General features: G+C 35.3%; 2 protein-coding genes across 2 annotated transcripts; both read right to left on the bottom strand.

The window, feature by feature from the left end:
- Positions 1 to 1488: 1488 nt before the first annotated feature.
- On the bottom strand, positions 1489 to 3554 carry LOC144431386 (uncharacterized). Its single transcript, XM_078119469.1, has 3 exons — positions 2828 to 3554; positions 2204 to 2289; positions 1489 to 1571 (listed from the first exon to the last, which is right to left on the bottom strand). The coding sequence occupies exons 1-3, from the start codon at positions 3513 to 3515 to the stop codon at positions 1515 to 1517; spliced, it is 831 nt and encodes a 276-aa protein (XP_077975595.1). The 5' UTR covers positions 3516 to 3554; the 3' UTR covers positions 1489 to 1514.
- Positions 3555 to 17228: 13674 nt separating this feature from the next.
- On the bottom strand, positions 17229 to 44846 carry LOC120336058 (uncharacterized). Its single transcript, XM_078110224.1, has 9 exons — positions 44456 to 44846; positions 42860 to 43176; positions 34943 to 35110; positions 29642 to 29809; positions 22656 to 22823; positions 19430 to 19556; positions 18609 to 18678; positions 17760 to 17842; positions 17229 to 17236 (listed from the first exon to the last, which is right to left on the bottom strand). Exons 1-9 carry the CDS (start codon positions 44844 to 44846, stop codon positions 17229 to 17231), a joined length of 1500 nt encoding a protein of 499 aa, XP_077966350.1.
- Positions 44847 to 72089: the final 27243 nt, after the last annotated feature.

Genomic DNA, 72089 nt, shown 5'->3' with positions numbered 1-72089 from the left:
ACGATATAGGTTAATAACTTGGATTTTTTTTTATTTATAATTTTATTGATTTTTATAGTTTTTATTATTTTTATATATTTTAAAATTCAAGCAAAAATGTGGAGTGGCAAAGTAAACTGATATACAGCAAGAATAAGTACAGCAGTTGTCAATTATGAGAAAAAACTCAAAACCTGACCTAAATAATGAAAGTTGTTGACATACCATAAAATTATAATTACACAAAAATTTCTGAATGAGGGCGACATAAAAACAATACACATGATATCTGGAAAAGCTTAAAGTGAGTTTGTTATGGCTCACTAAAAATAGTACATTAGAAGCTAAAGCATTAATGCAGCACCCAACCTAATTTTAAAAACTAATAGGAAGAAATAATAAAAAAATTATGAAATGATAAGAATTTGTATGACAAAACATGCAAATCAGAATTTGGTGCAGAATTTTACAAAATGCTCTGAGGTCAGTTCAAGAGGTCAAATCTTGTGAGGGATGACCTAAATTGCCGAAATCGTTGCTGAAGGGTGGTGCATATGACTAAGAGTCAATTACTATGTTTTCACAATCCAAGCCTATGCAAAATCAGCATTTCACACAAAAAAATTTATAAAATTTTCCCTCAATTCTACTATTATTGGACTAGACTATCTAGTCTTTAAGAGTTAATATTTCTAATATTTAAGCTTTTCACTACATATGCATGTCCATAATGTGTTGCAGGATACCACAGGATCATTCAGCATTAAGTCTGAGATTATTGGAGAAATTTAATGTTGAAATAACGACAGTACTGTTGAATATACGACATTAACAGTAACATGTTAATAAAACATTTGTATCTTAGCAATGTCTTTAGAATGTGGTCAGTTTGGAAACTTCTCAAGATCATCGGAATCTGAAAAAAAAATTTTCATTTAGATGACTCTAAAAATTGTGCTCAGTAGAGAAATATCATAACAACTTTTTATGTGATGTTTGAATAAGGCATTTAATTAGCAACAATTACAAATCTTGAATATTGTTTGATATAAATGAACTTGAGAGAAAACCTGGTTGAATTCCTGCAAATATAATATTATTTCAGGGGTAATTGATCGTTCGCAGATATGTAAAAACCAAATTCAAAAAAACGAAGGCAATTACTCACAGTACAGTGAACATAGCAAAAATAGGAGACAAAATGAGTTATTGTTTCACCCAATACACTGGTTCTCAACCAGTGGGCCATGGCCTACTGCTGCGCCACGAAAATATTTTGAGGTGGGCCACAGAACCATTAAAAAATGTTAGTTTTATTTGTATCACTATCAATAATTTTGATTGTAGTACCAATGATTGATGATGTTGTTTTCTGCTACTGAATGGTAATTTTCATTCTAATTATCAAAGGTTGCGAACCACTGATCTAATATGACTCCACAAACTATTTCGAGAATATAAAAGACAAGAAATCAAGTTTGCTGTTTTAGTAAATGGTATTTCACGTACCGTCATCACCTTCATGCTGTATTGGTTTATTCTATTGCTTGGTTTCCACCTACTGCACCAGCTTCTTCTTGTTCATTTTGCCCCTTAAAAAAATTTCAACTTTACTATCTAGCAAATGTTTTTTTTTATTACCTGCCATAAAAACGCAGACAAATATCATTCAAATTTAGGGATTATATATTTCATATGGCTTAGTGATTGAATATCCCACAGTTTCTGGTCCCCTGGTATAGCAAAGTTCTAATATGCATAGTGACATCACATTTTGGGGCTTATTATCAACATGAATTAGGATAGGTTTTGCACATTTATCTCGGGGGAGGAAAAGCCGATAACACTGCTTAATCATATGACGAACCACAGCCTTTCGTCTGGTTATCAGTCTATGTAGAGTACGGGGTTAGTCAGTCAATATTTCCAATTGCATGAACTTGATTGTGGAGGAAGCCATAAATGACCAGCGGCACGTGAAACACCCTACAGCGCCGAAGACTCCAGCAATCCTCTCACACTTAATTATCCCTCACATGATTCGAACCTGCAAACCCACAGACTAATCAGAGGTGTGTTGCTGAGTGTATTCATAACACTTAGCACAATGCTACACACTGTCTATTACATCGTGCAGGTCTGTAGGAGATGATTGAAAACATACATATGAATACTTTGAAAAATAGTTGCGGAAAGTTGAAAATAAATATTACTCAAATCTTACTATTTGCTGATTGTTATGATTTTCCGGTAGATGCAGATTCCCAATATGTGCTCCAGCAAAGTTGACAGGTGGAGGTCCTCCTCCCTCTACGAATATAAGAATAAAAAGATGTTTAATGTAGAAAGTATTTATTATAATGATTGCTTTTGGTCTCAGTATAATCAAACTGAATATGGTCTTATGGTGAGTAGGTTCTCAAGATAATGCACAGCTAATGTGAGAAACTTATGATCATAACAATATTGAAAAAAAATTCGAAAATAAAACTTCAACTTTACATCCTACAAGGGGTTACCTTCTACTCAGCTTGAACAAGTGTTTCTCAACCTTTTTTATATCGCAGCCCACTTTCACAGAGAATTTTACTTCGTGGACCACCTTTATTAATGTCTTTTTCAGAGGCTAAAATAAGTCGAGGTGCCGAACACACAACACAAAGAACAGACGGAATTTTACTCAATGCAATACCTTAGCTCAGTCAATGGCTGAAAAATCCTTTTTAATTCTGTCGTGGGCCTCCTAAAACAAAACCTGAACAACGTGATAACAAATTTTTGAGGAACCACTAGCTTAGGGAGCAGAGACATGACAAGGAAATTATGAATCACTCCCAGTATCACTTACCTAAAGGGGCTAATGGAAAATCAAAGTCTTGCATTTCATGCAAAACGTCATTTTTCAAAACTCTGCAAATGATGAGTCTTTCAGGATATTCTTGCAAATTAGGAAGAAGATGAAATGTTAATTTATGTCTCTGGGATGTTAGAAATATTCTGTCGCAAATGAATTGTCCGTGGGGCATATTGAATTGTAAATCTTCTTGATCAATCTGTAACTCGAGGCAAAGTCTGTCACCAGTTTTCAAAGCGAATGGATTGAACCAAATCGGAGCAAGACGTGCCCCTAGTTCTCTGTAATGTGATCTGATATTGGTTTCAGCAGTCTCACTTTTCTCAAAGAATGTGAAATGAAACTTTTTTTTGTTATGTATATAGAGACAGTTGTCCACGATAACCTCTTGCTTACCAATTAGCCATTTTAACCAATTGATGGCGACAGTGAATAGACTAAACTTTCTGCATCGAAATTCTATGCTGTTATCCTCATTGATTCGATCAGGATTAATAATGTCCCAGTCAGTTTTACTTGAGAAATGTAATATGTCAATTTTGTCTTTTTCCAGCCCGACGCACCATGACTTGATTTGCACGATCACATCTCTGAGGAATTCGGAATCTGCGCTGATATCGAAAACTGGTGTGATACCAATGTATTCTTCGGGACATAGTGAATTGTCAATTACAACCGACATCCAGACCTTTGTTTGTTTGTTGAAAGTTTCCTCTGGAAACGTGACTTTGCATTCATTCAGTCTTATGGATCCGCCGGCGACTTCAACGTTTACGACTAAAAAAAAGAGATTTCTTGTATATTGCGACAAAAAATAAATTATAATGTTGCCGAAGTTATCTAAAGAACCCTTCCAATGTCATTAGGACTTCCATATTTATCCCAGGAAAAGGGAAGTAGACTTGACGTTTCAATCGTATGGCGAACCTCGGCCCTTGTTCGATTACCAGTCCATGTCGAGTATGGGAATAGTTAACCAGTAATTTGTTTCAGATGCAGGAAGCCCATCAGGGAAAGCGGTTCATTGGCTACAAAATGAGAGATTGCTGATTACTGCAATAAAACGTAAGAAGTAGCTCGAGCAGGAAATGGGTATTTAGACATAAATCAAAGCAGGCTCATCTCTAATTTCACTATTGATTGAACATTTTGCGCAAAGAAAGCAAAATATAGAAAGGGCTTGCTAACACTGGAAATGCAACAAAATATTTGTTACCAGAAGTTACTAGAGTAACTAGTTGTGTATCAATCTGGTAAAACAGGTATTCAAAAACGTTCAGGAATAGAAAAATAATTAGGTTTCATAAATCCAGATTTCTTGTATGACCATAGCACGATATATTACCATGTATTGCAATTAAGGGAAGGGGGGAGAGGGGGAAGTTGGAGCCAGTGAAGGTTTCTGCATAATTATTTTACGTATCAGTTTGACATGGTACAGTCAAACGCAGTAACCAAATCTTGAATCCCCACAAACGGTAGAGTAAAAACACTGTGCCTTGGTCAACGGATATAAACCATTTTCGTTTTAGAAACATGCGAGGCCATTTGGAACCACTGATTTTATGCCAATGAGCTGTCTTCCCATAAAAATTACACAACATTGATATATATGGTAAATTGTATTTAATTGATTTTTGCTATTCGAAAGACTTGCTTAAAATTATTTTCTTGGGTTCCAAGTAAAAGTTTATATGGCTATTGTTCGGGTTTCGAATGCGTGAATTACTAGAGTCTCCCCAACACTGCTACCAAGGCCCACAGATGAACGATTAATAGGTGATAGGAACAACATTGTCGGACGCAAATTGCACCCCTAAGTTGTCAGAATGAAAATGCTTGATAATTTTATAATAATGATTGATAATGGAACGCCACCATGTAGATACACTCACTATTTATTAGAACAACAAACAAGTTAAATTATAATGTTGCTACTTCTCCAAATGATTAATGGCCATAACTTACATTTGATAACATTCTTTGACTGTGTTTTTATGCCAGAGTTTCCCCATTCATCATTAGCCCAGACTTGGAAACGATATTTTTTACCAAGTGTAGGTGACTTCATTCTATACTGCGGAACCTCTGTGGTGTGAGTCTCTCCAAGTTTCACATCATCACAGAAGATTTCTATGTTGTATAGAACGTTTCTGTCAGTTACTTCATTCCAAGTCAAAAGAATGTCAGATCCACTTCTTTGAGATGAAACATTTTCAATTTGCGGCAAAGCTAGAAATAAAATAGTGAGTTAGTAAATATAGTAATCAGTAATTTATTTCTTCAACATGCTGAAAGTACAAACTATACATACACAAATTAAAGGAAATATAAAAAAGTCACATTTCAGGATGAAAGGAGATGTCGAAAACCAATACTGGTTATCGAGCGACTCCACCCTTGGGGAAATCTAACAGAAACCCGATGAATATAATAAATCCAACTAAATATGTTATTTGATAAATAAAATCAAAAGCAATAGGTACGTCAAAGCAACACGGTACATACCAAACAATCACTGTTTTAACAAAAAAAAGTCGATTCCATGCACCACCTTCTACTTACCATGAAAATAAAAGTGCGAGACCAGACAGTCTCAAAGTGTTGTTTTGGCGATGTACCGTAAAAAGAGTGGGCTATAGTAAAGGGCATCAAACGTTTGATTGTGTGCATATATACCATCAAGTGTACAAGTAACAAAATAATGACACTTTTATGGCAGGAAGACCCCTGTAGTATTTACCCTAACATGATACTGTGTACTAACAAATATTTTGATGCTGGAGTCAAAGGAATTACGAGGACATGGATATTTATGAGGCCTAAATATGTATAACCTGCTATTGCAAAAATTCTGTTCTAGATGCTTCAATTTCCCATAATTCATTAGTTTCATATTGCACAAGTTACACTCTGAAATCATAATATATTTCAAGTTAAAAAATTAAATTTGTTTACATTTATGCTCGTGCAAAACACCAAACTACTTTCGATTTTGTACTTCAGGCCAGTCCAAGCTTGCAAAGTTGGAGGGCTGTAATTTTAAGAATTGAAGGAAATACTGAGAGTTTACTTACATTAAAAATATTAAAGAATGATGATTTACCGATCTAATTAGCTCATTGTTATGTTGCATGGGTGATGTTTTCTATTTCAAGGAAAATATGTAAAGCGTTTAGTTAGCCTTAAGTTCTTCCAAAATTACTTCCACAGAAGTACAGTGGTATTATCCAATTTTGTAACGTCGCTTCAAATTATAATCTTTTGAAACAAATATGAACACCAGTGACTGTGGTTTACAATTGTTGTGGGCAAGGAAATACGTTTCCTTCCAGTTTTCCTCTGTCACATTTCTTTTAACAATAATTTTATGATGAATGGTTATGTTTGACTATTTTTTAAAATGCAGTGTAAATAACCTAGCGCTATCGCCAAAGAACAATCAAGTAAATCAAAGTTGGGATTTGGGGACCTAGTTTAAAAAAACTGACTGCGCGGTACAAAGACCGCTCTGCGTTTCCCCGCTGCTATCACACGGCCCGCCAAAATATAGGCACAAAATGTTTCTCTAAATTAAGAGGTTGTTGCGAGCTTAAGGTGTGAAATTGGGATGAAAACCCCAAATCCACTTATCTAATCTGTCGGGCCCTGTCTGCCCAAGACAATTTATTTCTCTCGAAATTGTTCTGGGCGTCGCACGAAATGTGCCATACCAGGGTTTGGACCACCCTGTTATACTTAATTAAACGCAATCACACAAATATTACAAAAACCATACTGCTCATAATATTTAAGTTTATGGACATGTGGCAGACTTACCATATAGACTTAGTTCATCTTCTTGTTGAATGTCTTCTAATTCAGTTGTAGGGATTTTGCTTCTGAAAACAAAGTTTATGTACATAAGAAAACAAAGTAAATTTTCTTGACTGAATTTTATTTTATTGGCAAAGATTTTCATGTTTATCACTCAAAAATCACTCAAAATTAGGTATCAAGCTATCTTAGCTATAACTACATTTAGTGTAAGATTTCAAACTCTTCATAACGCAAAAAATGCCATAACATTAGTCAATTCAGTGACGTTAGTGATATAACAGTATCTCAAAAGATTTTTCTGATTAATTTCATGACGAAATATCATCGAATGCGATTTTTTGATTACACTCCAAATTCGACTCGGGCCACATATAATGAAGTGGCGGGCCACGTGTGGCCCGCGGACCCCAGTTTGGTAAACCCTGCTATAGACAATGAGTTTATTTCGTCATGCAAGAAATCAAAATAAATTATATTCAGGGACGAAGTAATATACAGGAAGTCACGAGAGGACAGAACTGGTCATAAGGAGTCTGAGACACCAAGATTCCAAACGAGTCAAAAATAAAAATTAATAGTATAAAAGAAACAATTGACACTAAGAGAAACTTTAGTCTTTCAAAAAATGTAACACAAAGTATGTATTGTAAATCCTAATAGGACTTATATATTCATCCTGAGGGGGGTTGAGGAAGACGATAAGGCGGGTCAATAATATGGGAAGTCACTGACTTCTGTCCGGTTGCCAATCCATGTTGGGTTTCAGATTAGTTAGCCAATATATATGATTTGAAAAATAAAAACTGCATAGAGAAAAACAATCGAGACACACCAGTCTTTTTGAAGACATGAAAATTATGAGCAAAATTGTTTTTAAGATTCAATTTTTGCAACTGCTTTAGGCTTATCCGGGCAAAATCTCAAAACAATAAGATTTTATAAAGATATTGTATTACAACCATGACGAATGTAAATTCAGGCTACAACATTGGTCTGAACAAGGCTATGAACAAATCTATTGAGTTGAAGTGAAACTTGTTCCATAGATAAATTCAGTCAGACAAAGAACGAGTATTGATGGTAAGGATAATCACAATTAAGACTCAAATATGAAACAAATATTTCCAAGATCATTATTTTTTAATTATGTTAATGATTTATCTGACCTTGAACCTCCTTCTCCATCTGAAGTTCTTCTCCTCTTCTCACCAGTAGTTCTAGATGAAGTATCACCTTAAAAAAATTTGAATTACCACTTTGCGTACCACTTTGCGTAAGAAAAGCCATTTATTTATATGAAGGATAAAATAAAGTTTCATATTCTTCTTAATGTTGTTCAGATTTTTCAAATTTATAATAATTTATTACAGTTCTAAATGAAAATCATTACATTTTATATTCTGTGTTATGACACTAACAATTGTCTTCTGGTATACAATATTTTTCATAATTAGCAACTTCAATTAGCTATTTAAACATGAAGTCTTATACATAGAAATCACTGAAGTAATGACTTAACGGCGTTCCCGTGGTATGTGTACCAGGTTAGGGTGAGGCCATAATTTCATTCCAATTTTCCTTATATTAGTTCTATTAAGAGTTCGGGGACTAGCCAAGTGACTCCCATAATATTTGTAACTGAAATTATGGCCTAACCCTAACCTGGTACACATACTACGTTTCAGCGACCACCATCTTGGTTCGCATACTACATGAGTACCGACTTAACTATGCTGCAAATGCTGTTTATATGAATGTACGGCAAAATCAAAATTTCAGAAATGAGAATACTTCAATATTAAAAAGGTAATCAAAATGGCAAAAAAGGAAATGGTGGTCAAAATAAATACTTTTACAGAGTTTCACTACTAATGTTAACAACCAATTATTTATTTTGAATTTATAATATCGGTAATATAATAATAATAGTTTGACTAGATTAAATAGTTTAATTTGTTTAAATAAATCATTCGAAGAATTATATTAGCTAACCTAAAATATGAATAGAGGCTTCAATCCACCTCACTCACAAAATTTATTATCGTTTTAATATCAATGCATTCTCTTATTTGTATGGCATGATATTCTCTTTTATGTAGATATTTTATTCGTACAAATTGCATTAAAAGCATAGTCTATCCTAAAGAACTCATGGCTCCGTTGCCACATGCTAAAGATCTTTATTATAGTCATAATCAATACAAGAAAACCGCTTGCAGGAGTAGGAAAATTTGCAGACTGTGTCATACCAAGATGATTATGGTCTTTCCAGGTTTTGTAGCTTTTAACGTAAGATTGCAATCAGATAAATGCTTTGTTTTCATTGAGTGTGGAAATAATGTAAAAAGTAAGTTACAGAAATAGTATTGTATTTACGTATTTATCCTGTCGGAGAGGAAAATCGATATGACAGCACAAGCATTTGGCGTACCACAGCCTCACGTCCGCCTACCAATCAATTTTAGGTATGGCACTTAATTAGTTATTTGTTATCAAATGCATGGACTGATGATAGAAGAAGCTGTATCCAGCCAGTGGGTAATTGGACAACACTACGACAATGTTCCGTAATCCTATCAAATATAATTATCCCTGGCAAAGATTTAACTCGCAAACCCTCGGAGTGTAATCATAGGTGCGATGGCAAGCATATTCCTAACAATTGGAACCAGGTGCCATACTGCCGCATGTTTGGATTCCATGGATTGTTGGAAAAATCCAGAATTGCTGGAACCCAATGTGATAATGGTGTGGCGCCAGTTTTTTTAAGTTATAGTCATTATATCATTGAATAATTACATAGTTCTAGCTAAGTTGTTATCAGGGCGGCATGCTGGACTTAATTAAATCAGACTCGAAACTGCCTGACCAGATGAAACACTTCGATGGGCTGGATCAGGCCTGCGGACTGTGAATTGCCTAGTCCTGGTATAGAGGAAAGAAAGGAAGTTGCAATCTAGGCAACCTAGTCATACAGAACAATTGGTGTCAGTGTTTCCTTTAGTAGAATGAAGATTCTATTATTTCATGAAATCTTCAATGCCTTATATTACTATCTCATAATGCTAAACTGATTAGTTTACAATGAGGGTGGCCTCGAATGTTGGCCAAAATAAAATATCTTCTGATTAAAATAGAACACTTCAACTGTCCTGAACTTTTGAACATATGTTTTTTTTTTTCAATGTTTCATTCCCTCTTGAAGATCAGCACAAAACATTTATATTGCTTTTTTTGCAGTAGTGGTTTATATTTAAATTGAAAGAAATTTAAGTCTGGAATAGTTTTGCAACTTGAAAATTTGGGCAAATCTGTTGCAAACAGGAGCGCAGCCAGGATTTTCAAAAGGGGGGGGTTTCATAATCATAAATTCCCATTGCGGTCTGTAACAGTCTTCGCATTACGCGCTCGTTAAAGGGACGTCTTTTCAGTATAATGGTTATTCTTGTCGCGTGAAATATTCAATCTCTGACAACTACAAAATTCCAAAATGTCTTTATATATTTGTTTAATTGTGTCCAACGTAACTCGCAGTTGCTTCTTCTTACGTCAAAATTAAAACTTTAGTTCTCTGAAATGCCACGGCGATCGGTGGACATAAAAATATGAGATAAACGGTGTATTTAATTTTAATACGTATTATTGAAATCTTGCCAACTCGTTATCGCCGTTAGAAAAATCTCTATAACTGATATAAAATCCCGAAAAGTACATTTTTATTCCGTACAATGAAAATGCATATGAAGTATACCGTTATATCAAAAATACATATTTATTGCCGCGATTACGCCACTTGTTAAAAGAGCCGACGCTTACAACGAAAAATGATTTTTCTGTTGTGCAAAGCAATCAATTCGTGACCGATAAGAGCATATTTAAAATGTCTTGCTTTATTAATTTAATTGTCTTCAATTTAACCAGCGTTTGCGTCGACAAAACAAAACAATTTTTTACAATTCACAATTTTAAAATACCTCGGCCATTTGCCGACATAAAAATAAAAATTTTTGGTAATTGCCCGTCGCCTATCATATATATATTGTTTTGATCCGTATTTTTTCTATTTTGCAAATTCGACAAATTTGAGATGTGCTTGTAACATTGACTCCGTTCAATCGCAATGCTGACACTCCGATTATTTTTGAAAATATGATGGAACAGAGCGTAGAAAAGATGGGATCACTGCACCTGTTGGAATGGCTGAATGGTGGTCGTTCGTGGAAATTCGATATTAATGTTGGAAGCATTGGAACGGATACAATGATTTTAAAGTGAACCAACCGAAAACGACAAAAGAACCCAACACTCCAATCCATTTACCAAGCTTGTTTTTTGGTAAAAAAAAATTTGTCACTGTGTTATTTTTGCAATATAATTGAAGTAGGCCCACAACATCACCATTTTTCGTCAGCGAGTGTTTTAATCCATATATCTGTATAGGAAAAGCACATACACGTCTCACATTTTAATTTGAATTTATAAGTTGTTGCCCGATGTTACATCGTGTTTTTGTTTTATTCTGTTTTTGGGGACGGGCACGTACTTATTTAACTTTTTTATTAAGTTATGTCCGTCCTCCAGGTCCTCTGTATTTTGTTTGTCCCTTTGTTGTTGTTTTGTGTTTTGTTTGTATCAGAGTGACCGAATAAAATTGATTGATTGATTGATTGAATTGGTTGATTGATTGATAAAACCTCCTGAAAAATCCGTAAATCTGCTGTAAATTCTCATGGAGTAAAATTTATTTCAGTACAATAAAAATTGATGGATATACTTCGGATTAATTATCTTATATATCATCACAAACCGGGAAAAAATCGCGTTTTCAACCTTGTTTAATGATAACACGAAAATTTTCTACGACAATTTTAAAGTAATGGATAAAAGGCAAATCCCACCCACAATTAACCGTGTTTCGATTTCAGTGACGGTATGTTGCGACCAAACATAATGTGCCCCGTAGGCACCCGAAATTTTGCCGCGCGGGACTCAACAAAACTTATATTGTTTACGGTTTTATTTTCAGTATTTTATAATGGAGCTTTTTAATCAAATTTAGATCGCGGTTTAACTCCTTCTTTTGTCTTTAGTGTTAAAGCGACTCCAAAGTATATTTAATAAATGTCTTAATTATACAGCGAATAAATGTCCAAAGCAATAACCAAAGTAACACATACAGACATAAACACCACCAACCGAGCTGTGCTCCAGACTACTCAGTGCACATGGCCAAATCACCTTCACAGGTGGTTGGTCATGATCAGTCACCTGAAACTGATGACATCAAAGGTCATGCTCAACCATCTGGGAAAATGCTAGTTGCCAGAAATACAGCTAACAATCCCCCAATTTCCAATTTCAAATAAAAGTTTAACATAATGCATTTAACAGTTCGTGTGAAGATGCTCCTTTCTTAGTCAAACAATCTGCTAATTGTTGATCACTCGGAAGTTTCTTTATGCAGGAGATTTGATGGGATGAAACCATTTCTTTTAAACCATAAATGTCAATCCTGAGACGTTTCTCTGACAGCTTTTGTCGACTTGATTGCATCACAAAGGCTTTGACTATCAGTACAACATTCAATGCCAAATTTTTCTGGTTGAACTCTTCCAGTCGTTAGTTCAGAGTACAACGCTGCTAATAACACCGCCGTATCAACACCATCTGACATAGAGAGAGTTTCAGCAGAAAGTGTGCTTCTCACGACTGTTTTGATTCGCTTGGATTGCCAACATAAAGGTATTTTCCTGTTTCCACCACTCATGAATACAATATGGCCACCTTGCGTGCCCCCATCACACAAATTACCAAATGATGCATCGCTATAAACAAGAAACTTAACTTCATTGTCATGGAAAGCAGGAAATTTCAAAGTGACCTTTTGTGCTTTCAGTTGCTTGACAATTTTGTTAACTTCTATCACAGTTTTAACAGTGCAATTCTTTAAAGCAGATGTGAGTGTAGATGATGCAAATGATACATCTGGCCGAGTTTGATTTGAGACCCACAGTATCTGGCCAAGTAAAGATCGAACTTTCAAGACATCAGCTTCGATTAAAAGCTCACTTCCACTCTTAGTTTTCAATGAACGGATATCAATCGGAAGCAGTGACTCAATGTATTTGTGCTGGCTAAGTGTGATATCTTCCTTATCAGTCTTTAATTCAAGTCCTGAATATTTGAAACTTTCAGTATATTCCACTCCAACTTTGAACTGCTCTCTCAAACTCTTGATGAATTTGCCTTCAAATTCTTCCGAACCGCCCCACAGAAAGTCGTCCACATGCAAAGCGATCACCCCTTTTAAACCATGATCAAAATAATAGAATAAAGCAGGATGCACTACAGAGATACGAGCACCTAATTTTAGAAGCGTTTCCTTAACACTTTCGTACCAATACATTGAAGCATCAGTAAGACCATATACGCATTTCTTCAATCGCCACACAACATTTCGCTTCTGTATTTTCTGATCAGGTGGTTTGATAAAAATATCACGCTCAAGAGATTTTCCTTGTAAGAAGGCAGTTTTAATATCCATAGTTTTTGGCGACCATTTCTTTTGTGCAAGCAGTGCTAAAACAAGTCTGAGACTTTCTTTAGAACATGTTGGGGAATCTGTCTTCAATTCACTGAGACAATCTTCTTCAAAACCTCTAACTACTAGTCTAGCTTTTGGTTTTGGTCCATTGTCAGTCTTTTTTATTGAACACACCCATCTTGTACTTAACAACTTTTGGCCTTTACTTTCTTCCTCTGTGTAGACATCATTTTGCTTCCAGCTGTCCAGTTTCTTCATCTTTGCTTCAAGAAAGAGGTCTTCGTTAATCAACATCACTTGATCAACAATTGGTATTTCTTCAGCTGGTAAATCATCCATAATAGATAGATTCTCAACAGTGTCAAGATCAATGGATGTCTTTGTGCTTTTTTCAGATGAAGGTTGCAAAAAATCAATATTATACCAGCTACTGTACTTTCCTGTTGCTTTACCAGCCCGCCCAAGTACTTTTGCAACTTTTATTGCCAGTTACATCCTCTTTGAATTCTACTATTTGACCACGTTTAGGATCTCTCTTCACAACAGGTGAAGCCGAGAGTCCATCGTTATATTCTGAAGATTCATTTCCTTGATCAGTCTGTTTTAAATCTTCCTCGTCATCATCATCATAAAGCATCTCTTCTACTTTTGGTTGTGCTTCATTACTTGATATCTGCTCCTCTTTCTGTTCAATTTTAACTTCTCTTTGTTTATCATGCATCAGCCTGCATTTATGTACACGTATAACCAGTCCGCCATGCCTAAGGAATACTACACATCCATCAGCACCAATAACTTTTGCCGGACCTCTCCATTTTTCTGAATTCTCTCGCTTGTAATTAACAGTGTCTTCAGTCTCATAAATTTCATCGCCATGAGACCTGATTTGTTTTTGCAATGCTCTTCGAATTCGTTCACTACACTCTGATTCAAGAAAGGCTTTTCTCGAAGCATGAAGGGCATTGAGATGAGAAGCAACTACATCACTCATAGAAGTGCCATCCAACGAAGGAGGTTTGTTTGTTAGCAAAGAAGGAAGATTGGGATTCCTTCCAAATACCAGCTGATAAGGGCTGTAACCATGAACATTATGCAATGAATTCTTTGCATTTAGAGACCAGGAAAATGCTGTTTTCCAATCTAATGATTCAGATTGTCTAATTTTCAGCAAAATTTCAGTTAGAATAGAATTATGCCTCTCGACTAAACCATTGCTCCATGGACTTTCCGCTGCACTCGTCTTGAGTTCTATGTTGAAATTTTCAGCCATGTTGTTGAATTCTCCTCCATTGTCTGTGAATACTTGTCTTGGAGGTCCGTATATGCTTATCCAATGTGACAAAAACTCATTTGCTATGACTAATGAAGACTTGGAACTAATAATCGAACCAGAACTAAACCTGGTGAACATGTCGATAGTATGCATGTACCATAAATTTGGGCCAAGCTGATGGAGGTCTATGGCTATAACTTCGTTGAAATCCGTTGCACGTGGCAACCCAACACCCGGTTTTGGAAAAAGTTTCTTGTAAATTTTGCAAACTTGACAATTGTCGATAACTTTCTTCAACATATTTGAAGATAACTTGTTGAGTTTTCCTGAATTAGTGATCAGTTTTGATAATCGCTCATAGGAAGCGTGACCAAATTGTCGATGCAACTTCAAAAGATCTTTTCCAGAAAAAGCTTCATTGCTTTCATTTGCAGTGATAAAAATCCTAGGAGTAGGTGATTTATTGTTATCGCGAAAAAGGCTGACACAGTAATACTTCTTATTCTCTAGAGTCCTAACTGGTTTATGAAACATTTCCACTCTGTTTTCTGCAAAGTCAATCACAGTATTTGATCTTCTCATGGAATCTTTACTCAATAATAATGGTATATTTTCATCAACCACGTCACAAGAAATGTGGACTTTAGTGTCCCCAATATTTCCCGGGATTTCTATGGAATACAATGAACTGACTCTTCGACCATCACCAAACTTGAAAACTCCTCCACTATCTTCAGTGTGAATCTTTTCTATTTCAGATTCCTTGATTCTTTGCAAATAATCAAGAAGCCAAATTTTCCCACATACAGTGCGAGTACACCCAGAATCTAATATTGCATATCCACATAGATCTTTGGTGAACGCATCCATGTCATTAACAACTGACATCACATTGCTATCTTCTGAAAAATGATTTACTTTTCGCTCCTGATGTGGACAGGAATTTTCAGAATGCATCCTTGAATCGCAAATCTGACATCTTGCTCTGGAATATTTTGAATTTCTAGGACAATTTCTTACCCAATGATAAGTAGATCCACAAATAGCACATTGACTGATAGAACCATCTTTTCTTATTGGATTTGTACCTGCTCGCCTGCCATGATATTGTCGGAATTTACCAATTTTTTTCGAAAAATATGCAGTCTCTTGTTTCACTTCTACAGAAGACGATGAAGCTCCTTCACCAAATATTCTTTTCAGTGCTGAACCCATGGGCTTATATTCTAACTTGTCCACTGCTGCAAGAACCAATTGTCTTTCTTTTAAAGCAAGATTTGTTCCTTTGAGAAGTTTACACGCCAGTACAGTGTCCGGTAACTCCATGCCAAATTTTCTCATTTTGGTGTTCACTATGTCAAATCTTGATAAGTAATCTCTGATGTTTTCATTTTCCAGTCTTACTAAATTCTCAAATTCCGTGTATGTTTCATACGTTCTATCAGAAGTCTCTCTCTCAAAAACACCATCTAATTTTACAAGCAATGTTTGCATTCCATCATCTCTGTTCAATTCCTCAGAGCTTATTTCTAGAGCAACTTCTCTAGCTTTTCCACATAAGCTCAATGTCACTGCTAAAGCTTGCTTTTTCTTGTCAAGGTCTGTAATTAATCTCCACATAGAGATCTCATTCTTCCATTGATCGTATGGCTTCTCTCCCATCAACAAAGGAGGATTCTTGTATACTTGAGAAGTCATTGCACATCCTCTGCTACCATTTGTTAAAGCGACTCCAAAGTATATTTAATAAATGTCTTAATTATACAGCGAATAAATGTCCAAAGCAATAACCAAAGTAACACATACAGACATAAACACCACCAACCGAGCTGTGCTCCAGACTACTCAGTGCACATGGCCAAATCACCTTCACAGGTGGTTGGTCATGATCAGTCACCTGAAACTGATGACATCAAAGGTCATGCTCAACCATCTGGGAAAATGCTAGTTGCCAGAAATACAGCTAACATTTAGAACCTCGCCACCGATGAACGTATAATAACTCACGAATTCACAATTCCGTGCAAAGTACAAGAATAAAATAATTATCGTGTTTATCGTGGCACAAATTTATTATTTAGAAAGAATAAAAACCGACTTAAGGGCGTTTACGGCCTAAATAACACGCTGATGAAAACATGGGCGATTTTAGCAGAAGGCAATTGCACGCTTTTTCAGTTTTTACATTTCCGTGCGGGTACAAAAATAAAATAATTATCATTGTTCCCGCAGCACAAATTTGTGATTTAAAGAGAATAAACACCAATGTAAAGGGCGTTCACGGCATGAATAACGTGCCGCGTTGATGAAAACAAACGGCGATTTTAGCAGAAGGCAATTGCACGTGTTATCGGCAACTTTTTCACTTTTCAGAAAATTCAAAAGGGGGGGTTTCGACACCGAAAACCCCCCCTGGCTGCGCCACTGGTTGCAAATCCTAATCTAATCTACAAAACATTTTCGAGTATAGTGTTCCGCTTACTAATATTAATTAGCTCTTGAGCTGACTGTTCAAAATGACCATCTATGCCTTTTTAATTTGCCAGTTTATTGTTAGAATACAAACATGACCTAGGCGCGCCATTCATATTAATGCTAAAATGACCAACAGAGGAGAAATTTTCCACCCGTCTTATTGGAGAGCTTTATATAAAAACCCTCTCTTTGGGTGCCAGAAATAGGCATCGTCTTATTTGGCAGGTCGAATTACTAGCTGGAAAATAGGGTAGCTGTTTTGTTGTTTAAAGGGAATAAGCAAATCACAAAGCTAAAAACAAATATTTCAACTCAGAAACAGATGTGAGAGTGTGTGACACCTTATTTGTAGCAACAAAACTTTTTGAAAACCTCTTGCTCATGACAAAGAGAGCACACATGCAAAAGATTCCGATTTAAGATTTGACCCGTCAATCCATTTAGTGTGGACAAATCAACACTCAAATTGTTTCCCATCAAGCATAAAATCCTAATCCGACAGTTTATGTTGACAGTTCTGACAAAGCTGATCTTAACAAATTATGCAAGAACTCAAAGTTCCCAATGTCCCACTAAACTGTTACATAAATGGGATTCTTTATTGTGGGAATTTTTCAATACTTTATGTTTATGGAAAAACAAAATTTTTTGTTTGGCCTAGCTAGATGTCTGAAGTTGGTTATATGGCCCACCGGCAAAAAATGTTGCACACCCCCTGTAATATTCCAACATCTCAATGGTTCAGCACTTCCTCATAATTACAAGCATTTAACTCAGCCCAATGCTATCTAATACTATTAATATGGATGACTTACTATGCTGAGTTCGCTTTGCAAATTGTTCAGTTACTTCTTTATCTGATTGTTCTGCTTCTTCTTCAGACAGTGGGAGTTCACTTCTGAAGATAAAAATGGAGAATGCGAACGCATTGATTTTGATCCATTGGTTAAAATAACAGACCCTATTACTCTGTGATAGATAATAAGTTCAACACTTCAACCACTAGGCCAGAGGTTCCCACGACGCGAAAATTAACAGAATTGTGTTAAACATAGCTGATATATGATTGAATTTTTTACATATTTTATTTATTATAAATGTTTTATTATTTCTCATTTTAAATGATGTGTATATGAAGATATATTCTTATCAACAAGCAAAGCTGAGCAATTTGTCGACTTGACATCAGATTTTAATGACTTATATGAATTTTGCACCTGTTCGGAATGGCCACAAGTGCAACCTCCTATCTCTGCAAAATTGAGTTTTCAGCAGTGGTGTCAATCAAAACAAAATACCGGTTACGTTTGGATATAGATAGAGAAATGCATGTGCATTTTAAGTATAACATCTCGCTTTAAAAAGATGTGTTCAGAGCAACTGCCGCACACCTCTCATTAAATAAATAAGTTTGAATGTTTTTAATGGCATGCTCTTTTCTTCAGGCGCACATATTGACAAACTTTAAAAAGCATAAAATGCACATTAACGATCACAAAATTCAGTTTTATCCAAAGGCAGGAAGTTTCATGTACGTGTACCACGATATTTTCCCTGATAATTTAGCGCCGTACGAACATAAAGTTTGAGAACCGCTGCACTAAGCCATTACTGTCCTTGACAATTGGAAAATCATACCAATTTAAAGTACTGTTATATCTAACCTGGGGCCTCTTATTTCTTGTAAAGTCTCCACATTTTCTCCAGTATTCTCAAAACTGTCATATGGTGATACTGAAAAAGAATAATAAATAATTATCAAAAGATTATAGTATTTAGGAATCCGTTTTGAGCTATGTAACATCGTTTATCAGAAACTATGATAGAACTTCCTATTTTACCCGGAAAAGAAAGGTAAATCAATAATGCGGCTTATACAGTGAACCATGGCCTCTCATCCGTTTACCAGTGCATGATTGGGAATGTGATTAATTAGCTAGTTATTTGTTTCAGATACATGAACTTGATGGTGAAGGAAGCTCAATCAACCAGTGGGTACATGAACCACTATTTGACGACATGAAATTCAGCAAACCTCTCGCACTCAATTATCCCCAAGATCCGAAACTGTGAACCGAGCAAGATAATCAGATTGGTATGCCAAGCATCCATCCATAACAATGCTCTGCAACCAAATGTAACAACTTGGAGACAATTTATATTTTTCCATGAAATTAATTTTGAATATCCCAGATTTATATTCAATCATATCAGACTGAAAATTTGTTCAATATTTCCATATTTATATTAAACAATTAAAATATAAAATCTGTTTGAAGAATCACAACAGGCTATATAACATGTTGCAAGATGCTGTTGAAGGATATGCCAGATTCAGCAGCAATGAAAATATATTCATTTAACATTAAATCCCCCAAAAAATGAAAAATACTTGATGACCATAACTAAAATACTTGATGACCATTACGTACGTACTCATCATACCATAGCACCACTCAATTTGAATAACATATTTATAACTTACCAAATTCAGCTTTTGAAGTTGTGGTCGGAAGTTGTTTAGAAAAAACATTAGTTGTAGCATCTGCTGACTTGCTTTGACTTTTGAGTGTTCTATCCAACAGTTGCATACCCAACCTAATTTCTAGTACCTGTAATGAATAAAATTTTTATACGAGATTAGCACTAAGGACGCAGAGCAATATTTAAACGAACAACGGTATCTAATGATTTCAGTGCTAAAATTGAATGCATTTTCCCATAAAACCATACTATATAAAAGTGCTGCTTATTTTATTAAGAATTCTTCGATTTATTGAAAAACTTTCAAAATTTGCATACTTTATCTTATCTTTGATAACTCACTAAACTGACAGTCTAGTGACTTGGTAGTTCATTAAAATAAGAATTATTGTGAAAAATTGGTAAATTCATTTCAAATTTAGACTTTTGCTTAGCGAACACAAATGAATCTAGATACAAAACCTTGATATTGTAAAATTTTTGTTATTGATTTCATTTGATAAAAAAATTAAAATTAATCTTCTATGCAGTAGAGCAAGATGAATGATAAATTTTGGGAACTAAAAAAATGTACTATGAAATTGTTCTTTTTAACAAAACACAAATAAACCTAAATAAAAAATAGCAAATATTGAATATGTACGACACAATCACATTGACTGCGAGGACATTATATTTTAATATAAATACAATACACTTTGGTGAAACTTAGAAGTGTTCAGTCCAGCATGAACAATTTAGACTTGCAGTTTATTTCATATTTCACTCAAATTGTTGGTTTTATGTCTGTCCCATATTTTATATTTAGTTTATCGCAGAAAGAATTTCAAACCTCAGATCCAATTTCATTCAATTGATTCTGCAATATTTCTTTATCTTTATCTGCTATTTTCCATTCTTGCAACCACAAATTCTTTGTAACATTAGGAAGCAGATTTGCAACTGCAACAATTTCTACATGGTTAGCAGTTCGATTTTCATTCAGTAACAAGTGATCAATCTGTTGAAATAAACAAATACAAAGAACAATCTGATATGGATAAAATATATAACAGTCATATTCATCATAGTTTTGCCAAACCCATATTATTCATATTACACAGAAATGCATTGTAACATTAAATACAGCCTGGTGCTAGAAGTTGGGAGTTTTCATCAAGGGAGAAACGATAGTTATCAAAATTCAATGTTTTCGTTGTGTAGCATTTTTTGTGGTGAAATCAATTGTAATTCATAAATTGCTAACATTTGTAATCATCAAACAAAATTGTAAAATAATTGTTAACTCAGAGCAACACAGTCAAAATTGTAATTTCATAATCAGACAAGCTCTTGTGACATTAAAAAACTAGCTGGGTTTCAGAAGTCAAAGGTTGTTTTGGAAGGTAATTTCTTAATTCTATACAAAAGACTAAAAGATGAAGTTTGTCACAAGGTTTGTTGTGGAAAGGTATGCTTAATTTATGCTTAACTAACTATTTATGCCTAACTGGCCTGTCTCATTAGAATTTGCTTAAATACAAAATACAACTGCTCACCAGGGTACCGGCAGCTGATTAGATTAGGTACGAGTTTGAGTTTTTAAGGATGCATAAGGTAGGATATGCGAAGCGCAGGCGTGTATAAAATGTTAACCAATTAATTTACCCATTTGATAAGAAGAGATTATGAAACATGAACCTCTTACTGTCATTGTGCTTGAGTAAAAGATGAGTACCATAACTCATGTGTGTGAAATATTTAAGATTAATGATTCGAATCAATAAATTGAATATTCAACAAAATGCAGGTAATAATAAATACTATAATAAAATATACTATAATATGAAACAGTTATTCAGGGGTTTCGAAACAAGCAGTTAAGGAAATGTTTGACAACAATTGTAGAGGTGTAACCATTCAAAATAAAGGTAATTGTAGTGCACAAAATATGACATTTATAAACACTAACTAACTGGTTTGATATTAAGGTTTATTGTACATATATGGCTTGGAAATTATTGTTTTGAATGCAATACTGCATCCAATAATATATAGGTGATATCCTCAGAACACTCCTATCTATCCCATAAAATATGTCCATGCAATGGTACCAATTAGCAGAGAAATACATTATAAAAATAAATATAGAATGAGATTTAACAAAGAATGACTATTCCAGGTACTGAAGACTCAATAGCTATGAATCTGGTCAATTGTTTAGCTGAAAATGCAAGAAAATGGAATACCAACGCGTCATTAACTGATGGAGATGGGGCAGCAGCGGATTGGTAAGAGGAGAGCATGAGTTTTTTATATTTTGCATTGAACGCTTCATGAGTGGTGACTGAAATAAATGTAATATTCTGTGACACAAGCTTATTGAAATGAACAATTCTATATCTGATCAGGTGAAAACTAAATGCAGACATGGAACAAATAAAACTTCCAATGTTGCAAATAAATAGAATTTTAGATTTGTTATCATTCATTATTTATTGTTTAAAATCTGTTACTTTCTGTTCCAAATTTTGATCTATTTTTTCCATTTTTACTGTTGAACACTCAAACTAGAAAGCAACTTTTGGAGATGATAGGATAACATGGGAAATACAAATTTACACGCATGGGCGTAATGTCATAGTAGTAAGAGCTTTAGATTTGACTGTGTTTGCATTCCAGATTGCACAAGTTCAAATCACTGAACACAGGGTGTGATAAAATGGGAGGCCAATGCCGAACTGAAACGCTTAAAGATTTTCAAAAAATAGTAACTCCTTTTAACAGATATGAGGGGACAATTATAGATGTCCTGGTTTAGAGTGAAAGCACATTTCCCTCGAAAACTATATACGAAAAATATATAGGTATTGAAAAAAAAGAATACTTTGCTCATTTGCCTTTCATTCAAAATCAATTGTACTTGGAACTTGGAAAAAACTAATATGCTTTAGGTACAATGTAAGACAATTTTAGGTATTTCACACAATCATAGGACAGGACTCAACAGAACCTGATTGGTCATAAGAATAGGTTATTATATGTTTCAAACAAATTTACAAATGAACAAGTAGGCCTGGAAACTAGTCTCAAAAACGATAAACTTAAAATTGTAGAGGTTTTTCATAAATTCCATCATGTAATCCAATTTTGGGTTATGAAAGTGTAAAACTATAACATATTGAAAAATCAAAATTTCCTCCAACCCTTGTTGAAACGTTAATTATGTCATTATTATTGTGGTATACCTCTGTGTTTCCCAAGGATGATTTGAAAGCTTGTAGTTGATCTGATGACAGGTTGCAGTTGCCAAGGCCCAAGTATTTAACACAGGATTGATTGGAAAGTATTTGTCCAACTGATGATAAACCCTCAACTCCCATGTTTGTGTTTTCATACAGCCCCAACTGCTTGATCTATAAAGAAACAAGAATAATTTATAAACCATAAAATCTATAAATGATTCTCTACTGAGTGAGAAATAAAAAATTATGAACTTCTCAAACTGAAAGTAGTTTTCGATACAAAATATACCATTAATATTTCATAGAAAATACTGTTGAATTTAAAAACAAAATCTGAACTACAAAACTAGACATATCAGAATTAAAATCTGTAAATTTGGAATAGTTGAATCCCATGTTAACAACTGCACGATGAATGAATGATTGAGCAATTATGAAATCCTTAAAACTCATAGAACAGAACAAAAATCAATTTTGTTATGATATCAAAACAGTCACACTTTCATGTATGAATTCCAAATTTCAAAAGTCAAAAAATGTTTTGACCTGCCTTTGCTCACTATGAAATGAAAAATTCCTAAAAAGTTTGGCATTTGCGAAAATTTTTCGCAGTTCTTGCAGGGAAGTGCACTTTTAGTTAACAAAGAAAAATTGTAAGCTCATACTATAGCTTAAAATACAAAAAATTTGAAAATAAATTGGACAAAAACTCAGCTAGTTCTGTGAAGCTTCATTGAAAATATTCCTAAAAACTTTTTTAGTTCCTGATCAAGCATATTTATTGTGCACAGCGTATTTTTATTCAAAAATTTGAGTTTAAGTAGCTTTCGCTGGTAACAATCTAATTATAATTACTCAATATCAAAATTTCTAATAGTTCATGATAATTATATAATTTATCCTTTTGCATCTTATAGGCCTACTGTTTTTTATTATTAAATTTGACAACAGTATAAACACTAATACATCATTAAATGTTGACCTAACTCTGAATGGCCTTGGGGTTGCAGGTCAAAATAATTGCATTTAATGAAGTGGTAGCACTTGGCATTAATACACAACATAGTGAAATTCATATTCAAATTTGACGAAACTTTGTCAAAATCCGCATTTTGAAAGTTGAATCACCATTGTAACTTTAAATATAGCCTGGTTGGGAGTTTTTATCAAGTGAGGATCAATAGATATGAAAATCCAACGTTTCAGTCAAGTCAAGATTTTTTGTGTTTCATATCTTGGTAGCATTTGAAATCAATAAACAGAATTGTAAATTTATTTTTACTCTGCGAAAATTTCTCGCAGCTTTTGCAGGGAAGTGCACTTGTAGTAAACAAAGAAAAATTGTAAGCTCATACTATAGCTTGAAATACAAAATGTTTGAAGTTTTGTTTTTTCACTTTAATACAAAAATCACCATTGGGTGAAATAGCGATCGGGTCGTTGCTGCAAGCCATGTCAATTGGACAAAAACTCAGCTAATTCTGTGAAGTTTCATTGAAAATATTTCTAAAAACGTTTTAGTTCCTGATCAAGCATATTCATTGTGTTCGGCGGTTTTTTATTTGGAAATTTGGGTGGATCCGTCTGGTAACCATCTAATTATTTAACACATATAAAAATTTCTATAAATGGTTCTTTACTGAGTGAGAAATAAAAAAAAACAAGCCGGTAGTCACCAAGGATCTCCGCTGATAGTTGGGGCCCGCACTTAGCTACTTACTGCCATCCATAGAAACTTGAGGATCTTTAACTGTGGCGCAATTAACTAAGTGAGCGGGTTGTTTAAAAAGTCCAATTCATTTTGAGCGCTGCACGTTTTGTAGACAAGCTTACGTGACTGATATGCGGTGACTAAAAATTGGAAAGAATCATGTTCATTAAAATCCGTAAGGCTTCTCCAGTTTATGGAGTATCAAGACCAAAGACGACTTATTGGAAAGCGTATTTTACTGTGCAGAAGGTAGCATTCTTGAAATTTCATATTTCAACATAGTTAACAAGTGAACGACGATAAGTTGGAATTTCTCAACGATCGGCGCGTTATTCGTCGTTGTCATGGAACCGAAACCTCCATCCGGGTTTTCTATCAAACGCACTATACTAGGGTGACATAATAACCCACATGAGAAATTTCATCCTGATTAATCAAAAATCACATTTGGTGTTGTTTCATTATAGAATTAACCAGAAAAATCCTTTGGCATATTGTTATATCACCAATGTCACTGAATTGTCCAGTGTTCTTAGTCGACTAGCAAAGTTGAATGATGTGCTTGGCAGTCTAAATTATTATCTGGATTTCTATCTTTTTGGTCACGAATATATGCTAACAATTTTGGCATCATAGAAAACTAAAAATCGAATTAGCTTAGTGGCTATGTCTGATAAATAATATTAACCCCAGGTTGAGAACCCCTGATATAATTCATGTCGGGTGTTTTTTGCAGCCCGCCTGAACAGTATTACAAAAAATGCTGCCTATATGTCAGAACATTTAGTAATTACCCTCCTGTACCTCACATTTGGTAATCAATCAATCTGCAGTTATTTATTTGTAAGTTATTTTGCAAATTGACAAATTCAAACATATTTTAACTGAATGTGGGGGGAGGGGGGTACCACAATGCTTGCTTGATATGTCGGCAAGTTTTGTCGGTGACAAAAGAATATAATTTAAAACAGCATTTTAGAATCTTGTGAGCAATGAGCATTTCCAAAGTTAAGATTCTGCTTTAAAAATCCTATAGCTGTTCAAAAGCACTCACCGTATTTATTCGCAAATACGCCGAGTTTGAAACTCAAAAAAAAAGTTGCCCAACTAGAGGGACCGTCTTATGTGCGCATAACTCAGATATCACCAAAAAATCGGCTCCTTCGCGCATCGAGACTTTGATCACGCAACGAAATGATATAATGCTGACTTGCCGGTAATTGCAACAGCTACAGACCATGCTTAATTCTCACGATAAAGAGCGTGAACGCACACACCACACACGCGATCGCTTGTCTAGGTGTGATTGTCTGATCATACACGTGACCGCTTGTATTTGATTAAATTTAATTGTATCTTTTGCATAAGAGCAACAGCATTGATCTACCAGCCGTGTCGTGGTCAAAACGTTATCATTTGTGCACAAGTAAAGATCAGATAGAAGTTTCAGGTAGAATAATACTCACAGCATTGATTCTTAACAATAAAACTGTAATTTCAATCTTTTTGAACAACCCTTCACGGTAACTGAAAGGTTGAAATAACATATGAATATGATGTGATAAATACTGTGCTGTACGTCCATGGGTTAGGCAACAGCTGTGTTTTCGTTTTTTTCCTGAATCAGCAAAACGGAAGGGTCAAAAATCAATCACTTTATTTCGTGGTAGCCGTTTTCTTTCTGAAGTGCCGTTATTGGGCAGGGAGTGCTTCATTGCACCGGCCACGTTTTTGTTTTTAGGATTAAGACAAATAACAGCTGGTATACAAAGTCAATTAAATAATCGGCAGACACTTTGGCATACATTATAAAATATATCAGCCCATATATGAAGCTCACACAAATCATGTTTGAGAAGACTTGCGAAAAATAGCCAAATTTATTGCCGTGTCCGCTCAGGATATCTCGACTACCTTAATATAAAATAATGATTGTAAAATATTTTCAATCAAAAATGTCCTCATGTTATACGTTTGGTACTTCAAGTCGGCGCTGATTTAATTCCTTTCATGTTGGCAGTAATTTAGTTGTGCCACAAAGTGCTGTCTTCCATTACGATAAAACAGAAAATATAATAATCGAAAATTGTTTTAATCAAAATGTGGACAGCGGCGCTAGAATGTGTGTGCCATATACAAGAAGGTAGCGAATCGCGATATTTGAATATTAAATTTGAATTGAACATCATTGACTGTAATAGATGCGTGCGCGTGTTACGATTTGTGGAAACGGCGTATATGCGAATTTTTATAAATTCACTATTTCGAAGCTGTTATTAGGGAGTCGGCTTATCCGCGTGATAGGCGTATATTCGAGAAAATACGGTACATTTGCGGAAACACTTTTTCCGTTATGAAGAGTTTGAAATCTTACACTAAACGTAGATATAGAAAGCCTTTTGCTGGTTTTAGTAAGTTTTTTGGTGGTTTTTGCATGTTTTAGCTTGATAAATGACAAGTACTAATCAGCGTGGCTAATCAATTTTGTGGCCCCTGGAACCGACAACCTTGGACCACCCTGTTCTAGACCTTACCATTGAATTTGAAATTGAAAAAATAAATCAAACTACAAAAGTTGACATATCAGAATCGATATATATTGGGTGAGCCACTCAAACACTGAGGATTCTGACCCGTGTTGTCAAATAGATCGAAAGCTTGAGCTTTATGAAATCCTCAATACTCACAAAGCAGAAAACCAACATTAAAATATTACTATGATATTAACACGGCCTATTTCAAATTATTATTACAAGTAGCTAATGGAATGCTGCTTCAATAGAGTAAAGTATCATGGCCCCTGTTTGAGTGAGTGACCATAGATTTGTATCTGGCTCCTATTCTGTTGCCCGAAAATATTGAACTTGGAAAATGTATTTTCTCTCGTCATAAACAAAATAAATAACAATAAACAAAATTGTAAAATTGTTTTTAACTCAGAGCAACATAGTCATATTACGGTAATATTTCAAAAACAGAAATGCTTTTGTTGTCCAACCTTCAATGTTGGAAATAAGTAGCTTTTTAGAATTGTTATCATTCATCATTTAATGTTTGAAATCTGTTACCTTCTGTCCCAAATTTCAATCTGAATTGCATTCAAATTTTCAGAAAAATGTGTTATATGACTCTTTTCAATGCCGTTCACTCCAAACCAGGTTATGTACAATTGTTTACTGATATCTGTTAGGAGGAAATACTATTTCCTTCTTCCTTTTTAACAGATATCAGTGAACAGTTGTACAGGGCCTAATTTAGAGTGAATGGTGTTGATAAGAGTCAAATAGTACATTTTTCTCAAAAAATATATTTAATGATAAGTACTCAAGAAAAGAATACTTTGCTAATTTGGTTCCAAAATTTTTTATTCAATCAATTAAACTTGGAAAATCATCAGAAAAAAATTGAGTATGATATAGGGAAGTGGTTCCCAACCTTTTTTTTCGCAACCCCAATCTTCGTAAAATCAACACTTACAGATACTCGCGACCCCGCAACAAGAAAAGCATTAAAAACCATACCTACGAAGTTAATTCGTTCCTAAATCCCTTCGTAGGTAGGGACACATTTTACCTGTAAATGCCCTAATCTGTTCTAAGATCCCACAAAACTACTATACTATTTGTATAAATCATATTATGGTTAAAAACCGTAACTAATACATGTTAGAACTAGATTACGGCATAATAAATAGAAAGGATATATTCATGGAAAGAACAGAGAAATAACGAATAAAAACAATAAACTGTTTGTTCGCTTATCTTTGGTGTCAGTCGACTAGGCTGGGCTAAGAAAAGACCGTGGAGATCGGGAGTATAGCTTTCGAAGGAGGTGAGACGAAGCGACAAAAGTCGACAGTTGAGAGCGACCGTAATACGGAAATGAGCACATGCACATGAATTTCAAACTTAGAATATACTTTTTTTTTACTTTCTGTTTTTTTTTGTTCTTTTTTTGTTTTTCTTTTCTAGGTCATTTATTTTTCAGTTCAATTTTCTTTTGTTTAACTGTTCCGCGTATCGTCTTCTCACTGAAGTTAGCTAGGGAATCAAACTGACTGTTCAGACACATTGTACGTAACCGCGGGAAACAAACGAGCCAATGGGATGACAGGTAATTTCTGGGTGTCTGACGGCAGCTGGCAGTGGCTCCAATTATATTAATGAGAAGACTGCGCCTGTACATCGTTTGTCAGTTTTTGAGACTATGGTGTAATGTTACTGAGGCACAGCCGCATGTCATCTTCTACACTCAACCTATTTCTGTGATTTGTTTTAAGTACAGCCAATTTTCTTGACTTTCCGGATGTCATTTTAGTGAAAAATTTGTGATAATGGTTCAGTTATGTTTTATATTAATTTGAAATGTACCGGTAAGTAACTGCTTTGGAAAATTAGCAAATCTTCACATCCTTATTTATTCTTATATACGTATGTTTTTGGTTTGGCAAAATCAAGAAATTCTTTCTCCCTGCAGTCAGTTGAACAGGTGATGCAAATCTACCAGCAATCCCCTGACTATCTATTCATCGTTATGCAATTTACGACACCGGTACGTTTCAACGTTACGTTACCGGCAGACTGATATGTAATAGACAGAGGAACAACGCATCAGCGCGATACAATGATCAAGCGTAGTGGACATAACTTAAAGGTAACTTAAATAACTATCTCTCCCTAAAACTCAAGCTATTATGAAACCGAATTCAACCGTAAACATAAATTATTTAGCCTGCAAGCGCACGTGTAAAGACTGTTGCCAGATCAGGACCAAAGACAACAATACTTCGAATTGAACAACACGCATAAAAAAGCTGAAAACGTGGATATATCATTGACGTTCCAATCACTAAATCGCATTCTCTACCTGACCTTTAAAAACGTCACTTTACTAATTTCAAGTTATTGATAAATATAAGCGAACTAATGTACATTCACAAGAAGTTAGGCGCCCCGAAAAATCTGCTCGCGACCCCATCCGGGAACCACTGATATAGGGCAATTTCGCGTATTTCACACAATCACAGAACAAGACTCAACAGAACCGAATTGATCAAAAGAATTGGTTATTATGTTTTTCAAACAAATTTTCAAATAAACATTCAGGCCTGGGAACTATTATTAAAAAGATAAATTTAAAATTGTAGAGGTTTTTCATAAATTCCACCATATAATCCAATTTTGGGTTATGAAAGTGTAAAACTATAACATATAAAAAAATCAAAATTTCCTCCAACCCTTGTTAAAACGTTGATTATGTCATTATTATTGTGTTATACCTCTGTGTTTCCCAAGGATGATTTGAAAGCTTGTAGTTGATCTGATGACAGGTTGCAGTCGCTAAGTTCCAAGTCTTCAACACAGGATTGATTGGAAAGTATTTGTCCAACTGTTGACAAACCTTCAACTCCCATGTTTGTGTTTCCACTTAGCCCCAACTTCATGATCTATAAAGAGACAAGAATAATTTATAAACCATGAAATCTATAAATGGTTCTCTGCTGAGTGAGAAATAAAAAATCATGAACTTCTCAAACTGAAAGTAGTTTTCGATACAAAATATACCATTAATATTTTATAGAAAATACCGTTGAATTTAAAAACAAAATCTGAACTACAAAACTAGACATATCAGAATTAAAATCTGTACATTCGGAATAGTTGAATCCCATACTGCACGAGATGAAAGATTGAGCAATTATGAAATCCTTGAAACTCATAGAATAGAACAAAAATATTGTTATATCAAAACAGTCACACTATGAGATGAAAAATTCCTAAAAAGTTTAGCATTTGCGAAAATTTCTTGCAGTTTTTGCAGGGAAGTGCACTTATAGTAAACAAAGAGAATTTAAGCTCATACTATAGCTCAAAATACAAAAAGTTTAAAAATTAAGTTTTGTTTTTTCACTTTAATACAAAAATCACCATTGGGTGAAATAGCGATCGGGTCGTTGCTGCAAGCCATGTCAATTGAAAAAAACTCAGCTAATTCTGTGAAGTTTCATTGAAAATATTTCTAAAAACGTTTTAGTTCCTGATCAAGCATATTCATTGTGTACAGCGGTTTTCTATTCGGAAATTTGGGTGGCTCCATCTGGTAACCATCTATTTTTTTTTACACATATAAAAATTTCTATAAATGGTTCTTTACTGAGTGAGAAATAAAAAAAAAAAAGCCGGTAGGCACCCAGGATCTCCACTGATAGTTGGGGCCCGCAATTAGGTACTTATTGCCATCCATAGAAACTTGAGGATCTTTAACGGTGGCGCAATTAACTAAGTGAGCGGGTTGGTTAAAAAGTCCAATTCATTTTGAGCCCTGCACGTTTTGTAGACATACTGACGTGACTGATATGCGGTGACTAAAAATTGGAAAGAATCATGTTCATTAAAATCCCTAAGGCTTCTCCAGTTTATGGAGTATCGAGACCAAAGACGACTTATTGGAAAGCGTATTTTTCTGTGCAGAAGGTAGCGTTCTTGAAATTTCAAATTAGTTAACAATTGAACGACGATAAGTTGGGAAAAAATGGAAATTTCTTAACGATTGGCGCGTTATTCGTCGTTGTCATGGAAACGAAACCTCCATTCGAACTTTCTATGAAACACACAATACTAGGGTGACATGATAACCCACGTGAGAAATTTCATCCCGATTGGTCCAGACAGATACACAGACAGAACGACTGATAATAAAAGGGTCTCCTAGAGCGGAGATCCATTATGAACATTTACAAACTGGAAGTGGTTTTTCATGGAATTTCTAGGCTTTGATTCACGATATTCTAGTAATATTCTAGACCAGGGTGGTCCAAACCCAGGCCCGCGGGTCAGATGGTAATCAAAAATCGCATTTGGTGTTGTTTCGTCATAGAATTAACCAGAAAAATCTTTTGGCATATTGTTATATCACCAATGTCACTGAATTGAACAGTGTTCTTAGGCGACTAGCAAAGTTGAATGATGTGCTTGGCAGTCTAAATTGTTCTCTGGATTTCTTTTTTTTTTGGCACGAATATATGATAACAATTTTGGTATCATAGAAAACTAAAAATCGAATTAACTTGATTGGCTATGTCTGATAACTAATATTAATGTCATGGCCTTACAATATATTTCATGCCGGTTGTTTTTTGCAGCCCGCCTGAACAGTATTACAAAAAATGCTGCCTATATGTCAGAACATTTAGTGATTACCCTCCTGTACCTCACATTTGGTAATCAATCAATCTGCAGTTATTTATTTGTAAGTTATTTTGCAAATTGACGAATTCAAACATAATTTAACTGAATGTGGGGAGAGGGGGGGGTACCACAATGCTTGCCTGATATGTCGGCAAGTTTTGTCGGTGACAAAAGAATATACGGTAATTTAAAACAGCATTTTAGAATCTTGTGAGCATGAGCATTTTCCGAAGTTAAGATTTTGCTTTAAAAATCCTATAGCTGTTCAAAAGCACTTACATTTGCGGAAACACTTTTGCCGTTATGAAGAGTTTGAAATCTTACACTAAACGTAGATATAGAAAGCCTTTTGCTAGAAAGCCTTTTCACTTTTTCCGTTATGAAGATTTTGAAATCTTATACTAATCGTAGATATAGAAAGCCTTTTGCTGGTTTTAGTAAGATTTTTGGTGGTTTTTGCATGTTTTAGCTTGATAAATGACAAATACTGATCAACGTGGCTAATCAATTTTGTGGCCCCTGGAGCCGACAACCTTGGACCACCCTGTTCTAGACCTTACCATTGAATTTGAAAAAATAAATCAAACTACAAAAGTAGACATATCAGAATCGATATATATTGAGTGAGCCACTCAAACACTGAGAATTCTGACCCATGTTGTGAAATAGATTGGAAGCTTGAGCTTAATACTCACAAAGCAGGAAACTAACACTGAAATATTACTATGATATTAACACGGCCTATTTCAAATTCTTATTACAAGGAGTTAATGTAATGCTGCTTCAATAGAGTAAAGTATTGTGGCCCCCTGTTTGAGTGAGTGACCATGGATTTGTATCTGGCTCATATTCTGTTAACCGGGAATTTTGAACTTGGAAAATGTATTTTCTCTTGTCATGTACGATGTTAATGTCTTCATTTCTCACAATTCTTTTGTATATTTGTAATATAATTTTGGCGCTAGTGGGAACATATCAAATAGAAAGGCCTGCTGCCGTTTGTACGAAATAGGCAGAGCAGCCCAGGACAGGTGTCTGGCAGATAGCAGTTACATCATTGAGAAAACATGAGCTCAAGGCTCGGGATAATTTTATATGCTTAGAACCAGATCATGTTCGTTTCATTGGACTACACATACAAATTTTCAGGGAAGTGGTTGCCAAAGGGGCATATCTGCTGTAAATTTACAGGATATATATGCATACTGGCTATTTTGCAATTGATGATAATTTTCTGCTGTTACATATATATTTTCAAACAACTTCATTGATTGTAGGAATCATGTTAATTTAAGATTGAGTAAAATTATATATCACTCAAGGGAAAAGCCAGTGGGGGAGATTACATGGGTAATAACCATCATTTTTTAATTTTTCACGATTCAAAATTTCTGCCTCCTACTTAGAACAAACAATGCCTCGTTTTACTTTCAGCAAATCACAGTATTGCGGTCAAAACTATTTTATTCTGTGCACTATCACCTAAACGCAATTATCACCACAAGTTTTTATTTGTCTTTACAGCATCATATGCTTTCATAGCGCTGATAAAAATGCTTATCTCCGTTATTATCGAGATTTTACCTTACTCATCATCAATCAGATCGTGTCTTTGTGTATATAAATGATTAAAATGACTGATATTAGCGAGTCGCAAATGACTTTCAAAATTAATTTTCACGATTTCTATCGCTTTATTTCTAAACGTTAGCACATAGAGACAATTTTTAAGATATGGGTTAATATTCCGCGACTTACCGTATATTAAATTAATTTGGGAACCACTTTTATAATCAAATGCGGGCATATAAGAAATTGTTTATAGACATAAAATAAAATACGAAATGTATTAATATTTTGAGTCACATCAAAAAAATGGGATATACATGCATATATCATTTGTTTATTGTCTGTAATCATGTCATAGTTCGTAACTGACAATTCTTGGTAATTTTGTTCTTGTTATATTTCATTTACATTCGTGTCTGTGCCATATTTCATATTTGAATTATATGGTAGCGTTATGTAGGACATCGAAAATGCAAGATTAGAGAGGTTGATGTTACCTCCGTCTTTCTGAAGCAATTTTTTTGCGCAAACGACGACATTTTTGTGGAAAAATTCACTTCACAAAACAATGCGTGTACCAGTTAGCTGAATTATCAAATATTCAGTGAGTAAAAGACTGAATATTTTATGAAAAAAACCAAACAAAATAGCTTGGCAAATTAGGTGGCCCATACCTCTCTACTTTCCCACAGCATTTATAATCAATAAATAAAAAAAATATGTGATATCATTGTTAACTCGAAGCAACCTAGTCAAAATTGAAATTTAAAAACAGACAAGGTCTGGAGACAACCAGCCAGGTTCCTGAGGTCAAAGGTTGCTTTGAATGGTAATTTATGAATTATTTACAAAGGACTAGAACTTAAAGTTTATCACAAGATTTGTTATGAAAAGGCAATCTTAATCTATCTCTCATAGACCTCATCTGATTCATTGGGATTTACTAAATTACAAGTTTACGGCAGCAGAATTACTGTATATTATGTCAAAAGATTTATAGTGTGAATAATGCTTTGGCGACTGAAATATTTGATCCAGTCAAAATTAAATTTGGTTATGGAACACTTATCATTAATTGTTTAAGAAATATTATTTTTGGTCGAAAGTTTTATTTCCTTTTTTTCCTTTTTACTATCGAACACTCAAACCAAACAGCATTTTTTGGAAATGATAGAATAACATGCGAACTATGAATTCACATGCATGGGCGTGATGACCAATGAACTTGACTGCGTTTGCACAAGTTCAAACCACTGAACACAAGCTGTAACGAAATGGGAGGCCAATGCCGAACTGAAATGATTTTTTCTTTTTTAGAAAATAGTAACTCCTTCAGTGGACACTTGTACAGGGCTTGGTTTAGAGTGTAACCGTGAATAAGAGTCATAAGAATATTTTTCTTGAAAACAATATTCGATAAGTACTCAGGAAAATGAATGCTGCTCCTCACTGCCCATTTATTCTAAAATTTTAATAAAAATCAATTGAACTTGGAAGTTTATCAGAAAAAAAATCTTCCCTTGGGTGCATTTTGGGGCAATTTTAGGTATTTCACACAATCACAGGACAAGACTCAACAGAACTAAATTGCTCATAGGAATTGGTTATTATGTATTTCAAACAAATATTCAAAAAAAAGAGTAGGCCCGAAAGCTATTATTCAAAAAGGTAAATTTAAAATTATAGAAGTTTTACATAAATTTCACCATGTAATCCAATTCTGGGTTACGAAAGTGTAAAACTATAACATATTAAACAATCAAACTCAAAATTTCTTCCAACCCTTGTAAAAAAGTTAAATATTGATTATTATTGTGTTATACCTCTGTGGTGCCCAAGGATGATTTTAAAGCTTGTAGTTGATCTGATGACAGGTTGCAGTAGCTAAGGCCCAAGTATTCAACACAGGATTGATTGGAAAGTATTTGTCCAACTGTTGATAAACCTTCAACTCCCATGTTTGTGTTTCCACTCAGCTCCAACTCCATGATCTATAAAGAGACAAGAATAATTTATAAACCATGAAATCTATGAATGGTTCTCTACTGAGTGAAAAAAAAAACAAATTATGAACATTCTCAAACTGAAAGTAGTTTTAGATGCAAAATATACCATTAATATTCCATAGAAAATAACGTTGAATTTAAAAACAAAATCTGAACTACAAAACTAGACATATCAGAATTAAAATCTGTAAATTTGGATTAGTTGTATCCCATGTTAACAACGGCACGAGAATGAATGATTGAGCAATTATGAAATTCTTGAAACTCATAGAACAGAACAAAAATATTGTTACCCGTATATCAAAACAGTCACACTTGCAGGTATGAATTTCAAATTTCAAAAGTCAAACAATGTTTTGACCTGCCTTTGCTCACTATGAGATAACCAAATTCCCAAAAAGTTTAGCATTTGCGAAAATTTCTCGCAGTTTTTGCAGGGAAGTGCACTTATAGTAAACAAAGAAAAATCGTAAGCTCATACTATAGCTTAAAATACAAAAAATTTGAAAATCAAGTTTCGTTTTTTTCACTTTAATACAAAAATCACCATTGGATGAAATAGCGATCGGGTCGTTGCTGCAAGTCATGTCAATTGGACAAAAACTCAGCTAATTCTGTGAAGTTTCATTGAAAATATTTCTAAAAACTTTTCAGTTCCTGATCAAGCATATTCATTGTGTACAGCGGTTTTCTATTCGGAAATTTGGGTGGCTCCATCTGGTAACCATCTAATTATTTTTACACATATAAAAATTTCTATAAATGGTTCTTTACTGAGTAAGAAATAAAAAAAAACAAGCCGGTAGGCACCCAGGATCTCCGCTGATAGTTGGGGCCCGCACTTAGCTACTTATTGCCATCCATAGAAACTTGAGGATCTTTAACTGTGGCGCGATTAACTAAGTGAGCGGGTTGGTTAAAAAGTCCAATTCATTTTGAGTGCTGCGCGTTTTGTGAACATACTTACAGGACTCATATGCGGTGACTAAAAATTGGAAAGAATCATGTTCATTAAAATCCTTAAGGCTTCTCCAGTTTATGGAGTATCGAGACCAAAGACGACTTATTGGAAAGCGTATTTTACTGTGCAGAAGGCGAAGGCGAATTAACAATTGAACGGCGATAAGTAGGGAAAAAAATGGAAATTTTTCAACGATCGGCGCGTTATTCAGCGTTGTCATGAAAACGAAACCTCCATCCGGACTTTCTATGAAACGCACAATACTAGGGTGACATGATAACCCACATGAGAAATTTCATCCCGATTGGTCCTGACAGATACACAGACAGAACGACTGATAATAAAATGGTCTCCTAGAGCGGAGATCCATTATGAACATTTACAAACTGGAAGTGGTTTTTTGTGGGATTTCTAGGTTTTGATTCACGATATTCTAGTAATATTCTAGACCAGGGTGGTCCAAACCCAGGCCCGTGGGCCAGATGGTGATCAAAAATCGCATTTGGTGTTGTTTCGTCATAGAATTGACCAGAAAAATCTTTTGGCATATTGTTATATCACCAATGTCACTAAATTGAACGGTGTTCTTAGGCGACTAGCAAAGTTGAATGTCACGAATATATGCTAACAATTTTGGTATCATAGAAAACTAAAAATCGAATTAGCTTGGTTGGCTATGTCTGATAACTAATATTAATGTCATGGCCTTACAATATAATTCATGCCGGGTGTTTTTTTGCAGCCCGCCTGAACAGTATTACAAAAAATGCTGCCTATATGTCAGAACATTTAATAATTACCCTCCTGTACCTCACATTTGGTAATCAATCAATCTGCAGTTATTTGTTTGTAAGTTATTTTGCAAACTGACGAATTCAAACATATTTTTAACTGAATGTGGGGGGGGGGGGGTACCACAATGCTTGCTTAATATGACGGCAAGTTTTGTCGGTGACAAAAGAATATAATTAAAAACAGCATTTTAGAATCTTGTGAGCAATGAGCATTTCCAAAGTTAAGATTCTGCTTTAAAAATCCTATAGCTGTTCAAAAGCACTTACATTTGCGGAAACACTTTTACCGTTATGAAGAGTTCGAAATCTTACACTTAACGTAGATAAAGAAAGCCTTTTGCTAGAAAGCCTTCTCACTTTTTCCGTTATGAAGAGTTTGAAATCTCACACTAAACGTAGATATAGAAAGCCTTTTGCTGGTTTTAGTAGGTTTTTTGGTGGTTTTTGCATGTTTTAGCTTGATAAATGACAAATACTGATCAACGTGGCTAATCAATTTTGTGGCCCCTGGAGCCGACAACCTTGGACCACTCTGTTCTAGACCTTACCATTGAATTTGAAAAAATAAATCAAACTACAAAAGTAGACATATCAGAATCGATATATATTGGGTGAGCCACTCAAACACTGAGGATTCTGACCCATGTTGTCAAATAGATCGAAAGCTTGAGCTTTATGAAATCCCTAATACTCACAAAGCAGAAAACTAACTTTAAAATATTACTATGATATTAACACGGCCTATTTCAAATTATTATTTCAAGGAGCTAATTGAATGCTGCTTCAATAGAGTGAAGTATCGTGGACCCCTGTTTGAGTGAGTGACCATAGATTTGTATCTGGCTCCTATTTTGTTAACCGAAAATATTGAACTTGGAAAATATATTTTCTCTCGTCATGTTCGATGTTGATGTCTTCATTTCTCACCATTCTTTTGGAAATTTGTAATGTAATTTTGGCGCTAGTAGGAATATATCAAATAGAAAGGCCTGCTGTCGTTCGTATGAAATAGGCAGAGCAGCCCAGCCCAGCCCAGGTATTTGGCAGATAGCAGTTACATCACCAAGAAAACAGGCTCAAAAATATCTAAGACTTCTACATTGTGAGACGAAGCCAATCTTTAGCGCTCAAATTAGGGTTTAGAAATAGGATTTACATATTTATCCCGGGGGAGAGGAAAGCCAATAAGATTGCTCAATCATCATATGCCGAACCACGGCCTCTCGTTCGGTTACCATTTAGTTAGCCAGTTTTAAGATGCATGGACTTGATGGCGGAGAAAGCCGTAGCCGACCAGGGGGTACATGAACCACCTTATGGTGGCGAGGAGTCCAGTCATCTTCTCATGCGTAATCAATCCTGCATGCGATTCGAAACTGCGAACCCATGCATGGTAATCAGAGGTGCGGTGGCAAGCATATTCCTAACTCTTAGCAGAATTTGCCACACTGCCAAGCCATGCGCCACACCTCTGAGAGTTTCTCCATATTACCGGCCAACAAGTCGAGACAGAATAAGTAAAAGAAATTTCTGTTCTTTAGTTGAACACCAATGCTTGCCATAGTTTTATATGCTTAGAACCAGATCATGTTCGTTTCATTGCACTACACATACAAATTTGTAGGTAAGTGGTTGTCAGAAGGGCATATCTGCTGTAAATTTGCAGGATATATATGCATACTGGCTATTTTGCAATTGATGATAATTTTCTGATATATATTTTCAAACAACTTCTATGATTGTAGGAATCATGTTAATTTAAGATTAAGTAAAATTATATATCACTCAAGGGAAAAGGCAGTGGGGGAGATTATATGGGTAATAACCCTCATTTTTTAATTTTCCACGATTCAAAATTTCTGCCTTCTACTTGGAGCAAACAACGGCCTCGTTTTACTTTCAGCAAATCACGGTATTGCGGTCAAAACTATTTTATTCTGTGCAATATCACCTCAACGCAATTATCACCACAAGTTTTTATTTGTCTTTACAGCATCTTATGCTTTCATGGCGCTGATAAAAATGCTTATCTCCGTTATTATTCAGATATTTACCTTACTCACCATCAATCATATCGTGATTAATCAAGATTACCAAAAATGCATGGTTTATTAATGAAGAATTGCCAACTGTGACAGCATCAATGAAATGAACTTTTTCCCTAAGAAAACATCAAATTTATTCTTCGACTGATGAAAACCTCGGAATTGTTTATATACATAAAACAAAATACAAAATGGAATATTATTTTGCATCACATCAAACCATGGGACATACATGCATATATCATTTATTTATTGTCTATAATCATGTCATATTTCGTGACTGACAATTTACGGTAATTTTATTCTCGCTATATTTCATGTACATTCGTGTTTGTGCCATATTTCATATTCAAATTTTATGGTAGCGTCATGTAGGGCATAGGTTCTCAAAGTGCTCCGTACGGAGCCCCAGGGCTCCGCGAGAGAAACCCAGGGGCTCCGCGAGGTATTCGATTACTTTTCAAAATACTGACTTGGCTAATTTAAAACTGTTCCTAGAAGCAATAACAGCTTTGATAAAATTTGACAACAATATAGCCTCGAAATATGGCAAAATGGCGGACTTAAAAAATGACATTATTTATAAGCAGGAGCGCAGCCAGGATTCTTAAGAGGGAGGAGGTGCAAATTTGGAATCGGAAATTTATGCGCAACATTCTTGGCGATTCAAAAAAAAAACGGATAACGAGATTTCTGTTGCGTAAAATATTCAATTCATGACCGATGTGAGCGTGTCTTGTCGTAATAATTTAATTGTGCTCATCGTTACTCACGTTCGATTCCAGATTACTATTAGGATTACTAAAATGAAAGAATACTATTCTAAAATAACATAAACTGCCAACTATAAATAAATTGGAGTCGTATTTTTGCGATCTTGGGATTTGTTAAACTTGATTTGTTCTCCGTCGGTAGTTTTAGAGTGGAAAATGTTATTCTGACGTGAGTCTGCTGAAACAAAACGTATAGTGTTATCTTCCATTTTAAGTTTTAGTTCTAATATTTTAGAATGCCGCTTTTTAATCAAGAAATTTGAATTGCGGATTTACCTCTTTATTAACTATTATTTTTAGCATTTCGTCGCCGATGATTATAATATGGTAACATGTTTTTCACATTGAACTTATAATTCCCCACGAGAACGAAAAAGCAATTATCGTCGTCATTGTGGAACAATACATGTATATGCCGAAGGAAATTTTTGATTTAGTGAGAATAAACACCGGCGTAAAGATGTTTGAGGTTTAAAAACACGCCATGCTGACGAAAACAATCGGCGATTGTAACAAAATGCAATCGCGCACGTTATTAGCAACCTTTTAAGTCTTCCAAAAATGTCAAGAGGGGAAAAGATTCGACGCCTAATTTATTAATATGTTTGTCATGTGTCAAATTTTCGGCTTTAGTATTATACAATTTATCTTTGAAATTTAGATTCATTTATGACTTGTATTAACCCTATTAAAAGGGTTTAGTATTTAAATTGAGTAAAGTACGTTTAACTTACTCAGGAATATTAATCGGAAAGTAGCAATTTTAAACTTTTTTTTGGGGGCTCCGTGAATAATAGTCAACCTTTTCAAGGGCTCCGCAACGCAAAAAGTTTGAGAACCCCTGATGTAGGGCATCGAAAATACAAGATTAGAGAGATTGATGTTACCTCCGTCTCTCTACAGCAGGGGTCACCAACCTTTTCGAAGCCGAGGGCTACTTTTTGGGTACAGATTAAGCCGAGAGCTACCAGTTCAATGTACACTTCTATAAAAGTCAGTTTGCTCGATTAAGTTTCAAATATTGATAATTACTGGTATTTAGTCAAGTAGACCCACTAATAAACTTTAGGATTCTCCAGGATATCAAACGATTATCACAACGTCGCAATAAATTTCTATCAATGACACTTGCATTTAAAAACTGAGTGTTTTCAAATTGATTTTAAAGTGATCACTAGTATATTATCCTAGGAAACCAAAACGCTCTTGGATTATTTGCAAACACTATGCACGAGCCTAAGATAAAACGGACTTAACAGTTGTGCTATCATATTTTACAGAGTGTTGTTCTGCGGCGCGTAACTTGACACTGTAACTCTGAGCGAGACTTGCAGATCATCAGAAAGCCGTGTTCCGTGTTTGTTCCGGGTGAAGTACATGTCAAAAAATGTTGATTAACAAAGATAGGTTGAACCAAACAATAGCTTCGAAAAATGGGATTGCCGTATGATTTAAATCGCAAGCTTTTTCTGCACATACTGCGCTGACATGTGGATAGTTAAGCGTGGTAGATTGTGTGATTTCACTCCGCTTTGCCGTCGCTAAAATCGTCCAGCAAATAAACAATTCAGACACACGCAAACTTTTTTCACAGGGTTAAAAATAAATCCACCTCTCATTCATTGTGAAAATGGTTGATTCCCTATCGTTTTACTGCCATTTTTCCTTGGAATCAATAATTGTATTATTGCTACTCCACAAACCGATGGACAAGCAAAAACGGAGTGGCAGTTCTTACCACTTCATGGCAGCTCCTGCAACAAACGAACAGATGGCAGCTCTTGCCATGGTTTTTGACGCGGTTACAGCAGCACAATTTTCTGCCATTCTTATGTGGCAGCTAAAAAGTCGGTCGCCGTGGGTGTTGCTTGGCCATAGCGGGCTATGGTTTGGGAATACCTCCATGGTTTTGCGGCAGCTGTAGACGTCACAGAATACTTGACACTGTACTTGAAAAAACGCAGGTTTGTGGAAGGTGATATATGTGTGATGTCATAATTGGAAGATTATTAAATGACCCGTCACAGGTCAAATCAGGTTGATTGTAACAATAATTAATATAGTGCGATTCCCAGTTCCCATAGAAGTGTGATCTATACAATAGCAGGACAAAAATTTAAGCTTATTTCGGAACAGTCTTCGGGTGACTCATGTTTTCTTCTCGGGCGACTTGGTGCCCGCAGGCAACGGGTTTGTGACCCCTGCTCTACAGCAATTTTTTTTTTGCGCAAACGAAATTTTTGTGGAAAAATTCACTTCACAAAAACAATGCGTGGAACAGTTAGCTGAATTATCAAACATTCAGCGAGTAAAAGACTGGATATTTTATGCAAAAGACCAAAACAAAATAGCTTGGCAAATCAGGTGGCCAATACCTCTCCACTTTCCCATAGCATTTGCCGTAATTGGACTGCTATAAATCTTGTTGAATTAAGCAAAAAATCAAGTATGGACAGTGGTTTCACCTTTTTGATAGAGTGGAATTTGAATGAAAAATTCCAGTTGGTCAAGGAGCCCACATGTGCAATAGTTCATTGCCTTTTATTGACTAAATTGAATAAACCATGAATATGTATTAAGCAAATCTAATACTGACAAAACCAAATGAACTACTCATGTAGTATTTGAACCAAGATGGCGGACACTGGAGCGCAGAACGAGTAGCAGGTTAGTGTTAGGCCATAATTTCAGGTACAAATACTACGGCAGTCACTAGGCTAGTCCCCGCACTCGTAATAGGACTGAAATAAGTAAAATTGGAATAAATTTATGGCCTAACCCTAACCTGGTACACATGCTACGTTCTAGTGCACATACTACAGGAGCGCTAAAAATTCTGCTCTATGGTGTTTGGCACATACTGTATAGTCAGAAAGTATTCGTCAAATAAGAAATTTAACTATAATAATTACATTTGCGCCACAGACCGCAGATTTCAGGTTTAAAAAAACCAGGTCCATCACAACACTCCGTGTGACAATTCAGTAAATACTTTCAAACCAAAAAGATTCTGATATATAATTTATCATATAATTAATATATGGTGGAATTCTACTATATAGTAGTACCAGTAAATCCAAATATGAGCTGCTTGCCTAAAGCTTTATTTATAGTAAAGACATGAAAACAAATTTTAAAGAATTTAATATCAAAAATTTTACCTTCACATTTGATCCTTTCAATCCAGATGCCAGAGTTTGAAGTGAGGATGACTTGAGATCACATCTACGGAAATCCATTATTAGTGACGTACAGTAGTAAGCTACTGATCCAATGACATGAACATCACTTATGGAGAGAGGATGATCATACATGTTAATTTTATCAAGAGATGATTTGACAATGTCACTCATTCCACTCTTGGCTTCGTTCAATGCAGCGAAAAGTTCCAAAAGATCTGATTTGTTTGATCTTTTATTGAGTTGTAATTGCAGACTTTTCTTGAGAATATCTCGTTTTTCTTCAAGATCCTGAATTTCTGTGAAAATATAAGAATATATGTATACTGATGATACTTGTGTCTGAATGATAAGTTACCATTCAGTAAAGATTGACTTGCAAATAACATTAGCGCTTATCTCTTTTAAATTAGTTATTGGAAAATTAAATCTAGTCAGCCATAGCCAATCAATGTATTGGGCACCTCATTGTACTAATGTGTCTGTTACATTGTTTGGACTAGTGTTTGTTATTGCACTTCAGATTTCCCCAAGCTTAAAACTTTAGTACAAATCCAGTGTAAAATGTGTAATAATAATGATTGATGCGTATTAATGATGCTCGGCTACTTTTGGTTTTGCAATAAAGCACCCAAGTACAGACATGGGCAAAGTATGACCCGTGGGCCAAATCCGTCCCATTGAGTAATTCAATCTGGCCCGCATGATGGTGCCACAACCTAACTAAAACTAAATTTTGATGTTTTAGTTAAAATTAGCTCAAGAAATTTGTTGAGATTGCGATTAAAATTAGTCTTGGCACGAGGCTTATTGTTTTCCACTTTTGCTTTTGTTACACTGTAAATATTGTTCATAAAATGTAACTTTTTACATTACACTTACATCCATGGCCCGCAAGTCTAAGTGGGCACAATTTTTGGCCCCTGATCGAAAAATATTGCCCATCCTTACCCTAGTAGCATCTGGAGCTCTGCCCTATCACCAAGAATTACAGCATTGATGAATTAATTTTTTATATGAACTTATTCATGGATTTGGCTCCGAAAAATGCCCTGTAACAGTGTCCACTGATAAGCTAGGCATAGAGTTACTGTTTCCTAAAATTACAGGAATATTCCTAGGTCAGCATTGTCTACCAAATTTATTACAACCTAGGGCCTAGGTGAAGAGACAAGTATGTGATGTGAACCCGAGATGAGTAACCTAGAATGCCAATACAGTTATTAGGTTGAAATTTTTAACTGCTAGGCCATTGCACTGATTAATTGATAATGCGAGAAACGCCTAACAAATTTTAGATTCGAATCGAGAACAAAAAATGGCTCTAGCTTGAATTTGAATCAACAATAAACAACACATTACCTTCAAGTAAAATTCCAGCTGCTTCATAAACTGTCGGATTCAATAAAAATCCACAGATCATTTTTCTGACGAAAACAAAGTGACCGGTATGAAGATGTTTATCCACGAACTCCTTAAAAGATTTTAAATCCAGTCCAAGAATATAGAAAGATGTGAGCATTTCTTGAATACTTTGATGTTGAAAGTAAAGAAGGTGGATTCCTTGAAAGAGTTTACGATATATTCCTCCAGGAGCCAGAATTGCTAGATCGGTTGCTTCTTCGGGTTTTAGATGAACTTGACGAAAATCATCTTCTGTAAATAGAACTCGTTGTTTTAATGTCCCAATGTATGATAGTTCTTTTAATTTGTCCAAAACTTCCATAGTAATCTCTTGGTGAGTGTGGGGTGATCGTAGGATACTTTGCATGACCACAATCATAATACCACTCATGGTGTTTGGTTTGAAGTCAGATTTGAATTTTAATGCTATCAGCGTGTAAACCAGCATCACAGGGGTAGTGCACAGTAACAAGAGTGCTGGAGCTTCGATTTTTAGAAATTCTATTATTTTCTCGGCTTCTTCATTTCCTTCATATCCAGAAATTATTTCTTTGATGGAGTCCATTGTTAATCCAGCAAGTGCAATGACCTTGTCTGGTCGAACTTCTCCCCAATAATTTCTGATGGAATGTTCACGACTGGACGATATAATGCGACAGCCAGGAAATAATTTTTCCGAGAGAAAATTCCACATTATTACCTCAGGATATGCAGGCTCATCTAGACTGATGAGTTCATAAACTCCATCAACTGTATATTGAAGAGTATCCAAGGAGTCGAGCATAAACAAAACTTCCTCTGGGTGAGTTTTTGCAATGTCTATTGCTTGAACTCTTTCTTCTTTTGTGAGATTGCTGAAAATTAGTTCTTCTGCTGTTACTTTACTGTCGTTCATAAATTGTTTACATTCTACATATGGAACCATCTTGATATTCCCCTGAAAATATTTTCCCTGTATGACATCTCTTGAGGTTGCTTTCATGAGAGTGGTCTTTCCTGAACCAGGGGGCCCCACGAAACAGACATGACCATGTTTAAAGTTGTTAAACAATTCATCAGGTTGTGTCTCTTTTCTGATCCCTATTTCTCTTTCTCGTTGTAAATACTTTTGTTGATTAGGTGACTCTGGTACATAATCGTGTTCAGGAATTCTTCCACCTCTATAAAAATCAATTTCTTCCAATTGAGGAGTTACGTCCACATTTAGTTTTCTCTTGAAAACTCCATGAGGTTCAGCAAAGTCATAGAAGTCAGTGCACTTTTCAGTGTTATCATTGACTTTTGCTATTACTTTTTGATAAGACATCATATTTGCTTTACAATGTCATACACTTTAAACATCCAGCGTATTGACCATCTGGTAAAGCTTCATAAAAAAAGATCCATCCGATGTAATATTCAATAATACTTTTCGACAATAACTTCAAAGTTCTAGGATATAAGCTTTAACTAAAGCTGCTACAAATCTAACAAGAAAACATTTGTCATCCAAGTGCGATGAAGCCTAACATAGATGCCATTAAATCTGCTATTGCTATATAATGTACACTTTTGTAAACAGTCGCTATTCATAATTACTTTGTAACATTTACATAATTGTTCCTAAATTAATATTGTTGTTTTCATGATTTCAAGTAATACATTCAATGATGTTTCATGCGACACCCATTCCACGCCTCTGTTTTGAACAGAGCTCTCTATACCAGGGGTCCGTAAGTAGTGGGCCTGCAATCACATTTGGGCCGCAAGACCTTCTAATCTGTGTCGCAAAACAATTTGTAAATTGCCATAAATATAAGTATCTGGAGTTGTCTGCGGCTTCAATGAATGTTCTTCTACCCTTCGTAACTACCTACTCATGTGAAAGGACGTTTTCTGCGTTCTCATATATTGAAAACAAATACAGATCAAGGTTAGAAGTGAAAGAAGATCTTCAAGTTGCCCTCTCTCAAATTAAACCTTAAATTGATATGTTGTGTTCTAAACACAGAGCCTGTAATTCTCATCAGGCAGATAAAATTTAATTATTTACTATTTTGTATGCTAAGTTTCTTACAATTTGTACAAGAAAATCACTAAAGTTTCATACAATTTGTACAAGAAAATTCAATAGAAAAGTCAATAGTAGTCTTGAAATTGATATTTAATTACAAAGAATTTCCCACAAAATTATATGCTCACTAAATGCTTGGCTCGTGAGAAATTAAAACTATTTTGTTAGGGTCGCGTCAAAAAGTACTTGCGGACCCCTGCTCTATGTGTGAGGGAATACTGTTTTTTTGGCAAAAATATTTCCACACCGACAGAAATTACTTTATATTGAGTGTTTTGAGGACAGGAATGCAGAAAGGAGTATATATTAGTTTCGATCATGAGGATAGTGCACTGAAAATTTTTTTTTTTTTTAATATTTTCTGCAAGGATAAAAAGAGAAATATGTTTATTTTAAAGTGAGTACCTAATGAAATCTGACATGTAGAGTTATGAAAAACTTCTCAAGTACTCGTCATGGTACATAGTCATGATTCCGCTGCTGAAATTAGGTGACAAATGCAAGTTTAAACTACCCATCAGATATTGTTGGCTATATTAGACCCCAAACATTCAAAAACAAAACAAAACTGGTATTTCAGGGTAATAATAAAATTCCATACGTTACCGATCGCCTCTACACTGAGGTCTTCATATAATCTATGCCAAATAAAAATAACATAATCTCTTTCCACGAAATACCAAGTATATTTATGAGCTTTCGTTACATCATAGTCTAACTTCTTCAGATAAAACAAGATATGGCTGCAAATTATAAAGATCAGTAATTAGTTAAAAATTGTAAGATAAAAATCACAGAAATACATTATACATTGGTTGGTTGGTTTATCTTCATAATACCTTTAGTCCATTTGCTTTCGATTTTCCACATTCCTTTTGAGCTCCTCACTTCTTTCCGGCTTCGCATTTCTTAGCCTTAGACCTCATAATGAATAAGGTTGATGCACTACTTCGCACTCCGTTTTCGCAGCAGCCGCTGGAACAAAAATTAGAGGTACAACGGCTTGGGCCTTATCAACCAAAAAATTGTTCACTGGAACAATCCCATGACGGAGGAAAGCGTCGGCGTACATTCTGCGTAGAAACTTGGTATAAAAAACACGAATGGTTGTGTTACAGCGAGGACAAAAATGCACTTTTTTGTTTTTATTGCCTACTTTTTGCTACCGCCCGTGACTCACGTTGGTGTAAATTTGGTTTTAGAGATCTTAAACATCTTTCCGAGCGTGCCAGGGATCATCAATCTTCTATGGAGCATTCGAACCATTCAGTAAAATACCGAACATTCGGAAATGTTAATATTGCAGCACAGTTGGATGAAGGACGCGCGGTTTCTATTCGTCGGCACAACCAAAATGTCGAGAAAAACCGCCATGTTCTCGGTCGATTGATAGATGTTTTGAAGTTCATTGGTTGTCACGAGCTGTCCCTCCGTGGGCACGATGAACTGGCTGGCTCTTCTAATAGAGGGGTATTTTGGGATATGGTGGAATACACCGCATCCCTAGATACAGTATTGAGGTATCATCTTGATGCCGCAACTGTTTCGAAAGGGACATCTAAGGATATCCAAAATGATTTGCTCGACTCAATGTATAAAATTTATTTACAACATTTGGCTCTTGAAATTGAGAATTGCCAGTTCCTTTCGATTCAGTCTGACGAGACAACTGACATCACGTGCGTTTCTCAACTGGCTGTGATTTTTCGGTTTGTGAAAGATGGTAGACCTACCGAGAGATTTCACAGCTTTGTACCAATCGTTGATCGCACGGCTTGCGGCTGTACTGAAAGAAGTGTTACAGTCTTACAACGCGAAGTCAAAATTGATAGCTCAAACTTATGACGGCGCGGCAGTCATGAGTGGGTCGAAACATGGTGTTCAAGTTTATATAAAAGAAGATTTTCCTCATGCGCATTTTTTACATTGTTATGCACACCAATTTAACCTCGTTATTAAAAATATGTGTCTTGATACCCCTCTCGTCCGTAGATTTTTTGCAAATGTTTCGGGGTTTTCTTCATTTTTTTCCGTTTCGCCGAAGCGCTCTGACCTCCTTCGCCAGATATGTAGCCGCCGTCTCTCAGCTTGTGCACCAACACGTTGGAACTTCCAATCACGCGTGGTGCAGGGCGTGTCCGAAATTAGGTCTGAGCTCATTGAGTGTTTCAATGGCATTCAGAGCTCTCCGGTTTGGGACGAACGCTCTGTGAGGGAGGCGGCAGGTCTAAAGCGTCTGCTAGAAGATGGTGAGTTTTCATTTTTTCTCGCTTTTTTTCTCCACAATATTCTATCACGTGAATGTATTATACGGCGCATTGCAGTCAAGGCTAATGGATGGAGCGTCTGTGCAGTCGTGTATTTCAGACTTCTGCGATGCTGTATCTCGTATCCGGGAAACAATAAAATACGACGACACATGGAGTGCTTCTTTACGCCGCGGGCAAACAACGCAGCGTTTGATTTTGTCTGCAAAGGAATGCTGTGACATTCTGGTGAATCAAATAAGCGATCGTCTGCGCACTGAACACCTTGCCGCGTTCTCTTTGATGAACCCCAAAAATTTTTCAAAATTTGCACGTCAATTTCCCATCCATTTGTTGGCTACTGTCTCCAAATTTTACCCCATGATAAACGTAGGTAAATTGGAAAATGAATTGCGATGTATATACACCAATCAAACTTTTTTGGACATCACATCAACTTGCGCGCTCTATGGGTTCCTCATAGATAACACTCTAGTAACTACCTTTGCGGCGTCTGCAAAATTTCTGGACATCATTTTGACGACGCCTATTTCTTCCGCCGACGCAGAGCGAACATTCAGCACGCAGAAGCGTATTAAAACGTATCTCAGAAACACAATGAAGCAAGATAGATTAAATTCCTTGGCTGTTTTATCCATTCACAGAGACGTTATATCTGGGATGCATGACTTTAATCAGCGCGTTATTGAGCATTTTGCTTCCAAGGAACCGCGGCGTGTTGCATATATGTTCAAGCAGTAGAAGTCTAGCAGCATATATATTTATGAGTGAGCGACGCATGTCCTTATCTTTGCATTAGCTTTCCTTTCTTCATAGTAACGTTTTAAACCTTATTTTAGGTTTTGTCTGCTTTCCCGAAGTTTCTGTTAATATGTCATTGTATTTATCTGGGTAAATATTGCCTTTCCTTTTGAAAGAGGTTTCAAAATAAACTATGTCTATATTTATTAATCCCTTGACTTGGACCGGTTTCAAAGACACTTTCTTATCGTTAAAAATTGTCGCTTTTGCCGATTGGTTGTTACCGATGGAATGGTTTTTATACTCATAAAATGATGGGAGAACTTACAGCGCTCATCCTGTCCCCGTAGATGGGGGTGACTTGGTTCCGCAGTAGCTTGCCCCGGTTGTCAAAATGACCACGCGACGCCACTGCTATGTTGAATATATATATTGAAACACAAGAATATTTAAACTATAAAGGCATAAAAAGTAGTTTCAGATTTCGGCGCTCCAGAAATATGTGTACCAATATGGAGGAGGCTAATTTTGTTCATCTACTTCACATCATGTTGTGTATAGGTGGGCAGACCTATGGGCAGGGGGTTTATTTAACAGACAGTCTCCGAACTCGTAATATGGCTATTCCAAGTGACACTACTGGACAATTCCAGAAATTTTACATTTTTTCCCAAATTTTTCTCCAATATCAAGTTCGTGCATTTGAAAAGTGGCTAACTAATCTTATACCCGACATAGACTGGTAACCAGGTGAGAATCCGTGGTTCTCTATATAATTAAGCCATCTTATTGACTTTTCTCTTCCCGGGATAAATATGTAAATCCTATCCTATTCCTAATGGAGGTGGCACCAAAGCCAGAGTTTCAAAAACAGGTATTATCACATTAATGTCAATCTTTTAGCATAAATACTGAGACATCACGTGTTTCAAGTTTTTTTGTTGCTCAGAACATGGCTCTGTGCAAGCAAGTATTGAACATATTAAAATGCCAACTGTAACCACAGACTTCACTTACGCTTCATTCAGACAAAAAAGGAAAGTATAACACATGTATCTTTTGTACAATGGTCCCGTTCAAAACACTCCCACCAATGCTGAAAATAAGAAAATTAGTAATCATCCTGTTAGAGTTAAGGATGCAGATTGTGCTGGAAATTCAAATTTTCAAATCATTCCTAGCCCTAACCCCAACTGGATAATTAGTAAGTTGTTACTTGAAAATAGGCAGGGGTGTTTTCTGAAATCTCACATTTTTGCATTAGTGGGTTAGCATTATCCAGCATTGTCCAGCATTATTAGCATTGCATTATCCAGTTAGAGTTAGGGATGCAGATTGCACTTGTAATTCTAAGTTTTAAATCATTTCTAACTCTAACTGGATAATTAGTACTGTAAGTTGTTGTTTTTCTGAAATCCTACATTTTTGCACTAGTGGCGGGGACTTTGTGCAAAAGATCCTAATACGTAACTCAAACAGTTTAATATCATTTTCAAAGTTTTATAACAGTTGGAAATTCATGAGAATATTCGACCACAATCTTCATTTAAACGGCCCATCCTTCTCGTCTAAATGAATTTCTTTATTTGAGAAATGAAAAAAAAAATATTTCACTTCACCAATCGATTCATAGAATTGACAACATAGGCTGTAAAAGTTTAATCTATTTCAACCGATCAAGCTCTACACAAAGTCTCTTATTAACGACTTTTTCATTATTTACAGAATTAGGAGAAACATAACCAAGATAAAAATATACTTATTCATTTTTCACATGCTATAATATGCCGATAATTTTGACAGGAATTGGAAACAACAATAGTGAGAAGACTTGAAATGAACTGTTGATATATTGATGTATGTACCTAGACAATCTCAGTTTCAGCAAGCATTTCGCGATTATTTCAATCACTTTTATACAATGGTTTTCTCAAACTAATTACATATAACTAACATCAAACTCGGTAAAACTAACTAGGAAGGTCATGGTCTTGTTTGCCCAAATTACAACTACTAAGAATACGCGTCAACATCGTATTTCTCAGTTTAATAAAACTGATAAAAACAGCACTTTGTTTCAAAAAATTATACTGCCAAGTATGGGATACTGCTATATCGCACATAGATGGCGTGTCCCATGTATGTTCCGAGCTTGTTAAACTCTCTCTCTTCGTGGATCGTTGACAAAGTGTGACAAAGTAACTTGACTTTAGCCTTAGCGCATCGTTGTTTGTTTACAACCGTTTTTATACCATGTTTCGTCAAACTAATTATGCGGGGTGTCCATAAAGTCCCCTTACAATTTTGTCATGAAGTTAGTTGTTAGGAAGGTCATGGTATTGTTTGCCCAATTTACAAAAGTAAACGGGTATTGTCCTATATTGCGACCTTTTCCATTATTTACTAATTATGCTGACCATAGCCAAGATGAACATTGAATTCTTCATTTATTCACAAACTATGATATGGTAGACTGATAGTAAATGGTAATTTCAGATTGAAATTGCACATAATAATTGTGAGAAGTCTTGAATTGGATTGTTGATTTAGTGCTTATCCTTGGACAAGCTCAATTTTATTAAGCATTTCACAAATATTTTAATCATTTTACACCATGGTTTATCAGGTTACTTATTAAAAACGGAAAAACTCCAAACACAAAGCCAGGGGCAAATGATACTGTAATTTTACGCGCAGATACATGAAAATCAACATGTTATCCACAACCCAGACTGCAATTCAGGTTAATCAAACCCAAAATACTCCTGTACAAAGGTGTGTTTACTCAAAATATGTTTGACTTCTGCTGAGTGTGGGATATTGATGAAGCATGAAAGTATGTTCCACCCACGATCAGTGTTTTTTAAGATACCTCGTTCATGCATGTTTGGGCAAAAGTAAATGATTGTTTCCGCATTCCTTTTCGGTTGACGTGTTTCTAAGATTAGATTACTTGAGCATGTTAATAGACCATGAAGTAAAAATGATTGTATCTGCGGAATTCTAACAATAAAGTTGGGTAAATTTAACCAATGGTTTACAGTGATCAATGCGCTTTAAAGAAATATAAGTCAAGATAGATCGGTTGACAAATATTTTACATAATCCACATGTATGTAAAATAATATGGCAGAACACTGCCTTTCAACCACTAATAATGATATATCAATTTTCCTCCACTGATGCATAAATCAATTTGGATATTCAAAAACTACAAAAGTAAATCGAACTAAATTAAGTGGTTTTTAAGATTTTTTTTTTTTTGAAAAATTGTTCATTAGCTATATATGCTGCTTAAAAGAAGAGCTCATTCAACTTTTGGTCACTGTGGAAAATATTAAATTTTTCAAATCTGTATGAATCCATAACTATGTACATTATGAGTACATTATCCTCCTGCATAAATATACAATAATTCATGTGCTATGTTATTGGACTAGCTATAAAATGTTTTTCTGCCTGGTGTAATACATGTAGTATCACAAGTACTTCTTCTAATAAAGGTGACACCAAACAAAAAACAGCAATTATCATATTAATGTCAAACATTTAGCATAAATACTGAGACAATAGGTGTTTCAAGTTTTTTTTTTGCTCAGAACATTGCCCTAGACTAAAAAGTATTGAATTTTCAATAGTGTAGTAAAATACAACCCTTTCCTCATGAGGCATTCTACATTTCGCTTCAACCTAATATAGAGAAAGTCAAATATAGGCTTATTAATGCACTGTTTATTGAATATTTTATATTATCATTCAGAAGGCCAGATATAAGCAGATATGGGTCTACAAGTTGGATTGTAGATGGGTGTTGTACATCACAATATTTTTTCTAGTAATTCTTTTACATCTATTGGTCTGATGAAGCTAACCCACTTTTTCTCATAGATCGTTCCACATTTTCCCATAGAGCAAGGGCCTTATTTGTGGACTATTTGGACTAGCTTATTAAAATTGCCATCTGTAACCACAGAATGACAAATGAATCCCATATATTTTACGCCAGCCAAAATGAATTAAGAAAAGTATAAGCCATGGATCTTTTTTACAAAACCCCACCACTCCCACCAATGCTCGAAAGAAGAAAATTAGTAATTATCCCGTTAGAGTTAGGGATGCAGATTGTGTTGGAAATTCAAATTTTCAAATCATTCCTAGCCCTAACCCCAACTGGATAATTAGTAAGTTGTTACTTCAGAATAGGCAGGGGTGTTTTCTGAAATCTCACATTTTTGCATTAGTGGCAAGGACTTTGTACAAAATATCCTAATACATAACAGTCTAATATTAATTTCCCAGTTTTATAACAGACGGAAATTCATAAGGATATGCGACCACAATCGCCATTCAAACGGCCCTCCCTCTCTGTGAAATGTATTTCTCGAGTTGGAAAATTATTACCGATAATGAATAAATGTAAAAAATTATCCACTTCAATTTTTTCATAAAATTGGCCACATAGTCAGTAAAATTTCAATCTATTTGAACTGGTCAAGTTCTAAACAAAGTCCCATATTGTGGCCTTTTTCTTTAGTTACAGAATTAGAAGAAACATAACCAAGATTCTTCGTTTTTGTACATGCTAACTATATAATCAGTAATTACTACAGTTAGTTACTATAATCAGTAAACCCTTGACTCTCTCGATTTTATTTTGCCAAATTGTATTCCCATTTTTGTTAAAGAATAATTAGTTGATTTTATTTGACGTCATCTGCTGTTGAACTCAGCAAACATGGTGTCGCTGACACGATGACTCTGGTAGTATTTCGCGGCCCCGCGTCAATTGCGGAAATATTGTGTGCCTTTCTATTTCAACTGCTTTTTGTTAGCATTTTTTTTCTTATTACTTGTGTCGCTACAATATTTCATGCACGACGGAAATAAAATATCTGAATCTGAATCTATGAGATGACGATAATTTTGACAGAATTGGAAATATCAATTGTGAGAATTCCTGAATTGAACTGTTGATATATTGAAAACCATCTGCTCAGAATTTCAGTTTTAGCAAGAATTTTGCAATCATTATAATCGTTTTCATACCATGTTTTGTCAGACTAATTATACAGGATGTCAATAAAGTCCCTATACAATTTTAACTTTGTCATGAAGTTAGCTGTTAGGAAGCTCATGGTATTGTTTGCCCAATTTACAAAATTAAACAGGAATTGGACATAATAATAATTTCTGAATTGAACTGTTGATATATTGATGTTCATCCCCGAACAATCTCAGTTTTAGCAAGAATTTTGCAATCATTACAATCGTTTTTATACCATGTTTCGTCAAACTAATTATGCAAGGTGTCCATAAAGTCCCTTATAATTTCAAATTTCAATTTTGTCATGAAGTTAGTTCTTAGGAAAGTCATGGTATTGTTTGCCCAATTTACAAAAGTAAACGGGTCTATATTCCTATATTGCGACCTTTTCCATTATTTACAGAATTATGCAGACCATAGCCAAGATGAACTTTAAATTCTTCATTTTTTCACAAACTATGATATGGTAGACCAGGGGTGGGCAACATACGACTCGCGGGCCGGATCCGGCCGAGATTTTAGCTGGCCCGCTGCCTGTATCCAACCACACCCTGTAATGTGGTCCGACGCATCATTCATGAAAGTTGCCGATCTACTCTTACCGCACTGTCAGTGCAAGCTGGTAAAATAAACAATTGCCTTAGTGAACAAACAATTGGGTTAGCACACTTGTTAAACAAACAATATAAGGTCAAAGCAGAAAGCGTAGTAAACATTCCATAAACATAATCCAAATCCACATAAACAGATTTATTATTTTGTCAACCAAAAACAAACAGTCATCAATACGAAAAAAAATACATAACATAAATAAAATTGCTTCGGTATTGACAGCAGGGAGCGATATGACCATGAGGTCATCGAGTTCAACTCCCACCCTATTTTCTGAAGTGATTAAGTTTCACACTGAAGATGACTATTAGAAAAGTTGGTCTGTCAAATAATACTTTTAAAAATCCAATGTAGTCTCAGATAACTATTGGGGGATGTTTTATCGAGAACTCATTTACACAATAAAAGTTCTATATGCTTTAGATCAGTGGTTCCCAACCGTCGGTCCATGGATCGGTGCCGGTCCGCGAGGCTTTTTCGCCGGTTCGCGGAAAATTTCATTTTGTTGTTTTTCTACCGCATCAATCGCTTTACCGAAGCCGAAAAAAGACGAAGTTACGTTGGTTTATTACACAATTTCTTTTCCGCCGTCATATTGCTGTTGGATACGTGCGGGATGGCCCGGCAACGTCTTGGCGCCGAGTAATCATACTTTTCGGTTCATCGCGAAAGCGCTCCGGCAAATCTCGCAAGATTCAGAAGCCTGGAAATCAGCTTGCGTGCTTTTACCGTTCTGCATGATTTTCTCAATTAATACGTCAAAGTTATGTTGGTTTATTACGCAATTTCTCCTCCGCCGTCATATTGGTGTTTGATAAGTGCGGTATTAATGGCCCGGCAACGTCTTGGTGCTGAGTAATCACTTTTTGCTTTTTTGGTTCCGATTCATCGTGAAAGCGCGCCGTCAAATCTCGCAAGATTCAGAAACTCGGAAATCAGCATGCGTGCTTTTTCCGCTCTGCATGATTTTCTTGATTAATCCAAATCCATCCAAACAAAAGGTTATGAATATTTCTTTGTTTAAAACCAGAATGTATCAAGATAGACAGTATAATATTCCAGAGCATCACCATGAGCATCTAATAAAGATTGGATACCGAAGAATTTTTTGTAATCATCCGGCCCGCCGAGTACCTCATTTTCCCACATCTGACCCGCCGACTAGAAAAATTGCCCACCCCTGTGGTAGCCTGATAGTAAATGGTAATTTCAGATTGAAATTGCACATAATAATTGTGAGAAGTCTTGAATTGGATTGTTGATTTAGTGCTTATCCTTGCACAAGCTCAATTTTATTAAGCATTTCACAAATATTTCAATCATTTTTACACCATGGTTTATCAGGCTACTTATTAATAACGGAAAAACTACAAATACAAACCCAGGGGCAAGTGATACTGTAATTTTACGCGCAGACACATGAAAATCAACATGTTATTCACAACCCAGACTGCAACTCAAGTGAATCAAACCCAAAATACCCCTGTACAAAGGTGTGTTTACTCAAAATATGTTTGACTTCTGCTGAGTGTGGGATATTGATGAAGCATGCAAGTATGCATGTTCCATCCACGATCAGTATTTTTTAAGATACCTCGTTCATGCATGTTTGGGGAAAAAGTAAATGATTGTTTTCACATTCCTTTCCGGTTGACGCGTTTCTAAGATTAGATTACTTAAGCATGTTAATAGGCCGTGAGGTAAAAATGATTGTATCTGCGGAATTCTACCAATAAAGTTGGGTAAATTTAACCAATGGTTTACAGTGATCAATGCGCTTTAAAGAAATATAAGTCAAGATAGATCTGTTGACAAATATTTTACAAAATACACATGTATGCTTTAGATCAGTGGTTCCCAACCGTCGGTCCGTGGACCGGTGCCGGTCCGCGGAAAATTTCATTTTGTTGTTTTTCTACCGTCTCAATCGCTTTACCGAAGCCGAAAAGACGAGGTTACGTTGGTTTATTATGCAATTTCTGTTGGATACGTGCCGGATGGCCCGGCGACGTCTTGGCGCGGAGTAATCATATTTTTCGGTTCCTCGCGGAAGCGTTCCGTCAAATCTCGCAAGATTCAGAAGCCTGGAAATCAGCATGCGTGCTTTTACCGTTCTGCATGCTTTTCTTGATTAATAGGTCAAAGTTATGTTGGTTTATTAGGCAATTTCTCCTCCGCCGTCATATTGGTGTTTGATAAGTGCGGTATTAATGGCCCGGCGACGTCTTGGCGCTGAGTAATCACTTTTTGCTTTTTCGGTTCCGATTCATCGTGAAAGCGCTCCGTCAAATCTGGCAAGATTCAGAAACCTGGAAATCAGCATGCGTGCCTTTTCCGCTCTGCATGCTTTTCTTTATTAATCCAAATCCATCCAAATAAAAGATTATGAATATTTCTTTGTTTAAACCAGAATGAATCAAGATAGACAGTATAATATTCCAGAGCCATGAGCATCTAATAAAGATTGGATACCGAAGAATTTTTTGTAATCATCCGGCCCGCCGAGTACTTCATTTTCCCACATCTGACCCGCCGACTAGAGGAGTTGCCCACCCCTGTGGTGGCCTGATAGTAAATGGTAATTTCAGATAGAAATTGCACATAATAATTGTGAGAAGTCTTTAATTGGATTGTTGATTTAGTGCTTATCCTTGGACAAGCTCAATTTTATTAAGCATTTCACAAATATTTCAATCATTTTTACACCATGGTTTATCAGGCTACTTATTAATAACGGAAAAACTACAAATACAAACCCAGGGGCAAGTGATACTGTAATTTTACGCGCAGATACAAGAAAATCAACATGTTATTCACAACCCAGACTGCAACTCAAGTGAATCAAACCCAAAATACCCCTGTACAAAGGTGTGTTTACTCAAAATATGTTTGACCTCTGCTGAGTGTGGGATATTGATGAAGCATGAAAGTATGCATGTTCCACCCACGATCAGTGTTTTTTAAGATACCTCGTTCATGCATGTTTGGGGAAAAAGTAAATGATTGTTTTCACATTCCTTTCCGTTTGACGTGTTTCTAAAATTAGATTACTTAAGCATGTTAATAGACCATGAAGTAAAAATGATTGTATCTGCGGAATTTTAACAATAAAATTGGGTAAATTTAACCAATGGTTTATAGTGACCAATAAGCTTTAAAGAAATATAAGTCAAGATAGATCTGTTGACAAATATTTTACATAATCCACATGTATGTAAAATAATATGGCAGAACACTGCCTTTCAACCACTAATAATGATATATCAATTTTCCTCCACTGCTGCATACCGTAAATCAATTTGGATATTCAAAAACTACAAAAGTAAATCGAACTAAATTAAGTGGTTTTTAAGAGTTTTTTTTTTTTGAAAAATTGTTCTTTAGCTATATATGCTGCTTAAAAGAAGAGCTCATTCAACTTTTGGTAACTGTGGAAAATATTAAATTTTCAAATCTGTATGAATCAATAACTATGTACATTATGAGTACATTATCCTCCTGCATAAATATACAATAATTCATGTGCTATGTTATTGGACTAGCTATAAAATGTTTTTCTGCCTGGTGTAATACATGTAGTATCACAAGTACTTCTTCTAATAAAGGTGACACCAAACAAAAAACAGCGATTATCATATTAATGTCAAACTTTTAGCATAAATACTGAGACAATAGGTGTTTCAAGTTTTTTTTTTGCTCAGAACATGGCCCTAGACTAAAAAGTATTGAATTTTCAATAGTGTAGTAAAATACAACCCTTTCCTCATGAGGCATTCCACATTTCGCTTCAACCTAATATAGAGAAAGTCAAAAACAGGCTTATTAATGCACTGTTTATTGAATATTTTATATTATCGTTCAGAAGGCCAGATATAAGCAGATATGGGTCTACAAGTTGGATTGTAGATGGGTGTTGTACACCACAATATTTTATCTAGTAATTCTTTTACATCTATTGGTCTGATGGAGCTAACCCACTTTTTCTCATAGATCGTTCCACATTTTCCCATAGAGCAAGGGCCTTATTTGTGGACTATTTGGACTAGCATATTAAAATTGCCATCTGTAACCACAGAATGACAAATGAATCCGGAAAGTATAAGACATGGATCTTTTCTACAAAACCCCGCCCAAAACACTCCCACCAATGCTCAAAATAAGAAAATTAGTAATCATCCTGTTAAAGTTAGGGATGCAGATTGTGTTAGAAATTCAAATTTTTAAATCATTCCTAGCCCTATACCCGACTGGATAATTAGAAACTTGTTACTTCAAAACATGGCAGGGGTGTTTTCTTAAATCTCACATTTTTTGCATTACTGGCAAGGACTTTGTACAAAAGATCCTAATACATAACAGTCTAATATTATTTTCCCAGTTTAATAACAGATGGAAATTCATAAGGATATGCGACCACAATCGCCATTCAAACGGCCCTCCCTCTCTGTGAAATGTATTTCTCGAGTTGGAAAATTATTACCGATAATGAATAAATGTAAAAAAATATCCACTTCAATTTTTTCATAAAATTGGCCACATAGGCAGTGAAATTTTATTCTATTTGAACTGGTCAAGTTCTAAACAAAGTCCCATATTGTGGCCTTTTTCTTTAGTTGCAGAATTAGAAGAAACATAACCAAGATTCTTCGTTTTTGTACATGAAATGAGATGACGGTAATTTTGACAGGAATTGGAAATATCAATTGTGAGAATTCCTGAATTGAACTGTTGATATTTTGAAATCCATCTGCTCATAATTTCAGTTTTAGCAAGAATTTGGCGATCATTATAATCGTTTTCATACCATGTTTTGTCAGACTAGTTATACAGGATGTCCATAAAGTCCCTTTACAATTTCAATTTTGTCATGAAGTTAGCTCTTAGGAAGCTCCTGGTATTGTTTGCCCAATTTACAAAATTAAACAGGAGTTGGACATAATAATAATTCCTGAATTGAACTGTTTATATATTGATGTTCATCCCCGAACAATCTCAGTTTTAGCAAGAATTTTGCGATCATTACAATCGTTTTTTTACCATGTTTCGTCAAACTAATTATGCAGGGTATCCTTTAAGTCCCCCTATAATTTCAAATTTCAATTTTGTCATGAAGTTAGTTCTTAGGAAGGTCATGGTATTGTTTGCCCAATTTACAAAAGTAAACGGGTCTATAGTCCTATATTGCGACCTTTTCCATTATTTACAGAATTATGCAGACCATAGTCAAGATGAACATTGAATTCTTCTTTTTTCACAAACTATGATATGGTAGACCCGGGGTGGGCAACATACGACCCGCAGGCCGGATCCGGCCTGCGACGAGATTTTGACCAGCCCGCTGACTGTATCCAACCACACTCTGTAATGTGGTCCGACGCATCATTCCTGAAAGTTACCGATCTACTCTCACCGCACTGTCAGTGCAAGCTGGTAAAATAAACAATTGCCTTAGTGAACAAACAATTGCGTTAGCACACTTGTTAAAACAAACAATATGAGGTCAAAGCAGAAAGCGTTGTAAACATTCCATTAACATAATCCATATCCACATAAACAGATTTATTATTTTGTCAACCAAAAACAAACAGTCATCAATACGAAAAAAATACATAACATAAATAAAATTGCTTCGGTATTGACAGGAGGGAGCGATACGACCATGAGGTCATCGAGTTCAACTCCCACCCTATTTTCTGAAGTGATCAAGTATCACACTGAAGATGACTATTAGAAAAGTTAGTCTGTCAAATAATACTTTTAAAAATCCAATGTAATCTCAGAAAACTATTAGGGGATGTTTTATTGAGAACTCATTTACACAATAAAAGTTCTATATGCTTTAGATCAGTGGTTCCCAACCGTCGGTCCGTGGACCGGTGCCGCTCCGCGAGGCTTTTTTGCCGGTCCGCGGAAAATTTCATTTCGTTGTTTTTCTACCGCCTCAATCGCTTTACCGAAGCCGAAAAGACGAAGTTACGTTGGTTTATTACGCAATTTCTCTTCCGCCGTCATATTGCTGTTGGATACGTGCCGGATGGCCCGGCGACGTCTTGGCGCCGAGTAATCATATTTTTCGGTTCATCGCGGAAGCGTTCCGTCAAATCTTGCAAGATTCAGAAGCCTGGAAATCAGCATGCGTGCTTTTACCGTTCTGCATGCTTTTCTTGATTAATTGGTCAAAGTTATGTTGGTTTATTACGCAATTTCTCCTCCGCCGTCATATTGGTGTTTGATAAGTGCGGTATTAATGGCCCGGCGACGTCTTGGCGCTGAGTAATCACTTTTTGCTTTTTCGGTTCCGATTCATCGTGAAAGCGCTCCGTCAAATCTGGCAAGATTCAGAAACCTGGAAATCAGCATGCGTGCCTTTTCCGCTCTGCATGCTTTTCTTGATTAATCCAAATCCATCCAAATAAAAGGTTATGAATATTTCTTTGTTTAAACCAGAATGAATCAAGATAGACAGTATAATATTCCAGAGCCATGAGCATCAAATAAAGATTGGATACCGAAGAATTTTTTGTAATAATCCGGCCCACCGAGTACTTCATTTTCCCACATCTGACCCGCCGATCAGAGGAGTTGCCCACCCCTGTGGTAGCCTGATAGTAAATGGTAATTTCAGATAAAAATTGCACATAATAATTGTGAGAAGTCTTGAATTGGATTGTTGATTTAGTGCTTATCCTTGGACAAGCTCAATTTTATTAAGCATTTCACAAATATTTCAATCATTTTTACACCATGGTTTATCAGGCTACTTATTAATAATGGAAAAACTACAAATACAAACCCAGGGCCAAGTGATACTGTAATTTTACACGCAGACACATGAAAATTAACATGTTATTCACAACCCAGACTGCAACTCAAGTGAATCAAACCCAAAATACCCCTGTACAAAGGTGTGTTTACTCAAAATATGTTTGACTTCTGTTGAGTGTGGGATATTGATGAAGCATGCAAGTATGCATGTTCCACCCACGATCAGTATTTTTTAAGATACCTCGTTCATGCATGTTTGTGGAAAAAGTAAATGATTGTTTTCACATTCCTTTCCGGTTGACGTGATTCTAAGATTAGATTACTTAAGCATGTTAATAGACCATGAAGTAAAAATGATTGTATCTGTGGAATTCTAACAATAAAGTTGGGTAAATTTAACCAATGGTTTACAGTGATCAATGCGCTTTAAAGAAATATAAACCAAGATAGATCTGTTGACAAATATTTTACATAATCCACATGTATGTAAAATAATATGGCAGAACACTGCCTTTCAACCACTAATAATGATATATCAATTTTCCTCCACTGCTGTATACCGTAAATCAATTTGGATATTCAAAAACTACAAAAGTAAATCAAACTAAATTAAGTGGTTTTTAAGATTTTTTTTTTTTTGAAAAATTGTTCATTAGCTATATATGCTGCTTGAAAGACGAGCTCATTCAACTTTTGGTAACTGTGGAAAATATTAAATTTTTCAAATCTGTATGAATCAATAACTATGTACATTATGAGTACATTATCCTCCTGCATAAATATACAATATTTCATGTGCGATGTTATTGGACTAGCTATAAAATGTTTTTCTGCCTGGTGTAATACATGTAGTATCACAAGTACTTCTTCTAATAAAGGTGACACCAAATCGAAAACAGCGATTATCATATTAATGTCAAACTTTTAGCATAAATACTGAGACAATAGGTGTTTTTTTTTTGCTTAGAACATGGCCCTAGACTAGAAAGTATTGAATTTTCAATAGAACATAGAAATATAATGGAATATAGAACAACCCTTTTCTCATGAGGCATTCCACATTTCGCTTCAACCTAATATAGAGAAAGTCAAATATAGGCTCATTAATGCAATGTTTATTGAATATTTTATACTATCATTCAGAAGGCCAGATATAAGCAGATATGGGCGTACAAGTTGGATTGTAGATTGGTGTTGTACATCACAATATTTTATCTAGTAATTCTTTTACATCTATTGGTCTGATGAAGCTAACCCACTTTTTCTCATAGATCGTTCCACATTTTCCCTTAGAGCAATGGCCTTATTTGTGAACTATTTGGACTAGCTTATTAAAATGTCATCTGTAACCGCAGAACTTACGCTTCATTCAGACAAATGAATCCGATATATTTTAGGCCAGCCGAAATGAAAGTATAAGCCATGGATCTTTTTTACAAAACCGCGCCAAAAACACTCCCACAAATGCTCAAAATAAGAAAATTAGTAATTATCCAGTTAGAGTTAGGGATGCAGATTGTGTTGGAAATTCAAATTTTCAAATCATTCCTAGCCCTAACCCCAACTGGATAATTAGTAAGTTGTTACTTTAAAATAGGCAGGGGTGTTTTCTGAAATCTCTTATTTGCATTAGTGGCAAGGACTTTGTACAAAAGATCCTAATACATAACAGTCTAATATTAATTTCCCAGTTTTAAAACAGACGGAAATTCATAAGGATATGCGACCACAATCATCATTCAAACGGCCCTCCCTCTCTGTGAAATGTATTTCTCGAGTTGGAAAATTATTACCGATAATGAATAAATGTAAAAAATTATCCACTTAAATTTTTTCATAAAATTGGCCTCACAGGCAGTAAAATTTTAATCTATTTGAACTGGTCAAGTTCTAAACGAAGTCCCATATTGTGGCCTTTTTCTTTAGTTACAGAATTAGAAGAAACATAACCAAGATTCTTCGTTTTTGTACATGCTAACTATATAATCAGTAATTACTACAGTTAGTTACTATAATCAGTAATCTCTTGACTTTCTCGATTTTATTTTGCCAAATTGTATTCCCATTTTTGTTAAAGAATGATTAGTTCATTTTATTAGACGTCATCTGCTGTTGAACTCAGCAAACATGGTGTCGCTGACACTATGACTCTGGTAGTATTTTGCGGCCCCGCGTCAATTGCGGAAATATTGTGTGCCTTTCTATTTCTGATCTTTTTGTTAGCATTTTTTTTCTTATTACTTGTGTCGCTACAATATTTCATGCACGACGGAAATAAAATATCTGAATCTGAATCTATGAGATGACGGTAATTTTGACAGGATTGGAAATATCAATTGTGAGAATTCCTGAATTGAACTGTTGATATATTGTAAACCATCTGCTCATAATTTCAGTTTTGGCAAGAATTTTGCGATCATTATAATCGTTTTCATACCATGTTTTGTCAGACTAATTATACAGGATGTCAATAAAGTCCCTTTACAATTTCAATTTTGTCATGAAGTTAGGAAGGTCATGGTATTGTTTGCCCAATTTACAAAAGTAAACGGGTCTATATTCCTATATTGCGACCTTTCTCATTATTTACAGAATTATGCAGACCATAGCCAAGATGAACTTTGAATTCTTCATTTTTTCACAAACTATGATATGGTAGACCAGGGGTGGGCAACATACGACTCGCGGGCCGGATTCGGCCCGCGACGAGATTTTGACCGGCCACCTGACTGTATCCAACCACACCCTGTAATGTGGCCCGACGCATCATTCATGAAAGTTGCCGATCTACTCTCACCGCACTGTCAGTGCAAGCTGGTAAAAGGAACAATTGCCTTAGTGAACAAACAATTGCGTTAGCACACTTGTTAAACAAACAATATAAGGTCAAAGCAGAAAGCGTAGTAAACATTCCATAAACATAATCCATATCCACATAAACAGATTTATTATTTTGTCAACCAAAAACAAACAGTCATCAATACGAAAAAAATACATAACATAAATAAAATTGCTTCGGTTTTGACAGGAGGGAGCGATACGACCATGAGGTCATCGAGTTCAACTCCCACCCTATTTTCTGAAGTGATTAAGTTTCACACTGAAGATGACTATTAGAAAAGTTAGTCTGTCAAATAATACTTTTAAAAATCCAATGTAATCTCAGAAAACTATTGGGGCATGTTTTATTGAGAACTCATTTACACAATAAAAGTTCTATATGCTTTAGATCAGTGGTTCCCAACCGTCGGTCCGTGGACCGGTGCCGGTCCATGAGGCTTTTTTGCCGGTCCGCGGAAAATTTCATTTTGTTGTTTTTCTACCGTCTCAATCGCTTTACCGAAGCCGAAAAGACGAAGTTACGTTGGTTTATTACGCAATTTCTCTTCCGTCGTCATATTGCTGTTGGATACGTGCCGGATGGCCCGGCGACGTCTTGGCGCCGAGTAATCATATTTTTCGGTTCATCGCGGAAGCGTTCCGTCAAATCTCGCAAGATTCAGAAGCCTGGAAATCAGCATGCGTGCTTTTACCGTTCTGCATGCTTTTCTTGATTAATAGGTCAAAGTTATGTTGGTTTATTACGCAATTTCTCCTCCGCCGTCATATTGGTGTTTGATAAGTGCGGTATTAATGGCCCGGCGACGTCTTGGCGCTGAGTAATCACTTTTTGCTTTTTCGGTTCCGATTCATCGTGAAAGCGCTCCGTCAAATCTGGCAAGATTCAGAAACCTGGAAATCAGCATGCGTGACTTTTCCGCTCTGCATGCTTTTCTTGATTAATCCAAATCCATCCAAATAAAAGGTTATGAATATTTCTTTGTTCAAACCAGAATGAATCAAGATAGACAGTATAATATTCCAGAGCCATGAGCATCTAATAAAGATTGGATACCGAAGAATTTTTTGTAATCATTCGGCCCGCCGAGTACTTCATTTTCCCACATCCGACCCGCCGACTAGAGGAGTTGCCCACCCCTGTGGTAGCCTGATAGTAAATGGTAATTTCAGATAGAAATTCCACATAATAATTGTGAGAAGTCTTGAATTGGATTGTTGATTTAGTGCTTATCCTTGGACAAGCTCAATTTTATCAAGCATTTCACAAATATTTCAATCATTTTTATACCATGGTTTATCAGGCTACTTATTAATAACGGAAAAACTACAAATACAAACCCAGGGGCAAGTGATACTGTAATTTTACGCGCAGACACATGAAAATTAACATGTTATTCACAACCCAGACTGCAACTCAAGTGAATCAAACCCAAAATACCCCTGTACAAAGGTGTGTTTACTCAAAATATGTTTGACTTCTGCTGAGTGTGGGATATTGATGAAGCATGCAAGTATGCATGTTCCACCCACGATCAGTATTTTTAAGATACCTCGTTCATGCATGTTTGGGGAAAAAGTAAATGATTGTTTTCACATTCCTTTCCGTTTGACGTGTTTCTAAAATTAGATTACTTAAGCATGTTAATAGACCGTGAAGTAAAAATGATTGTATCTGCGGAATTATAACAATAAAGTTGGGTAAATTTATCCAATGGTTTACAGTGATCAATGCGCTTTAAAGAAATATAAGTCAAGATAGATCTGTTGACAAATATTTTACATAATCCACATGTATGTAAAATAATATGGCAGAACACTGCCTTTCAACCACTAATAATGATATATCAATTTTCCTCCACTGATGCATAAATCAATTTGGATATTCAAAAACTACAAAAGTAAATCGAACTAAATTAAGTGGTTTTTAAGATTTTTTTTTTTTGAAAAATTGTTCATTAGCTATATATGCTGCTTAAAAGAAGAGCTCATTCAACTTTTGGTAACTGTGGAAAATATTAAATTTTTCAAATCTGTATGAATCAATAACTATGTACATTATGAGTACATTATCCTCCTGCATAAATATACAATATTTCAAGTGCGATGTTATTGGACTAGCTATAAAATGTTTTTCTGCCTGGTGTAATACATGTAGTATCACAAGTACTTCTTCTAATAAAGGTGACACCAAATCGAAAACAGCGATTATCATATTAATGTCAAACTTTTAGCATAAATACTGAGACAATAGGTGTTTTTTTTTGCTCAGAACATGGCCCTAGACTAGAAAGTATTGAATTTTCAATAGTGGAATATAGAACAACCCTTTTCTCGTGAGGCATTCCACATTTCGCTTCAACCTAATATAGAGAAAGTCAAATACAGGCTTATTAATGCACTGTTTATTGAATATTTTATATTCTCATTCAGAAGGCCAGATATAAGCAGATATGGGCTTACAAGTTGGATTGTAGATGGGTGTTGTACATCACAATATTTTATCTAGTAATTCTTTTACATCTATTGGTCTGATGAAGCTAACCCACTTTTTCTCATAGATCGTTCCACATTTTCCCATAGAGCAAGGGCCTTATTCGTGGACTATTTGGAATAGCTTATTAAAATTGTCATCTGTAACCACAGAACTTACGCTTCATTCAGACAAATGAATCCGATATATTTTACGCCAGCCAAAATGAATTAAGGAAAGTATAAGACATGGATCTTTTTTACAAAACCCCACCCAAAACACTCCCACCAATGCTCAAAATAAGAAAATTAGTAATCATCCTGTTAGAGTTAGAGATGCAGATTGTGTTGGAAATTCAAATTTTTAAATCATTCCTAGCCCTATACCCAACTGGATAATTAGAAAGTTGTTACTTCAAAACATGGCAGGGGTGTTTTCTTAAATCTCACATTTTTGCATTAGTGGGGGGACTTTGTACAAAATATCCTAATACATAACAGTCTAATATTATTTTCCCAGTTTTAAAACAGACGGAAATTCATAAGGATATGCGACCACAATCATCATTCAAACGGCCCTCCCTCTCTGTGAAATGTATTTCTCGAGTTGGAAAATTATTACCGATAATGAATAAATGTAAAAAATTATCCACTCCAATTTTTTCATAAAATTGGCCACACAGGCAGTAAAATTTTAATCTATTTGAACTGGTCAAGTTCTAAACTAAGTGCCATATTGTGGCCTTTTTCATTAGTTACAGAATTAGAAAAAACATAGCAAAGATTTTTCATCTTTGTACATGCTATGAGATGACGGTAATTTTGACAGGAATTGGACAAAATCATTTTGAAAATTCCTGAATCGAACGGTTGATATATTGAAATCCATCTGCTCATAATTTCAGTTTTAGCAAGAATTTTGCGATCATTATAATCGTTTTCATACCATGTTTTGTCAGACTAATTATACAGGATGTCCATCAAGTCCCTTTACAATTTTAATTTTGTCATGAAGTTAGTTGTTAGGAAGGTCATGGTATTGTTTGCCCAATTTACAAAAGTAAACGGGTCTATAGTCCTATATTGCGACCTTTTCCATTATTTACAGAATTATGCAGACCATAGCCAAGATGAACATCGAATTCTTCATTTTTTCACAAACTATGATATGGTAGACTGCTAGTAAATGGTAATGGTAATCCAGACTGAAAGCAACATGTTATTCACAACCTAGACTGAAATTCAGGTGAATCAAACCCAAAATAACCTGTACAAAGGTGTGTTTACTCAAAATATGTTTGACTTCTGCTGAGTGTGGGATATTGATGAAGCAGCAAACGTGCATGTTCCACCCACGATCAGTGTTTTTAAGATACCTCGTTCATGCATGTTTGGGGAAAAGTGAATGATTGTTTTCGCATTCCTTTCCGGTTGACTTGTTTCTAAGATTAGATTACTTAAGCATGTTAATAGGCCGTGAAGTAAAAATGATTGTATTTGCGGAATTCTAACAATAAAGTTGGGTAAATTTAACCAATGGTTTACAGTGATCAATGCGCTTCAAAGAAATATAAGTCAAGATAGATCTGTTGACAAATATTTTACATAATCCACATGTATGTAAAATAATATGGCAGAACACTGCCTTTCAACCACTAATAATGATATATCAATTTTCCTCCACTACTGTATACCGTAAATCAATTTGGATATTCAAAAACTACAAAAGTAAATCGAACTAAATTAAGTGGTTTTTGAGAGTTTTTTTTTTGAAAAATTGTTCAATAGCTATATATGCTGCTTAAGAGACGAGCTCATTCAACTTCTGGTAACTGTGGAAAATATTAAAATTTCTAAAGCTATATGAATCAATAACTATGTACATTATGAATATCCTCCTGCATAAATATACAATAATTCATGTGTGATGTTATTGGAATAGCCATAAAATGTTTTTCTGCCTGGTGTAATATATGCAGTATCACAAGTACTTCTTCTAATAAAGGTGACACCAAATCCAGTGTTTCGAAAACAGCGATTATCATATTATTGTCAAACTTTTAGCATAAATACTGAGACAATAGGTGTTTCAAGTTTTTTTTTGCTCAGAGCTTGGCCCTAGACTAGAAAGTATTGAATTTTCAATATTGGAATAACCCTTTTCTCATGAGGCATTCCACATTTCGCTTCAACCCAATAGAGAGAAACAAACTTATTAATGCACTGTTTATTGAATATTTTATACTACCATTCAGAAGGCCAGATATAAGCAAATATGGGCTTAAAAGTTGGATTGTAGATGGGTATTGTACATCACAATATTTCATCTAGTATTCTTTTACATCAATTGGTCTGATGAAGCTAACCCACTTTTTCTCATAGATCGTTCCACATTTTCCCTTGGAACAATGGCCTTATTTATGGACTATTTGGACTTACTTATTAAACAGGACTTATGCTTCATTCAGACAAATGAATCCAACATATTTTCCACAAGCAAACATAAAACAAGGAAAGTACAATACATGGATATTTTGTACAAAGGTCCTGCCTAAAACACTCCCACCAATGATTAAAATAATAAAATTAGTAATTTCCCAGTCGGAGTTAGGGGTGCAGATTGCGCTGGAAGTTCAAATATTTAAAGCATTCCTAGCCCTAACCCTAACTGGATAATTAGTACCGTAAGTTTTTCTAAAATCTCACATTTTTGCATTAGTGGCGCATACTTTGTACAAAAGATACTATTACCGGTACATAACAGTCTGATATCATTTGCCAAGTTTGGAAACAGTTGGAAATTTATAAGCTTATGCAACATGATCGCCATTCAAGCGACTCCTCCCTCTCGTCTAAATGATCTTCTTGATTTGAAAAATTAGTACCGATAATGAAGAAATGTAAAAAATATTCCACTTCACCATTTGGTTTATAAAATTGATCACATAGACAGTAAAAGTTTCAACTCATCAAGTTCGAAACAAAGTCCCGTATTGCAGCCTTTTTCATTGTTTACAGAATTAGAAGGAACATTGCCAAGATTCTTCATTTTTGTAAATGAAATGAGATGGCGGTAATTTTTGACAGGAATTGGACATAATAATAATTCCTGAATTGAACTGTTGATATATTGATGTTCATCCCCGGACAATCACAGTTTTAGCAAGAATTTTGCGATCATTACAATCGTTTTTATACCATGTTTTGTCAAACTAATTATGCAGCATGTCCATAAAGTCCCTTTACAATTTAATTTTGTCATGAAGTTAGTTCTTAGGAAGGTCATGGTATTGTTTGCCCAATTTACAAAATTAAACGAGAATATAGTCCCGGAATGCGGCATAGGCAAGATGAACATCGAATTCTTACTTTTTTCACAAACTATGATATGGTAGTAAATGGTAATTTCCGATAGGAATTGCACATAATAATTGTGAGAAGTCCTGAATTGGATTGTTGATTTAGTGCTTATCCTTGGACAAGCTCAGTTTCATCAAGCATTTCAATCTTTTTTACTCCAGGGTTTATCAGGCTACTTATTAATAGCAAAAAAACTATGAATACAAAGCCAGGGACAAATGATGCGGAAACTTTACGCCCAGATACATGAAAATCAACATGATATTCACAACCCAGACTGCCATAGACTGCAATTCAGGTGAAACAAAAACACTCCCTTACAAAAGTATGTCTATTCAAAATATGTTTGACTACTGCCGAGTGTGGGATATTGATGAAGCACGCAAAATTGCATGTTCCACCCACGATCAGTGTTTTTACAGTTACCTCGTTTCACGCATGTTTGGGGAAAAGTAAAAGATTGTTTTCACATTCCTTTCCGGTTGACATGTTTCTAAAATTAGATCGCCTAAGCATGTTTACAGACCATGAAGTAAAAATAATGTATCAGCGGAATATTCTAACAAGGAAGTTGGGTAAAATTAACCAATGGTTTACAACAGTGGTTCCCAACTGAAAAGAAATATAATTCAAGATAGAATTGACAAATATTTTACAAAATCTACATGTATGTGAAATAATATGGCAGAACACTGCCTTTCAACCACTAATAATAATATACCAACTTTCCTCTACCAATGCATACATCAATTTGGATTCAAAAACTACAAAATTAAACAAACTAAATTAGGTGTTTCAAGTTTTTTTTGCTCAGAACATGGCCCTAGACAAGCAAGTATTGTAGTTTATGAATTTTCAATAGTGTAGTATAGTACAACCCTTTTTTTAGGAGGCATTCCACATTTCACTTCAATCTAATATAGAGAAACAGGCATATTAATGCACTGTTTTTTGAATATTTTATATTCTCATAGTATAATCTCATAGTCCCAGAAGGCCGATACTTGTACAAGCAGATATGGACTTACAGGTTGGATTGTAGATGAATGATGTATATTACAATATCAATTGTAATTGGCAATTGATGTGATAAAGCTATCCCACTTTTTCTCCTTGTTCCACATTTTCTCTTCAGAACAAGGCCATACACAGGGCACAAGAGTGCTTGAAAGGAGAGAGTGCTTGAAAGGTAAACTTGACATTGAACAGTGAACTACAATCATATATAAACATCAGAAATAGGATTGAGTATCACAACCTCTAGAATACCTTAGTACAGGGTGGTCCAAGGTTGTCGACTCCGGGGGCCACAAAATTGCTTTTGCGTTGTTTGCGGGCCACAATAGTGCCAAGAATATATAAAACAGTGCAATACAAAACAAACAGTTTTATTCGGTACTCTCGAAGTATGTGAACCAGGTTAGGGTTAGGCCATAACTTTATTCCAATTTTCCTTATTTTAGTACTATTACGAGTTCGGGAACTAGCCAAGTCACCCCCGTAGTATTTGTACCTGGAATTATGGCCAAATCCTAACCTGGTATACATACTACGTTTTGGTGTCTGCCATCTTGGTTCACATGATTCTGGAGTACCTTTCATTGTGCAAACACATTGATCGTTATTTGACATTCTCCAAGCTAAAACATTCACCAC

This window comes from Styela clava, chromosome 2, assembly GCF_964204865.1.
Source record: "Styela clava chromosome 2, kaStyClav1.hap1.2, whole genome shotgun sequence".
NCBI lineage: Eukaryota > Metazoa > Chordata > Ascidiacea > Stolidobranchia > Styelidae > Styela > Styela clava.
The sequence above is the reverse complement of the archived record's forward strand: the minus strand, read 5'-3'. Positions and strand labels throughout refer to the sequence as shown.

What these genes read in the sequence shown, in the direction of transcription:
- LOC120336058 (XM_078110224.1), bottom strand. Translation starts at nt 44,846, where the DNA reads ATGGACTCCATCAAAGAAATAATTTCTGGATATGAAGGAAATGAAGAA. An exon ending in CATCCTTGGGAAACACAGAG is followed by an intron (nt 22,824 to 29,641) that starts GTATAACACAAT and finishes GTTTCTTTATAG; the next exon opens with ATCAAGCAGTTGGGGCTGTA. An exon ending in AACTTCAAAAGCTGAATTTG is followed by an intron (nt 18,679 to 19,429) that starts GTAAGTTATAAA and finishes ATTCTTTTTCAG; the next exon opens with TATCACCATATGACAGTTTT.
- LOC144431386 (XM_078119469.1), bottom strand. Translation starts at nt 3,515, where the DNA reads ATGTCGGTTGTAATTGACAATTCACTATGTCCCGAAGAATACATTGGT. An exon ending in TTTTCCATTAGCCCCTTTAG is followed by an intron (nt 2,290 to 2,827) that starts GTAAGTGATACT and finishes TTATATTCGTAG; the next exon opens with AGGGAGGAGGACCTCCACCT. An exon ending in ATCATAACAATCAGCAAATA is followed by an intron (nt 1,572 to 2,203) that starts GTAAGATTTGAG and finishes AATTTTTTTAAG; the next exon opens with GGGCAAAATGAACAAGAAGA.